The sequence below is a fragment of the Pseudochaenichthys georgianus genome, chromosome 19 (genome assembly GCF_902827115.2).
Source record: "Pseudochaenichthys georgianus chromosome 19, fPseGeo1.2, whole genome shotgun sequence".
In the NCBI taxonomy this organism is placed as follows: Eukaryota; Metazoa; Chordata; class Actinopteri; order Perciformes; family Channichthyidae; genus Pseudochaenichthys; species Pseudochaenichthys georgianus.
The window spans coordinates 13,282,533-13,344,832 of NC_047521.1; the positions used below are offsets into that span (position 1 = coordinate 13,282,533).

The following is a 62,300-nucleotide window of genomic DNA, read 5'->3' on the forward strand; positions in this document are numbered from 1 at the left end:
TTGCGACCGCTTTCTCAAGAATTTTTGAGAGGAACGGAAGATTAGAAATAGGTCTATAGTTGGCTAAAACCTCTGGATCGAGGTTGTACTTTTTAAGAAGCGGTTTTATCACTGCTACTTTGAATGATTGTGCAACATAGTCTGATAATAAAGACATATTCATAATATTTAATAAAGAAGTGCTAATTAATGGAAAAACTTCCTTCAACAGCTTAGTTGGAATTGGGTTTAACATGCACGTTGATGGTTTAGAAGAGAGAATCATTGAATTTAATTGTTCAAGGTTTATGGCTGAAAAGCATTCTAGTTTACTATCTAGTGTAATATTAGAACTTACGTTTCCGGGAGCTGTTGATAACACTATACTGGTCAAAGGCAAGAGGTCATTAATTTTGTTTCTAAGAGTAACAATTTTATCGTTAAAAAAGCACATAAAATCATTGCTACTGAGTGCTATGGGAATAGAAGGCTCAATCGAGCCTCATCTATTAATGAAGAGTAGTAGGCTGCTCTCGCTTTACGCAGTGCTTTCTTATATTCATTGAGAGTAACATGCCAAATTAAACGAGATTCTTCTAGTTTAGTGGAACGCCATATCCTTTCAAGTTGTCTAGACTTTTGCTTTATTTTGCGGGTTTCGGCATTATGCCATGGAGCTAATCTATGTTGTTTTATTTTCTTCTTTTTCAAAGGAGCAACAGAGTCTAATTTTATTCGCAGCGCATCTGTAGCACTATCAACAACATGATCAATTTGGGGTGGTGTACATTTTGTATAAGTTTCCTCCCTTACATGCAGACATGCTATCGAGTTAAGTATTGGTGGAATCTCTTCCTTAAATGTGGCTATAGCACTAACAGATAGGTTTCTGCTGCAGGAGATTTTGACTAATGCTTTGTAGTCTAGTAACAGTACTTCAAAAGTTACTAAGAAATGGTCGGATAAAGCAGGATTATGCGGTTCGACTAATAGTTGCTCAATTTCAATACCATAAGTCAGAACAAGGTCGAGAGTGTGATTATAGCAGTGGGTTGGTTTATTTACACTCTGACAGAAACCAACAGAATCTAATATAGAGTTAAATGCAACAGTAAGGCTATTTTTATCATCGTCAACATGAATATTAAAGTCACCTACGATAATTACTTTATCTGTTTTAAGTACCAAAGTTGATAAAAAATCTGATAAGAATTCTGAATAAGGACCTGGTGCACGATGATGTCCTTTTGTTGTTCTATTTATGTTTTTATGTTTCATGTGGAACTACTTGAGCAGGTCTCCCTTGAAAAAGAGATCAATGATCTCAATGGGTTTTCTCTGTATAAATAAAGGTTTGAAATGAAATGAAATGAAGCCCTTTATTTATTGGATCCGAGTGGCGGGTAGCAGTCAGGCGACTCCTTCCCCTCCATTCACGGATCACCATGTGGTTCCCCCGCCCTGTCTCCCTCTCCTCCGGCGGGGGAGATGGGACGGGGGCCCGGGGTCAGCCCAGTAGCCGAGCCTAGGTTCGGCTGCCAGGCTGACGAGGGGTCCCTCTATCCGCCATCACGGCTCTGCCGTCGATAGGCGGTATTCTCCAGGAACTCCCAGAGATCATCGGAAAGGCAGCCGCCTAATGAGATCTCCCCGTTCCCCCGGTTCAGGAGAGCTCTCCTCCGGATGACATAAAAAAAGCTGCATAAGCGGCTGCCTCACAGCCTGTCCAACCCTGTCTCCTAAAAATGATGTTCCCACAGAACTAAACTGCATTCTCAATTACGTTTAGCAAGAAATGTATTTTCTCCTATTCGTTATGAACGTATCTCAAATACGTTTATTTTCTACATATCTTCTAGAAGCATATTTTCTCCCACGTTACGTTCATTATAATAATAATAATAAAACACGGAGTGTTTTGGTAACACTTTAAAGACTTTGTTATGGAAGCAAAGCAGGGGAGGGGGTGTGTACAGCCTCCTGAGGGTCCGATTGTGGATGTCATGCGAGCAAAATATGGTGAAGAAAGTCTGTCTAAATTAAATCATATTTTAGACTGCACTGTAACTTTTATCCATGTATTTTTCCTTAATGTTTATTTTATTAGCACTGTAACTTTTATCCATGTACTTTTTCTTGTAATGTTTAATTGAACTATTCATATTTTAGACTGCACTGTAACTTTTATCCATGTATTTTTCCTTAATGTTTATTTTATTAGCTTTTCTTTTTTAATGCTTAATGTCTTTCATTTCTTTTTTGTAAAGCACTTTGAATTACCCTGCGTCGAAAAGTGCTATATAAATAAACTTGCCTTGCCTTGCCTTGCCTAATATATAATATTTTTATAGCGCCTTTCAGGAAACCCAAGGTCGCTTTACAAGTCGGGTAGGGGGGGGAGTAGGGGGAAAAAAGGGCAGACATGTTAAGGGGGTGGGGAGGGAAGTAGCGGAAAAATAAACCTATTAAACTAACTATACAGTGGGGAAACGTATCTTAAATACGTTTATTTTCTACATATCTTCAAACTGAATTTCATCGCGAGCCACATCAGCATTATGGTTGCACTCAAAGGGCCGGTTGTAACTTTAAGACTATATAAAAATATATATATAAATATTAATATAAAATAATGTATTATATGACATTATTGCCTCTGCTTTGGATTATTATCGGATAAGCTAAAAGCTTCATAATTAACTACGTCTGAAAGCAGAAGTCTAGGGCAAATAATTCCAAGTCTCTTCAGTGAGAATGTCACAAAATGATTTTAAAAGAAAAGCCAAATTCTGGAGAAAAAAAAATTAAGTGAGATTTTAAAAATAAGTAACATTTTTTTAAATAAGTAACATTTTGTAATTCTGAGAAAAAGACAAATTCTAAGAAAAAAGGCATATTACATTTTTTTTTTTTTAAATTCAGAGAAAAATTTCAGATGCATTGTGGGACATGTAGTTTATGGGCAACATGCTCCTGTAAAGCAGCATGTAACCTTATAATAAACTGATTCTTTGCAAGCTCTTGTGGGCCACATCAAATGAAGTGGCGGGCCGGACTTGGCCCCCGGGCCTTGAGTTTGACACCCCTGTTCTAGAAGCATATTTTCTCCCACATTACGTTTGTTATGAACGTATCTTAAATACGTTTATTTTCTACATATCTTCTAGAAGCATATTTTCTCCCACATTACGTTTGTTATGAACGTATCTTAAATACGTTTATTTTCTACATATCTTCTAGAAGAATATTTTCTCCCACGTTACGTTTGTTATGAACGTATCTTAAATACGTTTATTTTCTACATATCTTTGCCATTTATTGTCTTGCTTATAATAATGATAATAGTCATTTATAAATATCATTTTAGAGCACACATTTGAAATCAGTAGGCGAGGCTGTAATTTCTCCAGCTGTTACTCTCATGAGCGAGGCAGAAAATAATAGTTTTAACATGCCGAAAAGCTGCTGTGTTTTTTATTGCACCTCAAACATTAAAACAAATCCAGAGTTACGTGTTTCTGTACTTCCTCTAAGAAGAAAGGACAGTAACAGAAGATCTCTGTGGCTTCAGGCTTGATCGCCGTTCAAATGACAGCGTTGGTTTCCCCAAAAGTGGGCGGGGCTGTAAAGTGACGTAGATTTTACTCTCATCTATTATTCAAAACCATTCTATTTATTCTAACGTAAATTACATGCCAGTGTTTTTTTGTCAGTGAAAAGAAATGGGGCTTAGAGCCTCAAAATACTGAAATCTGTATTTTTGAAAATCTTTTTTTCCTTATTTACTCAACAATAACACACAATTATCCTTGTTTTTATTTATTCGTTTAATTCTATAATCTTGGGCTTTTTAGCCGTAAATAAAGTCACCGGAAACAGACCTACAAATGTAGGCATATAAGGGACATTTTGAGGATACACACAAACCCACTGAACAGATTACCCAAGATCCTCAGCTTGATGCTCGTTGATTGGATGTTTACCCGCAATGCATGTTGGGATATGATGTTAATGCGATATGATATTCGAAAATAAATAAATAATAATACTTTATTCCGAGTGTTCTTGCTTTTCTCTTTGGAAGTCATCACATAACGGCATTGTAATACACAGTTCGGCTGCATTACATAGTACACATCTGCTGTAGTTCTTTATTTAAAGAGCCATGATGAGAAGACTTCTGGACAAACAGGAGAACTGCCGCCAAAACTGAATATGTGACGTGAATCATAAATATATCAACAATTAAACAACACCTTGCATTTCTTTTCACAAAATACGTCTCCTTGCAGTATCAACACTAATTCGGCTGTCTTTTATATTTGATCCAATTGGTAGATAGGTTACATTTACACCATAACGGTGCACAACTGAGAGAAAAGGACTGATTTTCTTTGAATATAAGAATGTAAATACTGAGTTGAGAGAATAGTCAGAGAATTTGGGTGATGGGAGATACATCTATGGAATCACAATTTCAATAGCTTACCATTAAATGACGGATATGCCTTTCTGTCTGTGATGTTTTACAAATCAGATATTAATGTGTAGAAGTAAAGCATGAGAAATAGTATAGCAATATCCTGTAAAATTGAATGAATAAAACTACACATCTTCAGATGTTATACATACATAAGTGTCCTAATACAAAGTTATTATTAGTATGCTGTGTGTACCTTGTGTGCACCGTCTAGTGGTTAAAGCACGTTATTGAATTATTTTTGTTGAATAATGTTATTTTTGTTGAATAATGTTATTTGATGAAAAAAATATTAAGAGTACATACTTTCATAGGGGGAAAGTAGAAGGTCTGTGATAGAAATATAGAATATAAAAAATCAAGAAGATACTGTAAGTGATCTCTACAATAAAACAGTTTAGTGCACGATGTACAAAGATATTAATAGGAGGATGTGCAAAACAGACAAACTAATTAACCTCTATTTAAACATTAAATAATACTTTAGGTTAAGGTCTTCTTTCAAATAAGAAAAAAGCTTTGGGGGTATCTATCTACAGATAAATATTAAGCCTGAGAAAGTAATTAACGTCTAATGTATTGCTTTCCTGCAATGTTAACTATGTTGAAGCACTTATTTTAACTGATATTATACACATTAATTATACTCTTATGTATGTAGATAGTATAATAAATGTGCAGAATTTGACAGTTTAATGGTGGAGGTACACACACATTGATAGATGTCTTATAATTAACTATTAGTAGAGAATAACGAGTAATTAATATACTTTATAGAGATCTGCAGATAAATGTTTAGTCTTCTCAAGCACCAACTATCAAATATCTCGCCTGATTGTTGGCACTTGACAATCACCTTTCCCTGAATTGTACTCAGGTGTAACTAAAGTCTGATTTAAAGGTTGTTTATATTTCACATCATTAATCAGAATCTGCAAAGTTACTAAAGTAAATGTAGTGGAGTAAAAATACCAGGTTAACCTCTGAATTGTAGTGGAGTAGAATATATATTAATGCTGCCCATTATGGATACAAGCGATTTTCACCCATGTAGTAATTACATGTTTTAAATGTGTACACACCAATGTGTTTCCTATCGCCTAAACCTCCAGGGCTGTACACAGTTTAATACTGTCAACTTCTAATTTTTGGAAAAACGAAAACGTCTTTTAAAACTACAATTCCCAGTAGAGACGTCACGTGCCATAGAGAACATGTTGCGAAACACAATAACCAGCATGTGTAGTTCTCGGGGGGCGTTCGAGTCCAGTTTTGAATAGTCTGCCGTGGTTTCGTTCTATTTCAAAGAGCTTGACGTTCGGCGTAACCTTGGCGCACTGCCACTCCAACATCCAATCACAGAGCTTGAAGATTAATCACGGGGTTTGTCAACGGGACTGTAGTCCAAAACGATAGCTGGGGATTATGTGTAGTGTAGTGTCTTCGGCCATCCTAAACTGAAATGTTTTTCGGATATCATATCGCATTAACAACACCACATCTGGCGTCACAGAGATCTTCTGTTACTGTCCTTTCTTCTTAGAGGAAGTACAGAAACACGTAACTGGATTTGTTTTAATGTTTGAGGTGCAATAAACGACAGAGCAGCTTTTTGGCATGTTACAACTATTATTTTCTGCCTCGCTCATGAGAGTAACAGCTGGCAAAATTACAACCTCGCCTACTGATTTCAAATGTGTGCTCTAAAATGATATTTATAAATGACTATTATCATTATTATAAGCAAGACAATAAATAGCAAAGATATGTAGAAAATAAACGTATTTAAGATACGTTCATAACGAACGTAACGTGGGAGAAAATACGTTTCTTGCTAAACGTAATTGAGAATGCAGTTTAGTTCTGTGGGAACGTAATTTTTAGGAGACAGGGTTGGCCTGTCGGTTGTTAGGCAGCAAAGCTTACGGCTCAAACCAGCTGTCTTTAAAACCTGTCGGTTAATTAGACAGCCCGGGTTTGTTTCCTATGTCACAGATGTGCCTCCTACACACACCTCCACTCATTCCTCAAGCAGGTTTGAGCGTGAACCTCAATGTCCGTTTTACGAGTTTTTTCCTAAATGGTGACATGAGGAGAGCCGCTGTGTAATACAGCGTGTGGAGGTGCATAAGCCAACTGTTTGTTACCTGTTGGTTAGCGCGGCAGCGGGGCTCGCGGGACAAGCCAGCTGTTATTAACCAGTCGATTATTAAACAGCAGGGCTTGACGGTTAAACCTGATGCTCCTAACCTGTCGGTCAAAGTGGGTGGAGACGGTTGGAGGAGCAGCTACTCAGAATGGGGATGAGGGTTATTTTGCCTGGACGACCGGCTGTGGCTGGCTCGCTCCAGGGAGGAAGCGGTTTTTTTCAGACGATACAGCTCGTATCTCACCTGTCAAGCCTGGGTTTCATTATCAACTGGAAGAAGAGCTGTCCTCTTCCCTCCCAGACATTTAACTGGGAGTGGAATTGAACTCAGCCCGCATGAGAGCGCGACTCTCACAGCAGAGAATGGAGAAAGTGACAGCTCTCATCCGGTGCAGCTGTTAACCTGTCGGTTAGCAGGCAGCACGGTTTTTCCTCTGTCCCAGATGTGCCTACTACACACGGTCGTAATGAGTCCAGGGCTGTTATTACGCACTGTGTGAATAGCACTTGTTGGAGCAAACAGAGTAGTGGTGGCTTAAAGCCCAGCTCTGCTCCGCACCGTCCGTTTAGATGAGCCTGGTCAGATTAATAAGAAAAGGAGTTCAAAACACCGGCATAAAAGTTCTAACAATAATCTGATTTTAATGGTAAAAAACACCAATACAAGTTTACAGAGTACTCTGGACTCCCAGTTCTACTGCTGTGCGATACAGGTATCGGGACTAGCCAGTCAGAAACAGGGGGCATTTGGAATGAATAAACAACAGTATATATGGACATATTTGGGGCGGAGAGTCACTTCTTATCTTCCACCGGACTCCACTCCTTTAATTTCCCAAGGAAGGTTTCACACAAACTATTCTTTCCCAAACAATCAAACATTGTACACAGATATATTGGTATCAAACATTGTACACAGATATATTGGTGCTTGAGATTATATTGGCCCCAGAAAGAACCTTGAAAAGAACCTGTGTGTGTGTTGGTGAGAGGAAGTGTATGTGTGTGTGTGTGTGTGTGTGTGTGTGTGTGTGTGTGTGTGTGTGTGTGTGTGTGTGTGTGTGTGTGTGTGTGTGTGTGTGTGTGTGTGTGTGTGTGTGTGTGTGTGTGTGTGTGTGTGTGTGTGTGTGTGTGTGTGTGTGTGTGTGTGTGTGTGTGTGTGTGTGTGTGTGTGTGTGTTGATATCTGGGTCATGGAGTGTATGTGTGTGTGTCAGGGTGTCTGGGTCATGGAGTGTAAGTAAGAAGGTTTATATATATAGGATTACTTTAAAACAGTCCCAAATAATACATGTTTACTTCAATACAGTTCAAGATAATACCTGTTTACTTTAATACAGTTTAGAACAATATCTGTTTGCTTTACACTGCACACACCTCCGCTCATTCCTCAGCAGGTTTGAGCGTGAACGCGCCTCAATGTCCAGTGTACGAGCCTTCTCCTAAACAGAGACAGGATGAGAGCCGGTGTGAGATGCAGTGTGTGGAGGCCCCCTCTCAGCCTTTTCGGACCGGGCCCCTCTTGGGTTGCTTCACGGGCAACGGCGGCGAGGGCTCTGACGTGGCTCGTCACCATGACAACCACAGCACATCCAGAGCAGGTCGTGCGCTCTCAGAGTATTACTCAGAGTGGCGACGCGCGTGTTCGATGGACAGATGGATAATAATAAGCAGCAAGGCTCACCGGTTAAGCCGGCTGCCCCTAACCTGTCGGTTATAGGCATCATGGCTCGCTGCATAAACCGGCTGTCTTTAAAAACCTTTTGGTTTTTAAACAGCTCGGACAGCTCTCCTCCGGCACGTCACACCCCGCGGGGCGGTTACAGCCCTCTCCGTGATGCAGCTGTTAGGCATGATATCAGCTGGTCACGTGGTGATTCCCCTGGGTCTGCTTCACAGTGAGGAGACTCCAGAGGTGGTTTATTTGCCTGCCGACCCCGTGCGTCAGAGGAGACGCATGGTGTACATTCCTCCTTCCGTGGGTTTGGATTGAACCCACTGGAAAAATCTCCACGTCAGTGGGGGTGCCCCTGAGCAGAGTGACGTCACACACCGCAGTGGTCACAGACGCATCTCTCGCAGGCTGAGGAACGTGCATGTCGCAGGCAGTGGGGGGCCAGTGGCTGGGTCACATGTCTCTCCATATAAACATGCTGGATTTACTATATGGAAAGTAATCCAGCACTTCGTCCCGTTGCTGTACAATCAACATGTGTTGATTCGAACAGACAACAAAGCAGTGTAAATACATACATAAATCGCCAGGGAGGTGTTCCATCAGCGCAGCTGCTGAACACACATCCTACACAGCCAAATGGACAATGTTCCGTTTGGTGTGTAGTGAAAATCCTGGACCCCGTTGGGCCCCCTGTCGGGAATGTGATGCTCCATTTACGCATGGCGAAATGGACATGGGTTATTAACTGAGTAGGTGTGTTTTATGCTTCTGGTAACGGACGGAACCAGTGGGGCGTAGACTACATCCTGCTTTTCCCTTAACCCAATAGCGATAGCCTTAGAGGGCGAAGCCTTATACGATACAGTACTGGGGTTACGTACTGTAACCCAGTTTCTATGAGAATAGGCGCAGCCCTCTAAGGTTCGGGCCCCACTGGCTCTGCGAATAGCTGAAGAAAAGCTGTTGGAGTGGATTGTAGGGCCTACTTCCTATTTATACGGAAGTGAGCCCGGAGGTGGGGCCCACGTCATAGGTGGGCGTGGAATAAGTCTGTCAGTGCTGCACACGTGCAGTGGGATTACCCAATAGCGATAGCCTTAGAGGGCTGCGCCTATACTCATAGAAACTGGGTTACAGTACGTAACCCCAGGTGTTGTTATTGGTCCCTTGTTGGTTATGCTACACCATCTAGATAGGAAAAAGTTCCTTTTGCATTCGACATACTATACCATTATGTTTCTTTTGGAATTGTTTAAATATTACACTGAACTTTTTTTCGACATTTGAAATTATGCGTTTTTTTAATCAACATTTATACTACGATGTTTTTCAATTTATTTCTGATATCTTCGACATGCCATGTTGATTTTCTGATATCTTTTTGCATATGCTATGATGTTTTTTTCTCATATTCTTCTAATTACTATACTATGATTTTATTACTTTTTTGACATATTTTATTTTATTACTTTTTCTATATTTTCAACATACTTTTTTATGCCTTTTTTCTAGTTTTCGACATACTACAATTAAGTCTGTGGTTGTCCACCATGTGATGCTGTTGTAACTTGGGTTTATCTTTGTAATCAGCAGTAATGAGACCCACCTGTGGCACGTAGTTCCAGCATTTAAGAGGGCTGCAGAACAGGCTCTCGCTCTCTCTGTCCTGCTCGGTGCATCAGGACACCGCTCCTCTGTTTGTTGTAACCACTGTGTTGGGTTAAATAAATACTTGTTTTGGGCAACTCCAGTGTGGAACTGTTGTCCTTATGTTACAAGCAGAGCCAGCTTGTAACAAGTCATACTGCATTGTGCCTTTTTTTGTACAAGCAACCAAACAAAACTAAAAACCTAATCCAGTAGGTTCCGTTTAAGCAAAACATTATTACACCCTTTAACTATTCTAACTCACCTCAATTTATTTTCTATTAATAAAAACAGACCCAAATATTTTTTGCAGTGCATAGCCATTTATTATCGCGGACAACGTTGGAGAGCATTGACAACGCTGTACAAGAAGCACAGCAGCAGAGGAAGCCTTTTTGCAAGAAGACTCCAGAAAATTGCATTTCAAATCACCAGTTAGCCTCAAAGAACGGTAAATAATCTGCCAGATTCCCCTTTATTTTAAAAGATTACAAACTGGACAAACCTATACAATGACACCTATAGCTCTATTTATTGACTTATCAATGGGTTGTTGGACAGAAACATAACGGCAACCTATGTTGATCGATTCATCCCTAACGTCATTTTTCATGCAAAAATGTTGCTTTTATTTTTATATCGAAAACATTAAAGAAATCTTGATAACCAAATAATAAATCAAGCAAATACTCTGCAGATTAAATAATTTAGAGAATAATTGTAAATTGCTGACAACACTGTGTCTAAATGACCTCAAACATATATTTTGAATTGTTGTACTGCTGTAAATTAGCCGTTATTCACTCATAACACATTCCTAACCATCCAAATCTGATTTTACTTAGGTGCACTAAATAATGAATCCCACTCGATCATGATATAGGCGTGCTGCCAATTTCATATTCTTAGCATAGGTAACGCCCACTATAAGGGCTGTTGTTGTGACGTGTGCAAATACTCTGGCACACGCCCAACAGTTAGAGATCCTACCAAAGCAAGGCGGTACAAGGTACTGTTAAATGAACATTGTACTTGAAGAAAGTTGACAGTATTATAAACTAAACGCAAATATCATAATCCAAAGGGTTTCTGAAGTCTGGGTTGAATCAATGATATTATAATTAATTTAAAAAAACAAAACATAATAATCAATTTTTTCTTATCTTGTTTTAGATTCCTCTTTAATTGTCGAATTTCGGAAATCATTGGGTACTAACTAAATAAAAACTAATCATGGATACAAAATAAAAACAGGATGTTTGTGTTTTTGTTTGTGCATGAGGCACATTGTGAAAGCTGTGTGGTCGGGTTGAACTGATTTTAGCCTTTAAAAACAGAGGAGGCCACAGACAGCTTCCACTGCACATGCTCAGACGGCCACGTGTAACACCAGCTCATGCACTACTCTGACTGGCAGCTATCATGTGACCCGGCACTCCAGTGCAGCACAGACAGGATTGCCTGACATTCGCTGTACGTTTTTTTTTTTATAAAAACAGGCTGTAGTACAAAGAGGGTACAAGAATGACAACAATTCCATAGGAATTTAAGATGATTTCATCACGTGTCCATCCCCCTTTTGTCTATCTGAACCTCCCAACACACCAAACAGGGTGAGTGGATGCAGGGTTGCCCATCTTAATGATATTGAGCATGTACAAAACAATCCCAGGATTCACAGATGGGAGAGGAAACCCTGCAGCTCTGTGAGTTGATGGTGGCAGAGGAGAGTTTAGTTCTTAGATGCTTGTGTTGATTCAAGAAACTCCTTTGCTGCAGAGGACAGATTCTGCACCAGCTGCCGGACCACGCCCTCCTGCTCTTTGGCCCAGGATAGGCCGTCGTCCACAGCGACGTTGACCGGCACGCACATGGCTTCCTTCTTCAGGTCGGTCAGGCGGCAGGCGGCTGCGACTCCAGCCAATCCCGTCAGCAGCAGGAGGAGGAGCTTGAACACCAGGCCAATCAGAGAACGTCTGGGTTTGGGAGCTGTTTTCTCAGCAGCTTTTTTATCTGTTGAGATGAGGCAGTGAGTAAGAACAAATCCTTTAAAAAAACGACTTTGAAAGATTTAAACCTGGCTTTTGCATTATCATCAACCAAAAACACAAACCATCACAATTGATATTTGAGAGTCAGCTGTTAAACACCAACATTATCAATGCAACATTTCCCAAAATGATATCTTTGCTGATCACAAAATCCATCTTTGCCTACAGTGTGGGGACGTGAATCATGCTCGAGTGCTTCAATGCTGATTCTATTTAAACTGTCTTTAGTATCATTAATCCACAGACGTGTATGGAATCAAAAGAAATACATTTTATTTTAGCACACGCTTGTACTTTTCATATTCGAAAGTTCTTCATATCCTAAAAAACAGTTAGATGCTTTTATTATGTTGCATGAAGTTGGTTATTTTCTCTATGCTATGATATTTTTAAAGTACATTTTTATAACATACTTTGAGATTCTTTTACTGCACACTTTTATGAGATGAGTTTTTTTGCTTACTTTACGACCAGCGATTGTCTATATATATTTACTTAATTGTGTGCTTGTGTGGCTCTCACTCAGGTTTGGTGGTAGAACGTTAAACTAGCACAATAAAAGCATTATCTCACCTGCTGCTAGTCCGTTCTTTTTCTTCTTCTCCTCATTCTTATTCTTCTGTTGTTCTTGTGCAGCCATGGCCGCCTTCTGTACGTTGTACTCTTTCCTCCTCTTCTCTTTCTCCTCCGCCTTCTCCCGTTTACGAGCCTCCTTTTCTTTGGCCTCCCGATCCTTCTGCTTCACCTCCCTCTTCCTCTCCAGCCCTGATTGAAGGAAGTGTTATAAAGAATGGAGGCAACTATTAACAATCTTTGGGGTGGAACAAGTGGTTTTACTTTTGATGATTTTAGTAGAATTTGCACAAGTAGGATTTTTATTTGTTCTGCAATATTCCCACGTTTATGGATGTGAATGAGACTGTGTCGAACACTTTGATCAAAACGGCATGTCATAAATGATACGAGTTTTAGCTGTTTTCCTTTACTACAAATCTGAGTGAACGTTTAATGCCAGTTGATGAAAATGTAAGTGATCTGTTGAAAACATTTTGAGGCTGAAATAAAGAGATTTCCTGACAGCCACCTTTTTCCTTCAAAAGGCGTTTCTCTCGTGCACGATCGACCTCATCCTGAAGTTCTCTCATGTGCTGCAGGACCTGGAAGAAAATGTCTTTGGTTTAAGATACTAGAGAGAGACTGCCTAATTCAACTTTTCAAAAGCGTTAATATCTCCGTCTCTCACCTTGGAGGCACACTGTTTGCACTGCTTCTCGTCCAGACAGTCTCCTGCTGCCTTGGCCAATTCAGCCTCCAGCGGGTTATCCTTCAGATCGCACCACTTCAAACTCTAATGAACAAAAACGGACCAAACACAACCACACACACACACAAAACGCAATACTGTCAGAGATCAAATCAAAAACAAGAGACACTACCTAAAATATTGTGGACTTAAGAATGTGAAGTTGAACTACATTTGAGTCTACATGGACATCAATTTCTTACAACCAACAAGGTAATAACATAGAGAGGCCCTAAACACATAGACAAAACTAAATATCTTGTGATCTTGTAGTTTATTGTGCTGGCCGAAATGTTATTTAAATGAAGTCTGAGTTTGAAATATAACCTAAATAATTCCTGTACTGTCATTTCAACACATAAACATAATGGTCTCCCTCGGGTGCTCCACCTCCCCGTGTGCACTGGTAATTTGTGAGCACGGCAACGTTTTTCTTTTGTCCATGTCCACTTAGGGGCTCCGTAATAAAATGATGACTAATGAATATGTATTTTAAGTCATTTGAAGCTTCTATTCATGTTTTTGAATGTCCATCATCATAATTTTTGATATATTCACACAAGGGAAAAACACTGCTCACTAGGTATCAGATATAGGTGGAATCCAGGAGTTTAAGACGAGCAAACTTAATAAAAAAGAGCATTTGCACACTCAAACTTCACAAGAACATTTGAAATAAGCAAGCTTTAAAGAGCCTGTGACACGGTTTTCCCCCCATCATCCAAACCCATCAATTTGAGTGCATATTGTCCCCTTGAAAACCGTTACTGAACTGATTTTGGATATTTGTACTTTGATAACCATTAATCTGCCTTCAATGTTGACAATTTTCTGGATCTTCTCGCGGATTCTTCAAGTCCCGCCAAATGATGTGTGACGTCATTGCGGGCACAGCGCTTCAGCTGCACCGTTCAGGATCCCAGCATCTGCATGTAAACGCACGATGGCGCACACAGCAGCAAGCTCAGACAGCGATGACAGTTTAATTTTGAACGTATCTGAGAGCTCATATGAGGCTGAAGGATCGGTTTATGTTGTATGATACCTGTTAGAAGTTTAGGAATGAGGTGCGTCAATATGGGTGATCATACGGTCATGTAGCCAGTGGTGGAATGGGACTAAAAATCATCCCGGGACTCTCGACCGGCCCACTTCGGTACCGCTAGTAAATTGTCAACGGGGGGAGTGGGGGATGTCAGGGGCGGCGGGTGCTGTAGATAGTAAATGTAAATATGTAAATATTTGTGTCACTGCATCCTGGTAAAATACAAATATAATGTATAATGTCTGTGTCTTTGACCTCAGCGCTGCTAGCCACCTGTGCCCTGTGCTACGAAGCCAGTTCAACAGACCCTGGATATGTTTGAGTAACAAACTAACAACAACAAACTAACAAACGAGATCTCGCTAAGCGGTCCTACGACGCTGGTTATCAACTCGGTAAATCAAGCCAGGGTTTCTCTCTCCAGCTGAGAGCGCGTTCACGTCTAAGACACGAGTGGATCTGACTTTAATTACATTTGTCTCGAGTGTTTCGTCAACATAATGTGTTAAATAATACTTCTGCATCCAGTCTGTGACACTGTGAGTGTTGCACGGCCAGATGAGGCTGGAGAAGCTGACTCAGATAAGGAAATATATGATATATTATGATATTATATGATCGATGATCTGATATCAGTGTGATATGAATGATAAGTGCGACACGTCGGCGTCTTCTCTGCATACGGCAGTTTAAACTGTATTTTCTTTATCCTGTAATATGACTTGAGAGATTTAAACTCCGCACACTGAGTTGATCTCTTTTCTATAGACGCCGGAGGCGGGCAGCGTCAGGTAAAATAAGTTATTTAGCCTTCTCAAACCTGAGCCTCACGCGCCGCCGATGGGGGATGTGCTAGTGACTTATCCGACCGGCCCACTTCGGTACCGGCCCATCGGGATTCGTCCTGATGACCAGTCCGCCACTGCACCCAGCCCACGTAAACTGTCAACGGGGGGAGCCTCGCTGCGGGGAAACGGTGGACCTAGTGTCCCGATCGGAGTGGGAATAATAATAATAATAATAATCCGTGCATTTTATCCATTAATTTCCCCAACATTGTGGTAAAAAAAACACACGTTTAATCCATGTTGGTGTACTACAACTACAAAAAGCATCGGTTTGTTTTCTCATCAGGAAATGCAGACCGGCACAAACAAACGATTTTTAATCATTATCCTCACGATCATTTAATGTATCATATGTTCGCCGCATTGACATGAAAGCACTAATAAATGGAAGTTTTTCCTTGTACGATGTGAGGGTCTAAGGACAGAGGGTGTCGTATTGTCATACTGATATTCTGTACACACTGTGAAGACCACTGAGACAAATGTAACATTTGTGATATTGGGCTATATAAATAAACATTGATTGATTGATTGATTGATAATAAATATAGTTTCATCCACTTGAGTTTACAACTACAAAAATAATCGATTTGTTTTTATATCACATCCTACGGGAGGAAATTCAGTAGCTCTCACTACCGATTTTTAATCCTAATGTAATCATCATCTTCACCACGATCATTTATGTTTATGTCGCCGAATTGACATGAAAGCACTGACACATATGAATATACTGTAGTCAACTTCATTAAAACGTTATTAACGTGCCTGAACTCAGTAATTCACCATTTCTACGCATGACAACACACTTTGTTCGTGTTTGGCTTTCTCGCCGCACAGTGAAGCGTTCCCGCATTGACGTCACTTCCGGCTTCCCCCAAAACTTCAAAATGAGTCGAAGGAATTTCCCCGCGATGTTCGAAATTATTGATATTTAACGGAACGGTATCGCTTTTTCTTTTTTAAACTGACGGTTCGAGATTACTAGTAGCCCAATAGTTCATTGCACAACAGTTGTTGGGATGGTGTCACAGGCTCTTTAAGTCTGAGACCTTCTTCCAGGCTTGACCTTATCACTTAGGATACAAGAACAGTGCTAGTGTGTGGCACCCACCCTGAGCTGAGAGAAGCTGACAGGCAGGACAGTCAGCTTGTTGTTGTACAGGTCCAGATGCTGAAGGCTGGTCAGGTTCCCCAGGTCTTCTGGCAGACATGTCAGCTGATTTTTACTCAGATCCACCTTCACCAGGTGGGTGAGGTTGCAGAACTCTGGCTACAGGAAGGAAAAGCAGACAAAGCAATAAGAACTAAAACCTTAATATTCATACTTTGTTATTGACAACGCTGGGCAATCTGCAGGTTATCTTTAAGTTTAGAAAAAGTGTAATTGTTCATTATCTTAGTCTATAATCATATTTGCTAAAACAAAAATACAGTGACGTCAGTTTTAATGTTATATGTATGCATCCCAATTCCACAATTCGCAAACTTGGAGCCTCGGAGGGATTTAGAACAAACTCCAGAAAAATAACCCTTTAACATACGATAAATCATTTAACAAGGATGTACATAATAACATGGATTCAATTCATCCTCAATTCATTTAGAATTGTTGTGTTTAAAATGTAGGGATAGAACACATTTAACAATAATTAAATATTATGCAAATGGTGATTTAAGGAGAGGTGTATTTAGGTGAATAATTAATGTTCGTACTTACAGGAAGGGATGTAATGTTGTTGCAAGACAAGTCCACTACAGTTGCTTTGGTGAATAAAGCCTGTTGGGGATAACAGACCAATACAATGTTTCGAGAAAATTCAGATTTAATTACGAATTGAAACAAAAATCATGCAACCAACCACAGCATGGCAGCATTATGTTTCAAGATACAGCACATGTATAGGCCTACGAGACATTATGTTTAATGTTATAATATTTTCACACAATTACTGAGACACGAATTGTAACTCACCAGCTCTCTGACTGGCACCTCGGTGAGGTTACACAGGCTCAGGTCCACCTCATTCCCATTGATTTTATCCTTCAGGTTCAACACTTTGCTGTTTTACTCATTCTGGAGGCTGTAGAGTAAATGTGAAAAATAAACACTGATAAGAGGGCATTTTTGAACACATTTAAGGAGACTGCTGTTCCTTCTGACTAGCAGAGAGCTAACATTGACGTCTCACACGATTTGCTCACCTGTTATAAAAGCGGTGACACAACTGTGACACACGAAGGAAATGAAATGAGTGGTCCCAACTCCTAAAGGTGGAGAAAGTTAGTGGAAAAGCTCTGAGACGTAAGTAAGACAGTGATTTCAAGTGTTTTCTGACTGCCTCTATGAAGGTCCACGTCACTGACTGAAAGACAGTGAAGGGACGATGGAGCGATCAGCGCCCCCCGCAGCACTGGAGGACACACAGCAGCGACGTTAGGGAACAGACTCTGTGCAGAGGTGGGGGGGAAGTACTCAGATAATGTACTTGATTAAAAGTAGAAGTACCAGAGTCTAGGAATACCAGTGGCGTACTGGTATTTACTAAGTACATTTACTCAAGTATCGTACTTAACTACAATTTTGAGATACTTTGTACTTCTACTCCACTACAATTCAGAGGTAAATCGTATCTCCACTATCTTTATTTAATACCTTTAGTTACTTTGCAGATTTTGATTAATGATGTGAAATATAAACAACACTTAAAGAAGACTTTTAATAGTTAAGTAATTGCCTCATAGTGATGAATCCACTTTTTAAAAATTAAATGTTGCCTACTGTACAGCTCCCTTCGCGCTGAGGAGCACTTAAGTGTCTTTCAGCTTATTGTTTTAGTTTTTAGTTTTGGTTCTTTCTCAGTCATTGCCCATACACAGACATTAAAAAAAACATAGAGAAATAGGTTTAATTTTGTAATGTTTATTTGTTTGTATGACAGCGAGTCTGGTATCTCTTTAGAGCCAGCAGAAAGTAGATATCAGGATATCATGAGTACAGAAAGCAGACAGAGTGATGCACATTATGTGAAAACCACAGAAAGACTGAAAACTATTATTTATAATTTTTTTGGAGATATTCAGAATATAATAGATGAGTAAACAATTATTAAAGTGGCACCTGACAAGTTTTCAAGTTTTACATGTCAAAGGTAATTTATTTTTTGTGCAAAAAAACTTTACTGCAATGGCAAAGCATGCAGGTCGAAACCGGTGTAGAGCACAATATGACGGGTTTAGGAGTTGACACTCAAAGGACAGGACTTGAGAATTGTAGGTCTCGTCTAACTTGTGGCCCGTACTCGTAACAATGAGTTGAGAAATTAATTTTCCTTTCGTGTTAGAGCATTGGCTAAAGGGGAGGCAGCATTATGAATCGAGCTTTGATAAGACTCTTCCAGGACTAAGCAGTGAGAACGTAATAATGTATTATATGGATTTGCTGGAACTAAATTGAATGCTTTTTTTGTCTTAAATATTTTAAATCTGTCATTATTACATATTTAAAAATGTTGAATGGATTATACCCAATATATTAAAGTACACAGTAAAGATATATTTCTGTTGGACAACTGTCAATGTTGCACCTGCAAGCTTAATATTTAAAAATAGTTGTATTTGTGGACTTTGTTTGTAGCAAAGGCATGCATGTACTACTTGTGACATTTTCTTGTACTTGACTATTATTATACAATGTGTGTTTGATGTGAACCATTGTTTGAATTAAAATGCAAATGTAATTTGTGTGTAGTTGTAAAACCACTGAAGGATTAAATACTACCTGAACGGCCACATCAAGTCAAGTTTGGAGAGGGTAGTAGGACACAACTTACTGGCACCAACATTGTGAGGGCAAACACTTTGTAATCTCATCTTTGCCTCTGCACAAATTGACCTGCAGCACTACTTGCTGTCAGTATTAGGAGTTATTTAGAATATTTCTAATATTTCATTTTTCTACTCTTCTCCAAAGAAATACAGACATAGGAAAAACACAGTGGCAGCTATTAAATAGAAAATAAAGAAAACGTTGTTGATGGTTTTCGACACTCTGGTCCAGTAGCCAGCGACTGAAAAGAGTTTGAAGAAAACATGGTTAGTGAAAAGTATGTATTGAGATGATTTAAATATAGATTAACGTCTAAACTTGTTGAGGGGAATCTCACCTCTAGAACTGTTTTGGAAGCTGTCTTTTTCCAGTTTGTCCCCAAAGTCATTACTCAGGATTTGGTCTTTATCTGCCTCATTGTCCTTTTCGACCAGGTGCATGATCAAAATGGTCTCCATGAGACTGAGCATCATTAAACCAAAGATTCCAATGCAGTAGACCACTGAAGAAGGAATGGCAACATCATTATTGTTGACCAATAACCACCCAGTACAGCAGCACAGAAACAAACCCTGTGCTGCTTTACCTATAAGTGGGATCCTGTTTGCAGAGGCAGGTAGAATGTCGTTGAGAATAAGCTGCATCACAGTGACAGCGAGCAGCACAGTGACCTTGAAGCTGAGCTTCTCGCCCCCTTTGTGTGAGATCAGGAAGGAGGCCAAGTCCAGACAGAAGAAGAACAGGATGGGCACTAAGAAGTTGGCGATGTAGAGGGCAGAACGCCTCCTCATCGTGATCTGTGATCCAAGATGGAAAAACAGTGAATCTGTTCACTAATGCTGCAATGATCAAAAACATTATTGATTATGGGTTTAAGTTATTTTGCATGCAATATGAAAGATATTGCTCAACTGAAATATGAAGTTAAGTGTTTATATAATTTAGCTATATTTTATATTTTGTCACAGTGGTTAAGGATGACTAAGTGACCACCATAAAAAATGTGCGATTACAATGTATCCAATGAACAACAATGTCAATGGGTTTGCTCTTTTTTATTCTGCTGTTTAGAATGCAAGCTAAATAAAACCAACAAGTGGAGCTGCAGACATTTTCATGCAAATGTTTGCAGAAATAAATAAAAGTAAAATGTACAACACACTTACAGTATAAATTACAACGTTTTGGTTTTGATAAAAATGTGGGACAGATTTGTTCTTGACTGTCATGCCGATGAAAAGCCACTCAAACTGGTTCTTCATCATTTGGCATGTCCATTCAGTTACCACTGTACTGTTTTCTAAGGCTTGAAACTTCAACTCCTCCTCTAAGGTGAAAGTGAAGAAACAAGTTTGAGATGTCTTATCAGGTCAACACAGACTGGTTTGTGCTCATGTGACAATTAGCCTTTAAAGAGATAATTACCACAAACGTACAATCAAACACACAACATACATATTTGAGATAAATGTCTAGAAACTTCTGAAAGCTCACCTGGGTAACCGATAGACTTGAGAGACAAGTTGCAGGTCTGAATATCAAAAGAAAATTTGTAAACTTGCATCTTGCACGTGCTGACCACCATAAGGTCCCTCACATATTCAACGAAACCGTTTGAGTTAATGGTGATAAAGGCATTTGGAACAGCCTTGTCCTTCTCTATCCTGTATGACAACAAACATACATTTTGTTACGACAGGGGCACACACAAAAATGATCGGACCCAAATGCACGACTCCAGACAAAAGATTATTCAAAAAAAGGATTTACTTGTGGTGAAAAGCAAGGTAATACAAAACTCTCAAATGACTTCACAAAAAACTAACTTAGATTCACTGTTGCTCAGAAAACAACTGGCTGACAAGTAACCAGTGGCACCAGCAGGGGGGGGCCAGGGGGGGCCATGGCCACCCTGATATATTTGTTGGCCCCACCACCTCGCCAGTCACATATGCGTAGTAGTTTATCTGATATTTAACAACAAATACACAGCCAGCGAGTCGCTTGATTTGAGCTTCCAACACTCACACTGCAGCCCCTCCCTCTCCCTCTGCTACTATGGTAACACTCTGATACTCGGCACACCACTCTGATACTCGCGCGCACCACTCTGATACTCGCGCGCACCACTCTGAGATTCGCACAGACAGCAGCAGGTTGCAGAAAAACGTTTCTTTCTACTGACTGGACTGGAGTTGACAAAAATCCACCAGACTTCTAGAAGGTAAGTCCTATTCGTCCGTTGCCTGTTAAGCCCCACAACACTTTAGGCTTTAGTGTGTTAGCTTTAGGTAGCAAAAACGGAGATATGCTTACCTTTAGCTGTTATTCTGATCAAAATGTGTGTTCAATGGCATTCAAACGAGAAAAACGCTGGAAGACCTGGAAAACAGGCTCAGGGCTCAGTAAAGGCTGGCTTGGCTTCAGGTATAATTCGTCTGTAAACACACTTTGGCGGCTATCCTAGTTAGCGTTAGTTTAGCTTGCTAAGCTAACGTTAGCTGATCGGTATGCTGGGCTGGTGTAATGCGTAGGCTACTATTAATCACTGCCGTGTGACTAAGAAGAAGATGAGTAAAGGAGAGACAGAGCTGGCAGGGGAGCAGCAGCATGGGGCTAGTGAGGAGATGGCCATACATGCTAGAAAGTACATGTGGAACTCTGTTTTGTAAAAGTGAAACTAAAATCTAAGTACTAATGTGATTGTGACCTTTTTAATCATTTAAGTCTTCTACACACTTTAGGTCTGCAGCTCCTTCAAAATGAAACGAGAATCTATGCAGTTTTTTTTTTAGCTGACCATTAGCAGGGCTTGACAGTAACGGTTGCCATTGGCAACCATTCAGAAAAAATGTCAACCACTTCTTGGAGATGGCAACCTGTTTTTAACATAAAGAAATAAGGACAGCAAACAGCTAAATGTGCACCCCAAAATAAATAAATGCTAATTATTTGTTGTGACCAGTCGGAACCTGATACTTAAGTTGCACGTGCATTGGTGTGATAACGGAGCCAGAAAGCGATGCACGTTTACTCGCGTGAGCAGTCCGCCATGTGTTTGCTTTACAAAAAATGGTGAAGCAAATTAAGTTGTTTGACTGTGGGGTCAAAAGTTCGGCCAACCCGTCAACATCTCAAACGAATGTTCAAAGTGATTCAACTGATAAAGCGTAAGGTAAACCCGAACGAAAAGCAAAGAGGAAATGTGTAAAGTCTAGGGAGGCAAAATATATGTACATTCTGCTCCGTTGTGCATTCACTTCCGGTAAAAGTTCCTTCAAAATAAGAGTCCAGATCTAATTACTACCAAAATAAAGTGCAAAACGAAACTTTACCATAATGGCATACAAATATAATCACTTCTATAAAAAGGTAACACATGTTAAATTAGTTAGACATATTAAAGGTAATTTACAGCATTAATAATTCATATCTAATTCTTAACTATGAATGGTTTTCATTTATTTAACATTAGAAATGTAGTCTGGCCAATGACAGAACCACAATCAAGAATTCAATGCTGAAGGGCCAAAGGATCTATGGTGGGGATCAGCACAAAGGTCAAGACAACCCACATTTGAAAGGGAGACAACGGATGACCAAGAAACTAGTGATCTGTGAAGAACATGACAACAGCTGCATTACTGCTGTTTTGTATACCAGCAATTGAGGGTGGACAAGTTTCCTACAACTTAAGTTTCAAATAATTGTGTTAATTACTTATTGTAAAGCATTTGAACATTCTTTAAGTATCACATTTTCATTATTAAGTTGATGTATAACTGCATAGTATCTTCATTATTTAAAATATAAGGTGACTACAAATGGCAACCATATTTTCAGTTTTGGCAACCAAAAGCTGATGCCTGGTTGCCAGCCTGGCAACCACTTTTAAAAGTTAGCGTTGAGCCCTGATTAGTCAAGTTTGTTTTCATAATGTTCTGTATGCTAATTTAAAAAAAGGGTAACCAGTTTGTTTATAAAGTATAAATATACATTTTCAAAACAAATGGAATACAAGCTATATGTATTACTCTCACCACAGTGGCCTAATCTAAAGAAAATAGAATTTGTCTCGTCCATAGACTGTATATATAAATGGACGTAGTGTCCGTGACGTCACCCATAGGATTCTGCAGAGTTGCCGAGAAGCCCTTAGTAGGCGGAGTCGGCCACTAACGGCTCGACTGTGACGTCATAGTCTAATCCCGCCTGCTCCAAATAAGGGCAAAGAGGCGGAGCCGAGGCGGGACCTGCTGCCTCTGGAAGTAAACAGAGCTAGCTCAGGCTAAGAAGCTAAGCTAACATGAAATACATGCATACCAAGTTACTGCTAACAGTGTAGTTCCCCTATATAAACGTTACATTCATAATCAAATGAGACAATCTGCAAGAGAATTAGCTATATTTTGTTATTCTTAATGCTTGTCATTCACACGTTGAGAAAAGACGGACTCCACCGCCCGGACCTAACGGAGCCGCAGTGGGCTAGCTCCGGGACGCCGGCTGGATAATTATTGGGATAATTGGGTCCCCTATTAACATTTGCTCCCGTTTAGCATTATGGGCGTCATAGCCATAGACTATAAAAATCTTACCCCAGGCTGAATCATAAACTAAAATGTATATATGTATAAAGGGTTACATCCTTAGCTGGCTAATAAGTAGCAAGCTAAGCTACCAAGCACACAAACACCTGAACGGGGTTAACATGTATAATATTATAATTTTAGACTTCTTGGAAGTTCTGTTAGTACATTCAAGCGCACAGCACAAACATTTTAAAGAGCATTGACAACGCTGTACAAGAAGCACAGCAGCAGAGGAAGCCTTTTTGCAAGAAGACTCCAGAAAATTGCATTTCAAATCACCAGTTAGCCTCAAAGAACGGTAAATAATCTGCCAGATTCCCCTTTATTTTAAAAGATTACAAACTGGACAAACCTATACAATGACACCTATAGCTCTATTTATTGACTTATCAATGGGTTGTTGGACAGAAACATAACGGCAACCTATGTTGATCGATTCATCCCTACGTCATTTTCATGCAAAAATGTTGCTTTTATTTTTTATATCGAAAACATTAAAGAAATCTTGATAACCAAATAATAAATCAAAGCAATACTCTGCAGATTAAATAATTTAGAGAATAATTGTAAATTGCTGACAACACTGTGTCTAAATGACCTCAAACATATATTTTGAATTGTTTGTACTGCTGTAAATTAGCCGTTATTCACTCATAACACATTCCTAACCATCCAAATCTGATTTTACTTAGGTGCACTAAATAATGAATCCCACTCGATCATGATATAGGCGTGCTGCCAATTCATATTCTTAGCATAGGTAACGCCCACTATAAGGGCTGTTGTTGTGACGTGTGCAAATACTCTGGCACACGCCCCAACAGTTAGAGATCCTACCAAAGCAAGGCGGTACAAGGTACTGTTAAATGAACATTGTACTTGAAGAAAGTTGACAGTATTATAAACTAAACGCAAATATCATAATCCAAAGGGTTTCTGAAGTCTGGGTTGAATCAATGATATTATAATTAATTTAAAAAAACAAAACATAATAATCATTTTTTCTTATCTTGTTTTAGATTCCTCTTTAATTGTCGAATTTCGGAAATCATTGGGTACTAACTAAATAAAAACTAATCATGGATACAAAATAAAAACAGGATGTTTGTGTTTTTGTTTGTGCATGAGGCACATTGTGAAAGCTGTGTGGTCGGGTTGAACTGATTTTAGCCTTAAAAAACAGAGGAGGCCACAGACAGCTTCCACTGCACATGCTCAGACGGCCACGGTGTAACACCAGCTCATGCACTACTCTGACTGGCAGCTATCATGTGACCCGGCACTCCAGTGCAGCACAGACAGGATTGCCTGACATTCGCTGTACGTTTTTTTTTTATAAAAACAGGCTGTAGTACAAAGAGGGTACAAGAATGACAACAATTCCATAGGAATTTAAGATGATTTCATCACGTGTCCATCCCCCTTTTGTCTATCTGAACCTCCCAACACACCAAACAGGGTGAGTGGATGCAGGGTTGCCCATCTTAATGATATTGAGCATGTACAAAACAATCCCAGGATTCACAGATGGGAGAGGAAACCCTGCAGCTCTGTGAGTTGATGGTGGCAGAGGAGAGTTTAGTTCTAGATGCTTGTGTTGATTCAGAAACTCCTTTGCTGGCAGAGGACAGATTCTGCACCAGCTGCCGGACCACGCCCTCCTGCTCTTTGGCCCGCAGATAGGCCGTCGTCCACAGCGACGTTGACCGGCACGCACATGGCTTCCTTCTTCAGGTCGGTCAGGCGGCAGGCGGCTGCGACTCCAGCCAATCCCGTCAGCAGCAGGAGGAGGAGCTTGAACACCAGGCCAATCAGAGAACGTCTGGGTTTGGGAGCTGTTTTCTCAGCAGCTTTTTTATCTGTTGAGATGAGGCAGTGAGTAAGAACAAATCCTTTAAAAAAACGACTTTGAAAGATTTAAACCTGGCTTTTGCATTATCATCAACCAAAAACACAAACCATCACAATTGATATTGAGAGTCAGCTGTTAAACACCAACATTATCAATGCAACATTTCCCAAAATGATATCTTTGCTGATCACAAAATCCATCTTTGCCTACAGTGTGGGGACGTGAATCATGCTCGAGTGCTTCAATGCTGATTCTATTTAAACTGTCTTTAGTATCATTAATCCACAGACGTGTATGGAATCAAAAGAAATACATTTTATTTTAGCACACGCTTGTACTTTTCATATTCGAAAGTTCTTCATATCCTAAAAAACAGTTAGATGCTTTTATTATGTTGCATGAAGTTGGGTATTTTCTCTATGCTATGATATTTTTAAAGTACATTTTTATAACATACTTTGAGATTCTTTTACTGCACACTTTTATGAGATGAGTTTTTTTGCTTACTTACGACCAGCGATTGTCTATATATATTTACTTAATTGTGTGCTTGTGTGGCCTCTCACTCAGGTTTGGTGGTAGAACGTTAAACTAGCACAATAAAAGCATTATCTCACCTGCTGCTAGTCCGTTCTTTTTCTTCTTCTCCTCATTCTTATTCTTCTGTTGTTCTTGTGCAGCCATGGCCGCCTTCTGTACGTTGTACTCTTTCCTCCTCTTCTCTTTCTCCTCCGCCTTCTCCCCGTTTACGAGCCTCCTTTTCTTTGGCCTCCCGATCCTTCTGGCTTCACCTCCCTCTTCCTCTCCAGCCCTGATTGAAGGAAGTGTTATAAAGAATGGAGGCAACTATTAACAATCTTTGGGGTGGAACAAGTGGTTTTACTTTTGATGATTTTAGTAGAATTTGCACAAGTAGGATTTTTATTTGTTCTGCAATATTCCCACGTTTATGGATGTGAATGAGACTGTGTCGAACACTTTGATCAAACGGCATGTCATAAATGATACGAGTTTTAGCTGTTTTCCTTTACTACAAATCTGAGTGAACGTTTAATGCCAGTTGATGAAAATGTAAGTGAATCTGTTGAAAACATTTTGAGGCTGAAATAAAGAGATTTCCTGACAGCCACCTTTTTCCTTCAAAAGGCGTTTCTCTCGTGCACGATCGACCTCATCCTGAAGTTCTCTCATGTGCTGCAGGACCTGGAGAAAATGTCTTTGGTTTAAGATACTAGAGAGAGACTGCCTAATTCAACTTTTCAAAAGCGTTAATATCTCCGTCTCTCACCTTGGAGGCACACTGTTTGCACTGCTTCTCGTCCAGACAGTCTCCTGCTGCCTTGGCCAATTCAGCCTCCAGCGGGTTATCCTTCAGATCGCACCACTTCAAACTCTAATGAACAAAAACGGACCAAACACAACCACACACACACACAAAACGCAATACTGTCAGAGATCAAATCAAAAACAAGAGACACTACCTAAAATATTGTGGACTTAAGAATGTGAAGTTGAACTACATTTGAGTCTACATGGACATCAATTTCTTACAACCAACAAGGTAATAACATAGAGAGGCCCTAAACACATAGACAAAACTAAATATCTTGTGATCTTGTAGTTTATTGTGCTGGCCGAAATGTTATTTAAATGAAGTCTGAGTTTGAAATATAACCTAAATAATTCCTGTACTGTCATTTCAACACATAAACATAATGGTCTCCCTCGGGTGCTCCACCTCCCCGTGTGCACTGGTAATTTGTGAGCACGGCAACGTTTTTCTTTTGTCCATGTCCACTTAGGGGCTCCGTAATAAAATGATGACTAATGAATATGTATTTTAAGTCATTTGAAGCTTCTATTCATGTTTTTGAATGTCCATCATCATAATTTTTGATATATTCACACAAGGGAAAAAACACTGCTCACAGGTATCAGATATAGGTGGAATCCAGGAGTTTAAGACGAGCAAACTTAATAAAAAAGAGCATTTGCACACTCAAACTTCACAAGAACATTTGAAATAAGCAAGCTTTAAAGAGCCTGTGACACGGTTTTCCCCCCATCATCCAAACCATCAATTTGAGTGCATATTGTCCCCTTGAAAACCGTTACTGAACTGATTTTGGATATTTGTACTTTGATAACCATTAATCTGCCTTCAATGTTGACAATTTTCTGGATCTTCTCGCGGATTCTTCAAGTCCCGCCAAATGATGTGTGACGTCATTGCGGGCACAGCGCTTCAGCTGCACCGTTCAGGATCCCAGCATCTGCATGTAAACGCACGATGGCGCACACAGCAGCAAGCTCAGACAGCGATGACAGTTTAATTTTGAACGTATCTGAGAGCTCATATGAGGCTGAAGGATCGGTTTATGTTGTATGATACCTGTTAGAAGTTTAGGAATGAGGTGCGTCAATATGGGTGATCATACGGTCATGTAGCCAGTGGTGGAATGGGACTAAAAATCATCCCGGGACTCTCGACCGGGCCCACTTCGGTACCGCTAGTAAATTGTCAACGGGGGGAGTGGGGGATGTCAGGGGCGGCGGGTGCTGTAGATAGTAAATGTAAATATGTAAATATTTGTGTCACTGCATCCTGGTAAAATACAAATATAATGTATAATGTCTGTGTCTTTGACCTCAGCGCTGCTAGCCACCTGTGCCCTGTGCTACGAAGCCAGTTCAACAGACCCTGGATATGTTTGAGTAACAAACTAACAACAACAAACTAACAAACGAGATCTCGCTAAGCGGTCCTACGACGCTGGTTATCAACTCGGTAAATCAAGCCAGGGTTTCTCTCTCCAGCTGAGAGCGCGTTCACGTCTAAGACACGAGTGGATCTGACTTTAATTACATTTGTCTCGAGTGTTTCGTCAACATAATGTGTTAAATAATACTTCTGCATCCAGTCTGTGACACTGTGAGTGTTGCACGGCCAGATGAGGCTGGAGAAGCTGACTCAGATAAGGAAATATATGATATATTATGATATTATATGATCGATGATCTGATATCAGTGTGATATGAATGATAAGTGCGACACGTCGGCGTCTTCTCTGCATACGGCAGTTTAAACTGTATTTTCTTTATCCTGTAATATGACTTGAGAGATTTAAACTCCGCACACTGAGTTGATCTCTTTTCTATAGACGCCGGAGGCGGGCAGCGTCAGGTAAAATAAGTTATTTAGCCTTCTCAAACCTGAGCCTCACGCGCCGCCGATGGGGGATGTGCTAGTGACTTATCCGACCGGCCCACTTCGGTACCGGCCCATCGGGATTCGTCCTGATGACCAGTCCGCCACTGCACCCAGCCCACGTAAACTGTCAACGGGGGGAGCCTCGCTGCGGGGAAACGGTGGACCTAGTGTCCCGATCGGAGTGGGAATAATAATAATAATAATAATCCGTGCATTTTATCCATTAATTTCCCCAACATTGTGGTAAAAAAAACACACGTTTAATCCATGTTGGTGTACTACAACTACAAAAAGCATCGGTTTGTTTTCTCATCAGGAAATGCAGACCGGCACAAACAAACGATTTTTAATCATTATCCTCACGATCATTTAATGTATCATATGTTCGCCGCATTGACATGAAAGCACTAATAAATGGAAGTTTTTCCTTGTACGATGTGAGGGTCTAAGGACAGAGGGTGTCGTATTGTCATACTGATATTCTGTACACACTGTGAAGACCACTGAGACAAATGTAACATTTGTGATATTGGGCTATATAAATAAACATTGATTGATTGATTGATTGATAATAAATATAGTTTCATCCACTTGAGTTTACAACTACAAAAATAATCGATTTGTTTTTATATCACATCCTACGGGAGGAAATTCAGTAGCTCTCACTACCGATTTTTAATCCTAATGTAATCATCATCTTCACCACGATCATTTATGTTTATGTCGCCGAATTGACATGAAAGCACTGACACATATGAATATACTGTAGTCAACTTCATTAAAACGTTATTAACGTGCCTGAACTCAGTAATTCACCATTTCTACGCATGACAACACACTTTGTTCGTGTTTGGCTTTCTCGCCGCACAGTGAAGCGTTCCCGCATTGACGTCACTTCCGGCTTCCCCCAAAACTTCAAAATGAGTCGAAGGAATTTCCCCGCGATGTTCGAAATTATTGATATTTAACGGAACGGTATCGCTTTTTCTTTTTAAACTGACGGTTCGAGATTACTAGTAGCCCAATAGTTCATTGCACAACAGTTGTTGGGATGGTGTCACAGGCTCTTTAAGTCTGAGACCTTCTTCCAGGCTTGACCTTATCACTTAGGATACAAGAACAGTGCTAGTGTGTGGCACCCACCCTGAGCTGAGAGAAGCTGACAGGCAGGACAGTCAGCTTGTTGTTGTACAGGTCCAGATGCTGAAGGCTGGTCAGGTTCCCCAGGTCTTCTGGCAGACATGTCAGCTGATTTTTACTCAGATCCACCTTCACCAGGTGGGTGAGGTTGCAGAACTCTGGCTACAGGAAGGAAAAGCAGACAAAGCAATAAGAACTAAAACCTTAATATTCATACTTTGTTATTGACAACGCTGGGCAATCTGCAGGTTATCTTTAAGTTTAGAAAAAGTGTAATTGTTCATTATCTTAGTCTATAATCATATTTGCTAAAACAAAAATACAGTGACGTCAGTTTTAATGTTATATGTATGCATCCCAATTCCACAATTCGCAAACTTGGAGCCTCGGAGGGATTTAGAACAAACTCCAGAAAAATAACCCTTTAACATACGATAAATCATTTAACAAGGATGTACATAATAACATGGATTCAATTCATCCTCAATTCATTTAGAATTGTTGTGTTTAAAATGTAGGGATAGAACACATTTAACAATAATTAAATATTATGCAAATGGTGATTTAAGGAGAGGTGTATTTAGGTGAATAATTAATGTTCGTACTTACAGGAAGGGATGTAATGTTGTTGCAAGACAAGTCCACTACAGTTGCTTTGGTGAATAAAGCCTGTTGGGGATAACAGACCAATACAATGTTTCGAGAAAATTCAGATTTAATTACGAATTGAAACAAAAATCATGCAACCAACCACAGCATGGCAGCATTATGTTTCAAGATACAGCACATGTATAGGCCTACGAGACATTTATGTTTAATGTTATAATATTTTCACACAATTACTGAGACACGAATTGTAACTCACCAGCTCTCTGACTGGCACCTCGGTGAGGTTACACAGGCTCAGGTCCACCTCATTCCCATTGATTTTATCCTTCAGGTTCAACACTTTGCTGTTTTTACTCATTCTGGAGGCTGTAGAGTAAATGTGAAAAATAAACACTGATAAGAGGGCATTTTTGAACACATTTAAGGAGACTGCTGTTCCTTCTGACTAGCAGAGAGCTAACATTGACGTCTCACACGATTTGCTCACCTGTTATAAAAGCGGTGACACAACTGTGACACACGAAGGAAATGAAATGAGTGGTCCCAACTCCTAAAGGTGGAGAAAGTTAGTGGAAAAGCTCTGAGACGTAAGTAAGACAGTGATTTCAAGTGTTTTCTGACTGCCTCTATGAAGGTCCACGTCACTGACTGAAAGACAGTGAAGGGACGATGGAGCGATCAGCGCCCCCCGCAGCACTGGAGGACACACAGCAGCGACGTTAGGGAACAGACTCTGTGCAGAGGTGGGGGAAGTACTCAGATAATGTACTTGATTAAAAGTAGAAGTACCAGAGTCTAGGAATACCAGTGGCGTACTGGTATTTACTAAGTACATTTACTCAAGTATCGTACTTAACTACAATTTTGAGATACTTTGTACTTCTACTCCACTACAATTCAGAGGTAAATCGTATCTCCACTATCTTTATTTAATACCTTTAGTTACTTTGCAGATTTTGATTAATGATGTGAAATATAAACAACACTTAAAGAAGACTTTTAAATAGTTAAGTAATTGCTCATAGTGATGAATCCACTTTTTAAAAATTAAATGTTGCCTACTGTACAGCTCCCCTTCGCGCTGAGGAGCACTTAAGTGTCTTTCAGCTTATTGTTTTAGTTTTTAGTTTTGGTTCTTTCTCAGTCATTGCCCATACACAGACATTAAAAAAAACATAGAGAAATAGGTTTAATTTTGTAATGTTTATTTGTTTGTATGACAGCGAGTCTGGTATCTCTTTAGAGCCAGCAGAAAGTAGATATCAGGATATCATGAGTACAGAAAGCAGACAGAGTGATGCACATTATGTGAAAACCACAGAAAGACTGAAAACTATTATTTATAATTTTTTTTGGAGATATTCAGAATATAATAGATGAGTAAACAATTATTAAAGTGGCACCTGACAAGTTTTCAAGTTTTACATGTCAAAGGTAATTTATTTTTTGTGCAAAAAAACTTTACTGCAATGTGCAAAGCATGCAGGTCGAAACCGGTGTAGAGCACAATATGACGGGTTTAGGAGTTGACACTCAAAGGACAGGACTTGAGAATTGTAGGTCTCGTCTAACTTGTGGCCCGTACTCGTAACAATGAGTTGAGAAATTAATTTTCCTTTCGTGTTAGAGCATTGGCTAAAGGGGAGGCAGCATTATGAATCGAGCTTTGATAAGACTCTTCCAGGACTAAGCAGTGAGAACGTAATAATGTATTATATGGATTTGCTGGAACTAAATTGAATGCTTTTTTTGTCTTAAATATTTTAAATCTGTCATTATTACATATTTAAAAATGTTGAATGGATTATACCCAATATATTAAAGTACACAGTAAAGATATATTTCTGTTGGACAACTGTCAATGTTGCACCTGCAAGCTTAATATTTAAAAATAGTTGTATTTGTGGACTTTGTTTGTAGCAAAGGCATGCATGTACTACTTGTGACATTTTCTTGTACTTGACTATTATTATACAATGTGTGTTTGATGTGAACCATTGTTTGAATTAAAATGCAAATGTAATTTGTGTGTAGTTGTAAAACCACTGAAGGATTAAATACTACCTGAACGGCCACATCAAGTCAAGTTTGGAGAGGGTAGTAGGACACAACTTACTGGCACCAACATTGTGAGGGCAAACACTTTGTAATCTCATCTTTGCCTCTGCACAAATTGACCTGCAGCACTACTTGCTGTCAGTATTAGGAGTTATTTAGAATATTTCTAATATTTCATTTTTCTACTCTTCTCCAAAGAAAATACAGACATAGGAAAAACACAGTGGCAGCTATTAAATAGAAAATAAAGAAAACGTTGTTGATGGTTTTCGACACTCTGGTCCAGTAGCCAGCGACTGAAAAGAGTTTGAAGAAAACATGGTTAGTGAAAAGTATGTATTGAGATGATTTAAATATAGATTAACGTCTAAACTTGTTGAGGGGAATCTCACCTCTAGAACTGTTTTGGAAGCTGTCTTTTTCCAGTTTGTCCCCAAAGTCATTACTCAGGATTTGGTCTTTATCTGCCTCATTGTCCTTTTCGACCAGGTGCATGATCAAAATGGTCTCCATGAGACTGAGCATCATTAAACCAAAGATTCCAATGCAGTAGACCACTGAAGAAGGAATGGCAACATCATTATTGTTGACCAATAACCACCCAGTACAGCAGCACAGAAACAAACCCTGTGCTGCTTTACCTATAAGTGGGATCCTGTTTGCAGAGGCAGGTAGAATGTCGTTGAGAATAAGCTGCATCACAGTGACAGCGAGCAGCACAGTGACCTTGAAGCTGAGCTTCTCGCCCCCTTTGTGTGAGATCAGGAAGGAGGCCAAGTCCAGACAGAAGAAGAACAGGATGGGCACTAAGAAGTTGGCGATGTAGAGGGCAGAACGCCTCCTCATCGTGATCTGTGATCCAAGATGGAAAAACAGTGAATCTGTTCACTAATGCTGCAATGATCAAAAACATTATTGATTATGGGTTTAAGTTATTTTGCATGCAATATGAAAGATATTGCTCAACTGAAATATGAAGTTAAGTGTTTATATAATTTAGCTATATTTTATATTTTGTCACAGTGGTTAAGGATGACTAAGTGACCACCATAAAAAATGTGCGATTACAATGTATCCAATGAACAACAATGTCAATGGGTTTGCTCTTTTTTATTCTGCTGTTTAGAATGCAAGCTAAATAAAACCAACAAGTGGAGCTGCAGACATTTTCATGCAAATGTTTGCAGAAATAAATAAAAGTAAAATGTACAACACACTTACAGTATAAATTACAACGTTTTGGTTTTGATAAAAATGTGGGACAGATTTGTTCTTGACTGTCATGCCGATGAAAAGCCACTCAAACTGGTTCTTCATCATTTGGCATGTCCATTCAGTTACCACTGTACTGTTTTCTAAGGCTTGAAACTTCAACTCCTCCTCTAAGGTGAAAGTGAAGAAACAAGTTTGAGATGTCTTATCAGGTCAACACAGACTGGTTTGTGCTCATGTGACAATTAGCCTTTAAAGAGATAATTACCACAAACGTACAATCAAACACACAACATACATATTTGAGATAAATGTCTAGAAACTTCTGAAAGCTCACCTGGGTAACCGATAGACTTGAGAGACAAGTTGCAGGTCTGAATATCAAAAGAAAATTTGTAAACTTGCATCTTGCACGTGCTGACCACCATAAGGTCCCTCACATATTCAACGAAACCGTTTGAGTTAATGGTGATAAAGGCATTTGGAACAGCCTTGTCCTTCTCTATCCTGTATGACAACAAACATACATTTTGTTACGACAGGGGCACACACAAAAATGATCGGACCCAAATGCACGACTCCAGACAAAAGATTATTCAAAAAAAGGATTTACTTGTGGTGAAAAGCAAGGTAATACAAAACTCTCAAATGACTTCACAAAAAACTAACTTAGATTCACTGTTGCTCAGAAAACAACTGGCTGACAAGTAACCAGTGGCACCAGCAGGGGGGGGCCAGGGGGGGCCATGGCCACCCTGATATATTTGTTGGCCCCACCACCTCGCCAGTCACATATGCGTAGTAGTTTATCTGATATTTAACAACAAATACACAGCCAGCGAGTCGCTTGATTTGAGCTTCCAACACTCACACTGCAGCCCCTCCCTCTCCCTCTGCTACTATGGTAACACTCTGATACTCGGCACACCACTCTGATACTCGCGCGCACCACTCTGATACTCGCGCGCACCACTCTGAGATTCGCACAGACAGCAGCAGGTTGCAGAAAAACGTTTCTTTCTACTGACTGGACTGGAGTTGACAAAAATCCACCAGACTTCTAGAAGGTAAGTCCTATTCGTCCGTTGCCTGTTAAGCCCCACAACACTTTAGGCTTTAGTGTGTTAGCTTTAGGTAGCAAAAAACGGAGATATGCTTACCTTTAGCTGTTATTCTGATCAAAATGTGTGTTCAATGGCATTCAAACGAGAAAAACGCTGGAAGACCTGGAAAACAGGCTCAGGGCTCAGTAAAGGCTGGCTTGGCTTCAGGTATAATTCGTCTGTAAACACACTTTGGCGGCTATCCTAGTTAGCGTTAGTTTAGCTTGCTAAGCTAACGTTAGCTGATCGGTATGCTGGGCTGGTGTAATGCGTAGGCTACTATTAATCACTGCCGTGTGACTAAGAAGAAGATGAGTAAAGGAGAGACAGAGCTGGCAGGGGAGCAGCAGCATGGGGCTAGTGAGGAGATGGCCATACATGCTAGAAAGTACATGTGGAACTCTGTTTTGTAAAAGTGAAACTAAAATCTAAGTACTAATGTGATTGTGACCTTTTTAATCATTTAAGTCTTCTACACACTTTAGGTCTGCAGCTCCTTCAAAATGAAACGAGAATCTATGCAGTTTTTTTTTTAGCTGACCATTAGCAGGGCTTGACAGTAACGGTTGCCATTGGCAACCATTCAGAAAAAATGTCAACCACTTCTTGGAGATGGCAACCTGTTTTTAACATAAAGAAATAAGGACAGCAAACAGCTAAATGTGCACCCCAAAATAAATAAATGCTAATTATTTGTTGTGACCAGTCGGAACCTGATACTTAAGTTGCACGTGCATTGGTGTGATAACGGAGCCAGAAAGCGATGCACGTTTACTCGCGTGAGCAGTCCGCCATGTGTTTGCTTTACAAAAAATGGTGAAGCAAATTAAGTTGTTTGACTGTGGGGTCAAAAGTTCGGCCAACCCGTCAACATCTCAAACGAATGTTCAAAGTGATTCAACTGATAAAGCGTAAGGTAAACCCGAACGAAAAGCAAAGAGGAAATGTGTAAAGTCTAGGGAGGCAAAATATATGTACATTCTGCTCCGTTGTGCATTCACTTCCGGTAAAAGTTCCTTCAAAATAAGAGTCCAGATCTAATTACTACCAAAATAAAAGTGCAAAACGAAACTTTACCATAATGGCATACAAATATAATCACTTCTATAAAAAGGTAACACATGTTAAATATAGTTAGACATATTAAAGGTAATTTACAGCATTAATAATTCATATCTAATTCTTAACTATGAATGGTTTTCATTTATTTAACATTAGAAATGTAGTCTGGCCAATGACAGAACCACAATCAAGAATTCAATGCTGAAGGGCCAAAGGATCTATGGTGGGGATCAGCACAAAGGTCAAGACAACCCACATTTGAAAGGGAGACAACGGATGACCAAGAAACTAGTGATCTGTGAAGAACATGACAACAGCTGCATTACTGCTGTTTTGTATACCAGCAATTGAGGGTGGACAAGTTTCCTACAACTTATAGTTTCAAATAATTGTGTTAATTACTTATTGTAAAGCATTTGAACATTCTTTAAGTATCACATTTTCATTATTAAGTTGATGTATAACTGCATAGTATCTTCATTATTTAAAATATAAGGTGACTACAAATGGCAACCATATTTTCAGTTTTGGCAACCAAAAGCTGATGCCTGGTTGCCAGCCTGGCAACCACTTTTAAAAGTTAGCGTTGAGCCCTGATTAGTCAAGTTTGTTTTCATAATGTTCTGTATGCTAATTTAAAAAAAGGGTAACCAGTTTGTTTATAAAGTATAAATATACATTTTCAAAACAAATGGAATACAAGCTATATGTATTACTCTCACCACAGTGGCCTAATCTAAAGAAAATAGAATTTGTCTCGTCCATAGACTGTATATATAAATGGACGTAGTGTCCGTGACGTCACCCATAGGATTCTGCAGAGTTGCCGAGAAGCCCTTAGTAGGCGGAGTCGGCCACTAACGGCTCGACTGTGACGTCATAGTCTAATCCCGCCTGCTCCAAATAAGGGCAAAGAGGCGGAGCCGAGGCGGGACCTGCTGCCTCTGGAAGTAAACAGAGCTAGCTCAGGCTAAGAAGCTAAGCTAACATGAAATACATGCATACCAAGTTACTGCTAACAGTGTAGTTCCCCTATATAAACGTTACATTCATAATCAAATGAGACAATCTGCAAGAGAATTAGCTATATTTTGTTATTCTTAATGCTTGTCATTCACACGTTGAGAAAAGACGGACTCCACCGCCCGGACCTAACGGAGCCGCAGTGGGCTAGCTCCGGGACGCCGGCTGGATAATTATTGGGATAATTGGGTCCCCTATTAACATTTGCTCCCGTTTAGCATTATGGGCGTCATAGCCATAGACTATAAAAATCTTACCCCAGGCTGAATCATAAACTAAAATGTATATATGTATAAAGGGTTACATCCTTAGCTGGCTAATAAGTAGCAAGCTAAGCTACCAAGCACACAAACACCTGAACGGGGTTAACATGTATAATATTATAATTTTAGACTTCTTGGAAGTTCTGTTAGTACATTCAAGCGCACAGCACAACATTTTAATTGTCTGGTATTTGTAACAATATTCCCTAAAAGGCACAATCAGACACCACAAACACGGCTAAAGGGTCAAGTACAGTAACTACAACTAACTAACGTTGTAGCCTCTATGGTTGTAGCCTAGCAGAGTGGACAAGTGAGGCATGTACATGTCCATCAAAGTGACCACGCCCTAATTTATGCAAAAACTTTAAGGCTTAATATTAATTAAACAGATGAGTTGAGAACAAATTCACCCCCCACACAGTAGTCATGAAGGGGGAATCTAACTATACAGAGAATATGGTTCTTTGAACCACGATGTAAACATGTTTATTTCTGCTGTAAAGTTGGGCATTTTAACATGGGGGTCTATGGAAATTGCTCCCTTCTGCAGCCTGCTCCTACTGGCCACTAGATGAACTGCAGTGTGTGGCACTTCCCTATTGGCGTCCCGGCTCTTCCCCAGAGTTTGCCGCTTGGTCTCGTCACCTATTTTCTGTCTAATACTAAAAGGTGGAGTTTTGTGTCATTTATAATGTTTTGAATTTGCTATAAAGGTCAATAATAGATGGTGTTTTTGTGTTCAATCACAGTATGTATTTACCATTTTATACCCCTTGTGTTTTTGGGTCCTGTTGAAATAAAATAGTCATGTTTTAAAACTTGGTTTAGTAAAGTCATGTCAATCATCTTTGATCCCAGTGTGACACAAACAGCTTTGTTGTGTCTAAAACTATTTATAACCTAGAGACATAATATAACTGAAGAACATGTTGTGTTGCTGTTGTGTATTGTATGTGTTGAGAATGCTGAACATGTTGTGCCTTACAATAAAGGAAATTATTTTAATTAAGCTGTATTTGTCTTTTTAAAAGGAAAGAACAACTAGCATATATAAAAAACAAAACAATAAATCACCCACACATGTATGCATAACACACAACAAGGTTCTTTTAAATGTTGTTTGAAGTAAAATCTATCCGTATTATATTCACTTCAGATGAATAGTATCAGAAAATGTAAAATAAGAAACCAAAGTATATCAGTAGGTGATTCTCTTTGCCATTATTTTCATCGAGTCTATACTTTTACAGCAATTACATTCTTGGTTTTGGTGGGCCACCCCAAGATTTTCAGTGGCCCCATTTGGCCACCCCTATGAACAATTTCTGGAGGCGCCACTGCAAGTAACACAAGGGTCGAAACGATCTGGCACTTGGCACAGAGAAAACACAGAATAAATACACACACAAGGGACTCTACAGGTGCAAACAATAAGGGGGCAGGTAATCAGGTCAGTTAACACACTGACAGGGTAGGAGTTGAACTACCTGAAATGAGAGAAGAGATTAACAAAGTAAAACAGGAAATGACAGACAATAAAAAAGGGTTAGCAGACGCAGACTCGACTATATTAACTAAAAAGAGAAATAATACTAACAAATCTGACGAGACACAACGCATTTGTACAAATTATAGCAAACACTTTATGCTTCAAACTGGTTTTTACATTGTGTAATACTTTAATTATTAAAGTATTACACAATGTTTCATTGTATTACAGTTTAATACAATGAAACATTTATCTAAATTATGATACTATTGTTTAATTCTGTATTTTCCTAAAATGTTCCCTCATTATTTTAAATATAGAAATACTATCCACACAGTTTAACAATATCACACATCTCTATATCTTAAATATGATTAACCCGGCTCAAGTCAGTTAAGGGGTATCTGCTTCATTGTTTATTGCATTCTAACCACAGCTGTTGTCCACACAATATATTGGTGTAAAAATATAATTGTAAAAAAACAATATTTTTAAACCTTGTTGCATCACTTTTTTTACATCCCTATGATTTATTGTGCATGTCCCTCTTAATAATAACAGGCTCCGACCCCATTTACTCTTGTGAGTGTGTGGATTTGTGAGTATGCACAAAAAATTCCAACTTACATCTCTTCAATCATTAGATCTGGCTTCCACAACATATCTGCAGGAACTCTCATCTTATCAAGGTCACCAAAGTGATGTGGTTTCCAATAAATGTGCGGATCTTCCCATTTCTACACAGGAAAACAAGGAAGAAGGGAAGGAAAAAAAGAGAAAAAGACCTTTAAGATGCAATCTACAGCAACTAATTTCAACCTACAGTATAATAAAGAGTATCGGAAAATCACAAATTGGTTCTCAAAACAAACTCACCATATAAATCCCAACGAAAGAAACGAAAGTCTGGTCAATCTCTCTCTGTAACCGAAGAAATTGTGTTAATATTTTTACCACATTAAGGTAGCTGACCTCACATAGGCAAAACTGTCATAAAACATTGCACTTTGAAGTTAACATGCTGAATACCTTCAGCAAGTTGAAAAGAAGTAAAAGCTCCTTTGTAAACCCACTTTGATTTCGCTGCATTAACGGGATCACACTAAGCAAAGCCCCAACGATGTTTCTTCAAAATTTAAGGTAGCATTGGGGGAGAAATTGATTAAAGGTATTATTTTTGGGTTGACATCATTTTTGTGGACACTTTGTCGCACTATTCTGACTTGTTTATGCTTCCTTCAATAGTGCTAGTATATAGCTGTTTCCTAGAGATACTATGTACAAGTACTGATCTGGTACAAATCGTACTATGACGCTCTTCCTGCGGTGATCCGCAACATCCCCACTCTTGACGCCTTTAAAAGGGCCCTCAAGTCCCACCTGTTTGCCAAGGCCATCGGCTCCTAATTGATTTGTTGTTTTGTCTGTCTGACTGTTTGTCTGACTTTTTTTTTGGTTTGTTTTACTCCTGTTTTTTCTGTAAAGCGACCTTTGGTCCCCTGAAAGGCGCTATATAAATGTTATTATTATTATTATTATTATTATTATAATATTATTATTATTATTATTATCAATCAGGAAGAATTGCATGCTATATTGAAATGTATGCTGAGCTGTTTTTTGAGAGTCTTTTGTTCTTATTAAACTATCTTAGTCTATATTTTGATTTGACTTTACTGATTGCTTTTTTGGCTTTCATGTGTATTACCGTGTGTTTGTACGGTTCAACTGTTATCTTTGTTTTTGTTGTTTTTGACTGCTTTCCAAAGCAAAAAAAAAAGATTATCCTCAAAATAAAATAAAAATCAAAGTTGTACTTACCACATCTAGAATTGCCAGAATTGACATTCGGACATAGACCCATGTTTCTTTTTTGTAGTCTTTGACAGGTCGGACCAACTCCTTGGTTTTGTTCAGATTTAGGCAGTTTAAAACATCTTCATATGTGAACTTCCTTTCTATTGGGTAGACATAAAAACAATATCTCTATCAGAGAGTTATTTCTTTATAGGAAAAAACGATAAGGAAATGCAGACCTCAGTTTTTTATTCATAGATCGCTCTCTTGCTCTCTCTCTCTCTCTTACTCTCTCTCTCTTTCTCTGTCTGTCTCTCTCTCTCTCTCTCTCTCTCTCTCTCTTTCTCTGTCTCTCTCTCTCTCTCTCTGTCTCTCTCTCTCTCTCTTTCTCTCTCTCTCCTCCCATGTCCTTAACCAACTGATTATGGGCGTTCACTCATTCAGTTAAACCAACAAGATGTTGCCATGATATCCATCAGCCAGTCAGTAGTTGCTGTCCGTCAATTTAGCCTATTTACCACACCCTATTTATCAACATACTGTACCTGATGCCCACTTTGAGCTCATCAGATGACCACTTCTCATCACACACAGAGCTTCAGCATCTTCCTCATCTCATCATCACCACCAGGGTTTAGACTCTGAAAGGTCATCATTAGATGGGTGTCGGCAGGACAGCAGGGATTTGTGTCATCAGTCCACTAATAACTTTTAAATGTGAGCATTTTACCAATTATTTTTTTACATTTAAATGAGGCTCTCCATTTGAGGTCCATCTGCTCCACATTGTCAAAATGCTTCAACGTCAGACCTCATGCATTCAACAAACCGAGTTTAGTTTCTTTATATAAGTGTTCTGATTACGGTTCACACCAGTAACATATCTATCAGTTGAATTACCTTGTGACAAAAACTGCGTTAAACTTATCCAGTGAAGTGTATTCATTTTTAAAGAGTTATATTAATAAAGTAGAAATAGAATAATTACTGTGTACTTACTCTTACTGTCATGATCACATGGTCCTCTCTCAATGGAGCGTTGGCCATTAAGCCCTTGTTGTTCCAAGTTATTGACAGCTTTGCAGCCTGGGCCGATGACATGAAGGTGTCCTCTTCTTGGTCATCCGACTCGGACAGGAGGAACGCCAGGGCGTCCCCCTCCTCGTCCTCCTCATAGTCCAACTCGAGGACATCCTCCACGGGTGAGACCATGGTGAGGTCTAACCGGGAGCCCCAGCTTGGTAAAACGCGGGAATCCGTTCCGCGTATCTTGTCGTCACTGGGTCCCGGCCTGTCAGGGCGCGGGATTCCAGTTCTGAGGCCATCGCTGACAATGAGCCCCAGACCGACACGGAGAGGGGTTCGCTCTCTGTGGCGGACGCCCCCGTGTCTTGACTGCCGGCCGGCGGGTCCATGGACATGGGGGGGTCCTGTTCCGACAGGCTAACTTGTCTCGCTAGCCGTCGGCGGAGGCTCTTGACAGTGAAGCGGACACAATGTCCGCATGAGCCGGGGTTGTCGATAACGCCTCGAACAGACCTGGTGTGTGTCTGTGCCCGAGATCTTCAACCCGCAGCCGCAGAGTCGAGTCCCTGACTCCTCTGGTGTGAGGGAGAGGGGCGTCCATCTTTGTCGCCTTGTGGCGTGGAGAGGGCCCGCTCTCGACAGGTGTGACGGGAAAAAAGGTATTACCACCTTGTCCTTAATCCGGAGAAAGAGGACGGTGTGGGTCTTTTAATCCCGGAGAATACTGACTGGTGTGGCAGTATGCTCCTCTTTTAATCCTTTTCCCCTCCGTGGGGAAGAGAAAAGAAAAAACTACCTCGCTACCGTGGTGTCGGTAGAGAGGGAGCGAGCAACAGGTGTGCTGCTAGCTTGGAAAAATCGGACCTACCTTACTTTCTCGTAGAGAAGGGTGAGGTCGATTTTCAAGTACTAACGGTGTTAGTACTACCGTCTTCCTGCGAAGCAGAAGGAGTAGCCGGCTAGCGCCCGTTGACCGAAATGGTATTTTGGGTTCAGTCTGTGGACAGTGAAGCTTGCCCGGCTACTTTGAGATGTGCTCTGAAGCGAGAAGAGGTGTTTGAATGACGCATGCGTTGTGGCGCAAGCTACTTACAGTATAGGGGGTGATTTCCCCTGACGCTGACGTCAAGATCACCAGCCAATCAGGATTGGCGTAATGAGATTGATGCTTCTGTTTGCTCGGCGATGAGGTGCATCCCATAGTGAGACATCGAACGGAGTGTTATGAATGAGAACCATGCTCGTACAACCTAGAAATGCAAAACGGCGTCAGTTTAGACGTTATTCTGTCCTCCTGCTTACCGCATCATTTATCATCATAACATTAACACAACATATTCGAGGTGGTTTTAAATAACATATCCGTATTTATTTATTTCTCCAAGTTATGTTTTTGTGTGCACTGAGGAGTCGCAAACAGGCGTTTGTTAAATCATTTTAAGATTGGCTTTAATCAATGTTTGAAAATGAATTCTTCATATATGATAAATGAGAGGTAACATTCTATTTAGGGTATTATTTCCACACATTTCTCTCCATTCTTCCTTCTGCTAATGGTGTCGCAGTTTCTCCCGTTGTTGTGCTTAGTGCGTACGCATGGGTTAGAGTTTGCGTGGAGGACCGCACATTTTCCCGTCAAGTTTGTATTTTATAAATCGCAAACATTGCGTAGAAACTGGCGTACGCCATTTTTTTAGCGTATATCCCTTATATAGGCCCCAGGGCATTCCATCAAGGATGTAGAATACCTTGGTTGAAGGACAAGATCTGATTGGTTGCTTTCTTTTCTAACACAAAACCACTGAATTGCGTAGTGCATGGTCCGAGAAGGACAAACAAATAAACGTAACACTGTAATATTACAGATCAACGACACAGATACAATTCTCATTTATTCATTTTATATACATTTTATTTATATAATTAAATCGATTTTTTGTTTGTTTTATCTGAGTGTTCCAGGGTATTCTATGAATACCTTGAGGGCCCTGACGGTTCGCCACTGAATTTAACACATACATTTTTTTTTATGAACATACAGAGGAATATGAAATAGTATATTAAAATAACTAGTGCCAAGCACACCAGAAATTTCATCCATACAAATATGTCCCCACAATTGACCAAAGCAAATCATTGGTCCCCACAATAGATAAAAAACAAACTGTGTGTGTTTGTTTCAGGAGACAAATGATAATTTACTAGTACTTTTTGAAGACAGATAACCTTTATTTATCAAATTGAGAGCAACTTATTTTCACAATGGTTCTCTTAAGATATATAATCAGGAATGCATTATACAAAACAAGTATGAAATTAAAATGTTATGCAAAACACTAATACATCACATGCACTAAGCATACATTAAGCATAAAAAAGAGCATGCATAATTTGTATTGTATTATATATTTGTGTGATACTATGAGCTTGATATACGTTTTCAAAGCTAATACTGTACCTTCAGATTAACGACATTTATATTACATATAAACATCAACTACGAATCTAGACAACCTGTGATACATACACATTGTGCATATTAGACACTGAAGACATGAAAAGATTAGATATAGTCATTTTAGTGTAATTATTGAAATGGAAACAGACAATTGTGTTTTTATGATGTAGCAATAATCACCTCTATCCAGTGTTCCATTTAAAAAAGATAATAATTAAGAACAGACTTACCACTGTTAAATAGAAAATAAAGAATACTTTGTTGACTTTTTTTGCCACTCTGGTCCAGTAACCAGGCTTCGCCACTTCCTTGGTGTTGCTGAGGAGCAGGGACAATGTTTTCTGCATCTCTCTCAGCTCATCTGAGAGCTTCTCCAAGGCATGATACTCCTCAATCACCTTTCTGCTGTTTCCCTGCAAAACATATTTTGTAGTCTGGTTCACACAACTATGGATTGTACCTTTATCATCAGTTCTGTTTGCGATTTGGCATTTTGTGGCAAAGTGCAACTCAAATCTAACCTCTTTGGTTACAGGCAGCAATTCAGACGGAGTTTCACACACATCATAGATACAGCCGCATTGAGTCCATTCGTTCCCCTCTGAAAGGATATTACAATTAACCGGAATGTAATCAAAACAACAACTAAAAGACATCATAACAAGAGACCATTTTGAAATAGGATTACAACATTTAAGACGCTTTATATATAGGTCCGGGGCACAAAGAGGGCTTCATAATGGCCCCTTCTCCCCGATGGTGGAACCCATCGTCAAAATGGAAAATCGATCCTGGTCTTACCTTGGTGACTATTGTGGAAGTTGGCCTTGCTCCTCTTGTTACAGTCCTTGCTCCGACCATTATCTGCCTTGTTGTCTTGGGATGCTTGGGAGTCTTTTTCGATCAGATGCATCACCAAAATTGTCTCCAGGAGGCTTAGTAGCATCAGAGCAAAAATCCCAATGCAATAAACCGCTGAGGGAGAAGGCAGCAGCATTAATAAAGAAAAATAAACACACATTGACAGTCCAATAGGAATGACTCTGAGCTGCTTTACCAATAAGAGGAATCCTGTTTGAAGAGGCAGGGAGAATTTCATTCAGAATAAGTTGTAACACAGTGACAGCGAGCAGCACAGTGACCTTGAAGCTGAGCTTCTCTCCCCCACTGTCTGAGATCAGGAAGGAGGCCAAGTCTAGACACAGGAAGAACAGGACAGGTACCAGGAAGTTGACAATATAGAGGAGAGACCGCCTCTTCATGGTGATCTGGGAAATAAATGTTGGTGTCAGATAGTTGTTTAATCTTGAAAACATTTAAATAATATGTTAAAATAACAATGATATGTGTTCTTCTAATAAAGAACTGTGTTTGTATAGCACCTTTCATACAAAATATGCAACACAATGGGCTTTTATATAAAGGTTAAACTTTCTTAAAATAAACATAACATTAGGAATAGAATGCCAATGCAGCATGCACATTTACATCAATGCAGCTGCATCAAAAAGGTTTCTTTTCACTTCTACTCTGTTCTTATTTTTCTACATCAGTGTTTTGGATTTGATTTTTAAGACCAAAAAGTATTTTTCTTCGAGTACATTCTCTATCAATAGGTTTATTTGAGGAAAAACCTGTCAAATGGACTCAAGAAAATATATTTCTGAGATACAATTTTATTTACATTTTCAGATCAGATAAAGTAGCAAAAGTGAGAAGGATATAAATGGAAAAGAGAAATATTGAGGACCAAAACGTGAAAGAAATAAGGAAAGGTTGATGGACAGAACATTATGGGGGTAATGAGGGAATAAGGGACATTTGGTCACAAACTGAAAGAAAGAAAAGGATACTGTGTACATCTGTATACGTACAGTGTAAATGATGATGTCTTGGCTGATCAGATCGCTGGCGTTGTTGGTGGTAACGGTCATGTTGAGAAACAGCCATTCGTACTGGGTCCGCATCACGTCACGGGACCACTCTGTGGCCTCTGTAGAGTTGTCACTTGGCTGGAGTCGAATGTCCTTTGCTGGAACGAAAGATAAATGGACGGAAAGGTGGTTTTAGATGAGAATGGATGTAAAGTGCTGGGAGTGGTTGAGACAGTAAGCCATTGTAAGTTTGATTCACAAGCCAGTAGAGGCAGCAGGACATGCTTTGTTATGTTGGAAATACGGAATAAACTATTTAACATTAAAACCAAATTAACTTGATCTGGTGCAAATAAAGAGGGTACATCTATAAACAATGTTAAAACTCATTTGTTGTATAGATATTAATGTTGATAACATTCACACCCAAAAAGCATGGTGAACAAAAGGGGTTTCAAGAGGTGTTTGAATGGGTTGTCAACATTGTTGCAGAGCCCTCGCAGTAAAGACAATCCACCCCAGTTCATCAAATGGAGAGAGGGTACAGCAAGAACTACAACAAGCGAGGGGTGCTGTAAACCTCAAGAGGAGTCGCAAGCCGCCTTCACCCTGGGCCTTAACAAGCTGAAACTAGAGGCGGTCTTGCTACACCTCCACAGAGGCACTTGAAAGATGTCCCGGAGGATCCACCCACAATGTGAGAGCGTCTATGACCTGCAAAGTTGAATCCCTCAAGCAAACTCTACACGTTGGCAGGTGTACAAATATCCATTATGAAAATGTGGCGGAACAGACTGTTTTTAATGTGAAGCACTGGAAAATTATGGAAAAAAGTTTAGTTTTTTGTATTAAAAGTTGTAGCATGACATGATTGAGTTCATTTGCTGACATTGCACACGCAGAAGTGTGACTTTTGCTTTGTTTAAACACTTTAGGTAGCATTGCGACTGGTTTATTCACAGGCCGAGTGCATCATTGCAAAGACAAAAGGTGGCAGTTTTTCTCTCCGAATGAGTCTATTGGACATTATATTCACAAAGCTGATTTGTATGATGCAAAAAAAATGCTGATTATTTTTAACTTATTTCCTGCAATGACTCACCAGTTTCAAGATTAATTGTTGCATTTTTTTTGCTACCTTTCTCGATCAATATAGTCCACCCTGAGGAACTTCTTTCTTCAATGGACCATCATCATTGGGCATCTGCATAACATTTGCTCGATTTCCCCATTAAAACTGTACCTCACCAGTTATTTTATGAATGAACCCCCGATATTCATCCCCTAAAGTTTACCTCATGTCACAACAAACTCTTACAGAACTCGCCATGCTCTCACCGGTGTGTATGATAGACTTGAAGGAGAGGTTGCAGTTCTGTATGTCAAAGGGGAACTTGTAAATGTGCATCCTGCAAGTGCTGACCAGCACCTGGTCGTTCTGGACTTCAACATCACCTTTATCATTGATGGTGAGATAAGGACTCGGAGGGGCTTTGTCCTTCTCTGTCCTGTAAGAGAACACACAGAGACATGTGAACACAAAAACACAAATGATGGCAATTGATTCAGGACTTTTTCAAAATAAAAGAAGGAGAAGATATAATTGACAAGGATTATTTTACCAAATTAAAAGTCCATATGCATCCCTACTTGTACAGTGCCTTGCTGAGATAATACTATAAAATAATTATTTAAATAACGGTCCAGATCACAAATATGACTTGGTCACAAGTCACAAGTGTGTGTGTGTGTGTGTGTGTGTGTGTGTGTGTGGTGTGTGTGTGTGTGTGTGTTGGTGTGTGTGTGTGGTTACACTTACATTTCCTCATAGTGATATCTGGTATCCACAACACTTCAGCAGGAAGAGAAACATTATCAATTCCACAAAACTGATTTGGATCCCAGGATATATATTCATTGTGCCACCTCTACAGAGGAAAACAGAAACAGGATTCACGGTAAACATAATATATCATTTAAATGGTAAAACATTTCCAAACAAAAGTTCCTTCAGTATTCATCACAGCACTCACCATGACAGTCCAAACAATAAGGGATGAATTTCTGATCTTGTCTCAACCTGTAAACAAATAAATAACGAGTATATGTTAGGTCTGATTAGGGCTAAAGTGAGTTTAAAAGAGGTCACCGGTGAAAGTTGAAGATAATAAATTATATTATTTGTAATACATGAAAACCTGCAGAGGTCTTCCCCTGGTATGGCATAGTAATACAAATCTGGGCTCAATCACACTTGTTTACATTACACATGGTGACTTAGGCTCAATTAAAGGTAAATATTACAAAAGCTAATAAGATTATTGTATTCCTTATGTTCCAACTAAATGTTAATCAATTGCCATATTTGTAATGTTATTTAGTTTATTATAGACACACGTGAATACAAGGTAGTATCTCCATTCAAATTTGGAGAACAGAACAACGAACCAATTTGCTTGTACTGCATTTCCTCCTTAAAAACCCTGAAGATTGTTCAATGAGCTTTTTCGTCAGAATATCTTTTCACAGTTCGGGAAAACATGAAAGCTTTCACTTACCACATCCAGAATGGCATAGAGCAGCACTTCCAGAGAAACCCGTGTGGGGCGCTTGTAGTTTTTAACGGGGCGGGTCATTGAGTACAGCTCATTGGTTTTGGTCAGCTGCAGGTGGTTTAAAACATCCTGATAACTGCAGTTATTCTCAGGTAACACCCCATCTACAGCAAAAACATCAAGACATTCAGAAAATGACTCATTACATAATAAGGTAATGTGGAAACATGGTCTTTTAAACTTTCCTTCTAAATTAGAACTACTGGTGTTGGTCTGGACATTCAGAGAAAAATGACATTATTCTCTGTGGGTAGGTTTTCATTGCTTCGGAGTGAGCAATGCTTCATCAAACCAGAAATAAACACCATCTCACACATATCTGCAGCAATATCCTGTGGTTGTGGTCACTGAAAGGCCATTATGAGATGGGCGTTGGCAGAACTGCAGGGGTTTTATCCAACCGGTCTACTAATGACTTTCGAAAGTGATCATTATTACAGTAATTCAAGTTTAAATGGGACTCTCCTTCAGAGAGATATCTGCTATTAACGCCAAATTGCATGTTGTTGAAATCATGCACCCTTTTCCGGCTCATATCCCGGTATATAAACCTAATTATGTAAGCAAAGTTCTCTAAGTACACTGTTTTTTTCTTTTAATGTTCCTATAATAAGCAATTTTTTAAATTTCATTAAAAAAGAAAACAAATTATATATTTACAATTTTGATACTTCCTTTCTCTCTTTCTTTCTTTTTTTTATTACATTTTGGTATTACTCTCGAAACCAAAAAAAATTCTTTAAATGAGCAGAACCAGAGGACTGTCATTAAATAAATAAACAGGCTTACCTGTGAGGAAGAGCAGAAAGATTAAACCAGTAAGCATCATGGCAGCAACAACTGTGAGAATCCAAACAGAGTGAGATGTCTGCACAGGTAATGTCGTCCTCTCAGTACTGTCTGGAAATGTCCCCAAGTCTCCCACATACCGGAAGATGCTGATGTGTCACATTATTATGACAGCCAGACGTGGTCACTCCCACAGTGGTTATCCCAGGATTCCTCTGTGTTCTCATAGAGGAAAAAGAGGCTGGAGACTAAAGTGGACTGTAATGATGTTTAAGTAAGTAAGTGACTAATAAACACTTTGCATACTCCAGACAATGTAATACATATACAAATAAATACATATACATACAAGTCCGTAGCACCTAATTTATTATAAAGTTAGTACTATTGATAACATTATATACACTTGATGATAATGTTCTAAAATATGTGTTACCATTTGTCCGGATTTGAATACACTTCATTCAAGATAACACATTTCATAAAAATACATGTTGGTTTTTATTTTGTGATCTTCAAATAAGAGTAAAGTTCTGGAGCTACCTTCAAAGTGAAATCACTGCTTGATTATCAGATTTGTAATCATCACATTTGAAGAAACAGAACCTTTAAAGGTCCTCTATTATACTGTTTTTCATAAATATATTATAGGTGTCAGATATATACAAAACATGTCTCTGAAGTGTTTGACTCCAAATACCAAACAGATCGTGCATTGCAGCATCCCATAATCCCCTCTGTTTCAGCCCTGTTTCCAAAGTGCTGATTCTCTGTCTGTTACTTTAGATGAAAATAAGGAGCCCCTCCCCACGCCCCTCTGAGAGATATTTAGTTAAAAAGAACACAATGGTGCTCTAGGAGGAGATTCAGGTGATAAGGGTGGGGGGGGGGGGGGTTACCTTGGTTGGTTATTGGCTAATGGTTACACAAGCCAAAAAAACGTTATTACATCATAAAGTGGCCAAAATCTGATCAGCTCATTTTCAGACAGGTTTTTATATAAATGGATCAGGACAAAAAGTGAGAGAATCTTTTTTCCTGAAACTTTCAGAATCTCTTTCCACATGTTGATGTATAAAAAACATGAAAAAGTGGATTTTGCATAATAGGTAACCTTTAAGGCAATATTGAGAATCCAAAGCATAAAAAAAGGATGAGCTCGCCCTCTTGTGGCGGCACACATACTCCAGCCAGAGGACGCTGTTGGGGGGAAATCTGGTGAAAGAAGTCAGGGACACATTAGAACTATTAAATGACTTGATGGATACAGAATTTTTTTTTATTTCCTGTTAGTGTAATCATTCAAGAAAGGATCAGGAAGCATGATCAGATTTATGATGTCACATAAAGGAATGTTTTTTAGGAAGTGTCTGATTAATGATTAGGGCATAATTAGAGATGAAATGATTCGATACGAAGTTCTCATTCAATTCTTCTGTTATATATTGTGGACCTTTTATGCTTATCATACTCTTTTTCTATTAATCATGTAAACCTAAGAACCTTAATGGTGAATAATAATAATAGTCGACAGCCACACTGGGAGTTCTGTGAGATCCTAAAATGAATTAAAAACAATAATTGGTTTGCACATTCCCTCTAGATTATGTTATTATGATGTGACCACACTATGGTTTGTAAGGGAAACTTCTGTGTAGCAGCAATGCAGTGGGAGTCACCGACTCAGGAAAGAGACACGGGCAGAGCAGGAGCTTTGATGTGATGGAGATATGAGTGGACACCTAGTCCGCTTTTTCAAATCTCTGTGCGTCCCTAAACAAGCTGATATATTACAGGAAGGAATCCAGAGCATACAATTAACCGATAACAATAATCTACTTAATGGTAATAAGACAATGCAATACAATCAAATACAGTACAAAATAAATACAGATCTGTGGGATCCCACATTTACCTGATACTCACGTGAGCCAGCCAGCCAGAGGGAAGAGAGCGGGCACACAGCGTGCTTCCTGTCTAAATACCTCGCTTACAAGAGGAGGAGTTATCTGCGCCTCCCTTCCAGACCTCCGTGATTGGCTGCCCAAATTATCATCAACACCTCACATCTTAAGTTCCCCAATCCCAGTAGCTCAGCTTCATTATCTCCTAGATCTGAATTGACTGCATGTTAACTCCTCACCTTCCCCCCTTCTTCCTTTCTCCTCAAAAAACCACATGTTCACAGGCCCAAAACCAGCTCAGTTTTCTACACAAATCATTTTCCCCCTTTTAAGCTTCTTCATAGTTTACTAACATGAATACATACAAATATTTCCTTACAATTCCCCCTTTTGCACTCTTAAAAAAGAGTGCAACTTACACAAGGCACTTGAAACATAACTATTGTCGCTCCTCTCCACTGTGTTCATCTATCAACATTATATTTAGAGCCCTTTAAACATTTGGAAACAGCCCTTCATAGCAATTTCTTATGGCAGAATGAGAGGGAGACCAAAAAATGTCAAAAAACTGCATCCTTGTCTGCTGAGTCTCCATACTTGTCCTCTCCGGATACAACTCGAATGGTTTCATCAGACCATCTCTGAGGGCAGGATGGGCTGGTTACACGCAGCACATTTAGGCGCCAGGACCCTGTGGTAGTCTTTCAGACAGTAGATTTTATTCTCAGTGTCCACAGTGAAGGCCACTCCGTCCAGGCTCTCGTTGCAGATGACGCAGCGGAAGCAACCGGGGCGGTACGACTTCCCCAGGGCCTGCAGGATCATGTCCATGATCAGATGTCCACATGCGTTGCACTTGTCTGCAGACTGCTGGAATCCAGAGTACAGAAAGTCCTCTTCACAGAAAACCCTTCCTGCGTCATAGTAGAACGCCTTCCCTCTCAGCCTTCGACTACAGGCGCTGCAGGTGAAGCAGCTGTCATGGTAGAGGCTGCCCATAGCTTGGCAGGCCTGGCTGGCTCCATACACCGTCTTGTTGCACTTAACACACATTTCTGTTTCCGCGGAGAGTGGAGTCCCCTGTGTCGTCCTGGCTTGCCGTGTCTTTGTCCCCTCTGATCCGCTGACGGCGGCTTCTGGGCAGCCTGCTAGAGAGATGTCTTCCTTCTCCTCCGGCTTGCTGATGGCAGCTTCCGAGTCGCTGCTGAATAGATGTCCTCCCGATCTTCCTTCTCCGGTCCGATGATGATGCCTCCTGGGACGACTGCTGGATGGATGTCCTCGAGGTCCTTCTCCTCCAGTCCGCTGATGACAGCATCCGAGTCGACCTCCATGACGAGAGCCAGATCCGTCCTGATGTCGTCTAGGGTCCTCGCAGGTGTTTTCCCCCGCCGCACACTGGCTCCCGTGGTACGAGCTGTCCCCCTTTCCTTGTAGGCGGACGGCATGGGATGTCCTCTGGGTCACTCGGTCGGGGCCGGAGAGCCTGGGGTTGACAGTCAGCCTCCTGCGTCTCGGGTCCCCCTTTTGGCGTCAACAACCTGTGTGGAGAAATCTGATACAAATCCCTCAAGCCTATGCTCCGGGCTCTGGGGCCCTCGGCGGTTTGACCCACCAGTGCGTGGCCACTTGGAGCCTGTGGGGTGTCTTAAAACAACAGACGTCTGTGCACAGGTTTTCTAAATTAATTGTGCAGCTTCAGAATCTTAATACTTGGACTGTGCCAACTAAATAAGAACCACAACATCTTTAGGTAAACTAAATAACATATTTCAATAGCTCCGAATTTCTGACAAGCATCTGTGTTTATTTTAAAATAAAATCCTTGAGATCTCATTAAAAATCTAAATATGATTTGAACTGCTAATGTTTCTGGTAAAGAAACACACTAATGTTATGGATTCAAAAACAACCAAAATCACAATACTAACAAAGTGAATGGCTTCCTGGTGATACTGCTTCTACCCGTCAGTGCTTAGATATTATCCCACTGGAAAAATGAATACAGAATTCCAACAAACTGTCATCAAATGTCTTTCTATTATGAATTTAGATGAAATGTATATCCCCATAATGACCTAAACAATAAAGTCTATGGCTTTTACTTCTTTACCAGGCTAGTTACATGATGTTGTCTGTTGAAACATTACTCACAGGTCAGCTTCTTCAGTATTCCATTCTGGACTTACATCTCTCCCAGCAGCCCCTTGGCCACTGATTCTTTATCTATGTTACCTGCTATAACTCAATCAATATTATAGACATGTCAACCTTCATCAAACAGTGTGTTATCCCCAGATATGGAGCAGGTCAATTCTAAAACTGTCAATCAATGGTCAGATTGAACAATGGAGTTGGGCCAGCCGGTTCCTTTCAGTCCCTAAATGAAAAATGTACATTGTAAAGTTTACACTCCCCCTTTTTTACACATTATCTCATGTGTAAACAAAATCCTGTATGGGAAGAAAACCTTCAGGTCATAATGGATTATAAGATAATACCAAACCTTTTTCCCAAATGTACATCCATCATTTCCCCAGTAAACACTCCAGTAAGTGTTTCTCTCCATCTTTCAGTCCTAAAAGAAACAGAATCTTCATATTTTAGTTTGAGCTTCACATTCTGCAAACCGCCACCTCCTGTGGGAGTGAAATATCATCAAGCAGATTAGATACGGTTTCCCCTTTTGTGCAATGTTAAGAAACCTCTCATTTCACACATTATTATCACACAAAAATAATGTGTTAGTCCAAAACATGCTTGATTAGTCATCGTTTTAAATCATGCAGTTGCACTGATCAGGTGCAAACATACACTCACTCACACTGTCAGGTTGTAAAGTCAGGTTTGGTCAGGTTTGGTCAGGTACACCTCAGAGTCAGTCATTGAGAGTGCCTTCCCAAGTTACCCTGTCGGTCAGGGTCAAAGGTCAGTTGGTCTCAGTCTTTTTGGCCATGTGTCGTGCTCTGCAGAGACGTTCCAGCACAGGCCAGCATCCTCCGTCTATAAAAATCTGTATATATGGAGCACCATCATTTATTAATTCACAATTACAACTATAATGTTCAAGATATCTCCAACCCCTCCTTGTTGTTTCCCACATTCCCTGAAAAGTGTCTAGCCAAAAAAAATGTCACTTCCTTATTGTACTATTACTGCAATTCATTTACACCTAATTAGTATTAAAATGACTAATAGATCTATTTCAGAAACATGTGTACATCACTATCTTGTGTCAAAACATTACTAGGATCTGTAAAGATCTGCTATGTATTCCATAACTCATTCTATCAATGTATCTTCAATTCTGGTGCACTTAAAGAACAATGTTACCTTCTTTAACAGTGCGTGGAACTCTGGGTGTTCGAACATGCAACAATTACTCCCTACTGTAACAAATTAAAACACTACCAAATTCACACACGAATAAAAAGTCCAGTGCATACTTCCTTCATGCCCCCCCCCCCTTCCTATCAGTGTGTTTTAGATTTTCCACTTCACTTTAATAGTTCTCCTCTTTTCCGCTATTTTTTATTTACCAATTGACTAATTTATGGTCAATACATCTTCTTATCTTCACTTATTGATCAAGTCAATTCAAGTTCTTTACAATACATTAGTAGATACCTTGTGGAGTATTCACAATAACTAATCCCCTCTAGGATATGAAATCCATTCATCTTTACGCAGATACTATTTCCTGATCTATATTTTGTTCATGATAACAATGGTATAACAACCACACGTTTTACCCATAGCTAGTTTCTATAACAAGACTATTATGTGTGACATAATAATCAGATGTCTTGTTTGCTAACCAAGAATATTAAACTTTAACCTTTTCAGCATTCCAGACCATCCTATAAACAAGCAGCCTCCTATCTAAACACTAAGCATTACGGTTACTACACCACCAACCGGGAAACTCTTGCACAATTATGCTGTAAAATCATTGCATCATTCCTCCAGAACAATCTTAGACAAGCATGTCTCAAGATCTTGTCATAATGAGCACAGTCAGTGATGCGTTGTCCTCTGCAGCTGTCGTCAGTGGCAGGGTCCCCAAAAAAGCTAGGACCGGCCCTGGTCAGTGGGCTCCAAGGAAACTCTCCCTGGCTTTGAGATGAGGGAAGGCAGACACACATTGTCCTCTGTACTGCAGAAATCCCCCAAAATCGCAGTACCTCTTCACACCACTGTTGCCTTGACAACGAGGCACAAGCATAAGGTCAATATCTCCTCAGAGATGCATTCTTTGCACACTTCTTCTGTTCGCAGTGAGCAACTCTTCACCAACACACTGATTCAGAGAACCCAAAAGGTGGTGCAGAACTATCCAATGCTGCTGCAATCACAGCCATTCTACTGAGAAAAACTCAATTTAAATCTCTCTCCCAACGGGTTACAAAATAAAACGGCTGAGTGTCTATATGGTCAGGAATGCTGAAACATGTGAATGTTAAAACAAATCAATGGCAGTAGTCTACCAAGATTCTTTACTCCATTAAAAGTAGTAAAACCACATTGTAAAATCTCTTTTTATCTTTAGAAACCATGAGGAATGACAGTTCTCATAAAACACTATTCTTCCTTACTTCAGTTCTAAATCAAATGAGCCAGACAGGAAACCCCCTTAACCACTTGCTTATTCTATTATCTAAGTTGTGTTACAAGCAGGTTAGATCTGTAATGAATTAAAATCAATATTTAAAGTTAAATATATTGTTAAGCAAATTACTGTTTTATTGTGAAGGCATCTCTGGCGAACAGCGGCCTTTGGCTTTTATTTTGAAAGGCCGTTCCGGAACAGTGAGTTCGATTTCTAGAAACACGGCAAGTTAACAATCGTTCTAATGCATTAACTATAGTCGTGAAAGAGACAAGGAGGGGGAAGGCGTGTGGAAGCAAGCAATGAACTGAAAATGCCACCAATCCTCTGTTTTAACGTGATGGCGGACATTGAAAACCGAAGCGGGCATAGGCACCCCTGTCATATACTGAGAAGCGTCCAAAAACCCTTCTGCTTATCACTTAGGCTACTACTTTTTGTTTTATTCATAACCTAAAAATACAATTGTGATGAATAGCTTGCTCTTGTACCATTACATTTACCAACATAAAACAAGGTCTTTACTAATCAACAATGACAACCTACAGACAGCTTATTTATTTAAATATTCAAGCCTTTTCTTTAGCTCCCTGTTTGATTCCACTTAAAATCAATCTATTGACTTCGCTTTTATTTATCTGACTTAATTATGTGTTCACTTGTCTATTGTCGTCGTTAACGTGCTTCCCCCCCTTTCAGCCACTAGATGGCAGCAGCAGAGCACAAATGAGCTTCACTCTTCTGAGTGCATTGTCTGTGCTCACACAAGTATTTTAGGTAAAAATCACACAGATTTATTCCCCGTACAGTTTGTCCAGCTTGATAATGTGATGTATACGTCAGCCTTTCAAATTAATTTTTACAGACAAGGGAAACGAGAGCCGGTCCCGTCACAATTACGGTGACGTTTGCGTTCTCTCCCCTGAATTGAACAAATAGCAGACCGCTGGCACTTTAGCTTATGGCCTCAGTCTGCTATTGAACCTCAGTTTTAAACGGCGACTCGATCTAAAATATCGAGCTTCCAGGCTTCGTCGTGTAGGAATTTCACCTCCCAACCCACGAACTGCACCGTTTCCACGCCACTCAGGAATAAACTACCTGAGATCCACGCTAAACCGCCTCATATCCCGTCACGCAGGACTCTCTGTCTACCTTGCGATCAACGTTCACGTGTTTTATATAACTTTCCTAACATAGTAAAATATGCATTGTCTATTCCATTTTTAAACTTCAAAACACTGTGAAACGCCTACAGACAATCCTACAGTTTTTGTTTACCTTATTTGTAGTTGCAGGGGCCCTGCGATTGTCTGAGGTGTCTCTAAAGTGTTTGTTCCCGACCCATTCCAGTCGTCTGAACCCCTCCACAGCTCTGTTTATTCAGACACGTCGGGGCACCATTTGATGGAGATATGAGTGGACAACTAGTCCGCTTTTTTCAAATCTCCGCACGTCCCTAAACAAGCTGTGATATATTACAGGAAGGAATCCAGAGCATACAATTAACGATAACAATAATCTACTTTAATGGTAATAAGACAATGCAATACAATCAAATGCAGTACAAAATAAATACAGATCTGTGGGATCCCACATTTACCTGATACTCACGTGAGCCAGCCAGCCAGAGGGAAGAGAGCGGGACACAGTGTGCTTCCTGTCTAAATACCTCGCTTACAAGAGGAGGAGTTATCTGCGCCTCCCTTCCAGACCTCCGTGATTGGCTGCCCAAATTATCATCAACACCTCACATCTTAAGTTCCCCAATCCCAGTAGCTCAGCTTCATTATCTCCTAGATCTGAATTGACTGCATGTTAACTCCTCACTTTCCCCCCTTCTTCCTTTGTCCTCAAAAAACCACATGTTCACAGGCCCAAAACCAGCTCAGTTTTCTACACAAATAATTTTCCCCTTTTAAGCTTCTTCATAGTTTACTAACATGAATACATACAAATATTTCCTTACAATTGTCAAACACTGATGGTTTATTTGGAGTTTCGGCCGGAGAATTCACATCACAAGTCACAGCAGCCACGATCTGACTGCACGGTAGAGTTGCCACGTCAATTCTGGAGCGCCTCTCTCTCGTTAGCCCATTTCACTGGTTTCACAGAGAGTAATCAACATATTTTGATAAGATAGCTTAAACAGTTGGGCACACTGAGTTACTTGCGTCCGTCACTTATGGCCTCGAAGATGTCATACCTTGGAGTCCACAAACAACAAAGAAGGAAGTGTCCCAGTGCACCCACAACAATAGCCCTGAGGTTACGTACTGTAACCCAGCTTCTATGAGTATAGGCGCAGCCCTCTAAGGCTATCGCTATTGGGTAATCCCACTGCACGTGTGCAGTACTGACAGACTTAATCCACGCCCACCTATGACGTGGGCCCCACCTCCGGCCTCACTTCCGTATAAATAGGAAGATGGCCCGTCCAACTGCTCCCACACAAACAGCTTTTCTTCAGCTATTCGCGGAGCCAGTGGGGCCCGAACCTTAGAGGGCTGCGCCTATACTCATAGAAGCTGGGTTACAGTACGTAACCTCAGTTATATTTCGTATGAGCAGGATGTAGTCCACGCCCCACTGGTCCGTCCGTAACCAGAAGCACAAAAACCCATCTACTCAATTAATAACCCATGCAAAAAAGAAGGAGCATCACAGTCCCTGGAAATATAGCATTATTCCAAATGAATATTCTCTTTAAGGGAATGAAGGTGAATACCCGTCGTTTAAAAAAAGTAGAGATAAACAAATCCCACTTGTTAAACCTATAAAAGAGGGGCAAAAGGGGCAGCTCTCTGAATGCCGATAGGCAGGAGAGAGGGCACGCCGTTTAGTCCCTGACATTCCTCAATCTGACAGAACAGCAGTACTGAATGTGTAAGAGAGGAATGGGAGACATCCCTCAAATAAAAATGAATAAAAGAACAGGGGGAAGACCAAGATGCAGCAGTGCAAATGTCTCCCACTGTCATTCCTCCATGCAACGCCATAGAGGTTGAAATTCCTCTGGTGCTGTGCGCTTTGATGTTTTCTGGGGGATCCAACCCAGAGTAGACATACGCCTGTGACACAGCCTCACACAACCAGTGTGGCAGCCGCTGTGCAGACAGAGGCTGCCCTATTGAGTGCTCTCTGTAATGCCCAAAACAGGCGCTGCGAGACTTGCGCAACGTGGCTGTGCGTGCAATAAACATGACAGCACACGTACGGGACAGAGGAGATGAGATGTGGCTTCTTCCTCTGATGTGTGAGGAGGAGGGAAGAACCCATCCAAAGTGATCCCTCAATTTAAAAGAGCTTGTGATCACCTTTGGCATAAAAGCCGGTTTAAGGCGCAAAACAGCTGAACTGCCATCTCCTTGGATCTGGAGACATGACGGAGCCACAGAGAGAGCAGACATATCACTCACCCTTTAGCTGATGTGAGAGCCAAGAGCAGAGCTACTTTGGCTGACAAGAACTTCAGGGGAACCTGATCTAAAGGTTCAAATGGAGCTTTACTCAGTGCGCGTAACACTAAAGCCAAAACCCATTGAGGCGCTAAAGCGCGTGACACAGGTCTGAGTCTCTGTGCTCCCCGTAGAAAACGTTTTGCCAGAGGGTGACTAAACACCGTGCTGACCACAAACCTACGTGGCAAGATGAAATGGCAGCAGCATATGTTTTTACCGTGCTATAAGCCAATTCCTGTCCAGCAACAGCTGGATGGAACGACAGCACGAGGCAGGGGGGCCAACGGGGTACAGGCTTCTTCCCTACACACCACACGGAACGCTGTCCATTTGGCTGTGTGTAGGATGTGTGTTCAGCAAGCTGCGCTGATCGAACACTCCCCTGGTGATTTATGTAGGCCGCCGCTGCTTAGTTGTCTGTTCGAATCAACACATGTTGATTGTACAGCAACGGGACGAAGTGCTGGAGCACTTTCCATACGGAGAGTAATTCCAGCACGTTATATGGAGAGACATGTGACCCGGCCACCGTCCCCCCACTGCCTGCGACATGCACGTTCCTCAGCCTGCGAGAGATGCGTCTGTGAACACTGCGGTGTGTGACGTACTCTGCTCAGGGGCCACCCCCACTGACGTGGAGATTTTTCCAGTGGGTTCAATCCAAACCCACGGAAGGAGGAATGTACACCATGCGTCTCCTCTGACGCACGGGGTCGATTGCACAGGTCGAAATAAACCACCTGGAGTCTCCTCACTGTGAAGCAGACCCAGGGGGATCACCACGTGACCATCTGATATCATGTCTAACAGCTGCATCACGGAGAGGGCTGTCACCGCCCCACGGGGTGTTTGTGACGCACCGGAGGAGAGCTGTCACTTTCTCCCCTCTCCGCTGTGAGAGTCGCGCTCTCATGCGGGGGGCTGAGTTCAATTCCACTCCCAGTTAAAAGATAACCTGGGAGGGATGAGGACAGCTCTTCTTCCAGTTGATAATGAAACCCAGGTTTGACAGATGAGATACGAGCTGTATCGTCTGTAAGCCGCTTCCTCCCTCCCTGGAGCGAGCCAGCCACAGCCGGTCCGTTCCAGGTAAATAACACTCATCCCCATTCTGAGTAGCTGCTCCCACCGGCTCCACCCACTTTGAAAAAGTGCGTGGAGCCAGGAATGAGAAACACAGGAAATTCTGTGTTTCGGGATGATGGTTACGAGGAGGACTTCATCCTTCAGGACTATGGATGTGCACCTCCCTGGTGAAACACTCCAGCACCTGTTTGATCGTCAGCATGGGAAAAGGCCATTCCCTTGTTGGACACTGACAGATCGAGGATGGGTCTCATTCCCCCCGCCCCGTCTCCTTCGGGACCAGAAAATACCGGGAGTAAGAAACCCTGATTTTCTTTCCCCATGAGGAACCCTGGAAAAAAGCTTCCTTTTCAACCAGAGTTCCTGCCGCTCTGCACGGAGCGCGAGACACTGTTCCCGGGATGACAGGACTTACTGTATCCCGTAGAACTGCGGGGGGGAGAGGCGAACTGCAGAGACTACTCTCTGCCCATCCGCCTGCTCATCCATCTGTCCATCAGCCACACGCGCCGCCACCCTGAGTACCATCCAGTACTCTGATAGCGCCAGGTGTACATTCTCTGGATGTGCTGTGGTTGGTAGCAAACCACGCCAGAGCCCTCCACACGCTGCATTTCACACAGGCTCTCATTATGTCGCCGTTTAGGAGAAGACTCGTAAACTGCGCGTTCACGCTCAACATCACTAAGGGATGAGCGGAGATGTGTGCAGTGCTGTCCACCCGAGGTGTAAAAATGGCCCTCCGTGGGCTTATTACGACCGTGGGTAGGAGGTACGTCTGAGACAGAGGAAAATCCGTGCTGCCTAAACCCAAAAAGTTTAAAGGTAGACGGATTGAATAGTAAGCCCTGCTGTTTTATTAACCGATAAGTTAAAAAACCCAACCGGCTTAGGCAGCGAGCCATGCTGCCAAGTAACAATAGGCTATTGGCAGCCGGCTTATTAACCGTGGGGAGCCTTTGCTGCATATTATATTCCATCTGTGCATTGAACACACGCGCCGCCCACTCAGGCGCGCCAACCTGCTCTGGATGTGCTGTGTTGTCATGGTGACGAGCCACGCCACAGAGCCTCCAGACGCTGCACCTCCACACAGGCTCTCATCATGTCCACTTGTAACACCATTTCCTGTCAAACAACAGTAAAGCGCCGGCAGTCTCTCACAGAGCGCTGCACTCACTGCCATACCACAGTACTCATACTGTGAAATGATCTTACAGCCTTTCTCATTAACAGTAAAATACCGGCAGCAGAGACGCCAGCAATACACTGAAATTATACAGTATTCATACTGTTGAAACAATTTCAGCTTATTACTGTACACAATTTAATAATCACAGAAACATTCTGGTTATAGGGGGCTGCCAGTAGATTAGTGCCGAAATTCAGCTGAAAAATAACAGTAATTGCTTACAGTGTTTAAACCGGACACCGAGGTGCGTCACGCTCAACACCCCTAAGGGATGAGCGGAGCTGTGTGCAGTGCTGTCCTCACTGTAATAATGGCACTCGTGGGCTCATTACCGTGTGTAGGAGGTAGGTTTGGGACAGAGGAGAAAAACTGAGCTGCCTAAAAACCAATAGGTTTTAAAGACAGCCTATTTATGCAGCGAGCCATGCTGCCCATAACCGACAGGTTAGGGGCAGCCGGCTTACCCGGTGGGCCTTGCTGCTTATTATTATTCATCTGTCCATTGAACACACACGTCGCCATTCTGAGTAATATTCTGAGAGCGCGCGACATGCTCTGGATGTGCTGTGGTTGTCATGGTGACGAGCCACGTCAGAGCCCTCGCCGCCGTTGCCCGTGAAGCAACCCAAGAGGGGGCCGGACTGAAAAGCTGCGAGGGGCCCTCCACACACTGCATCTCACACCAGCTCTCATCCTGTCTCTGTTTAGGAGAAGGCTCGTAAACTGGACATTGAGGCGCGTTCACGCTCAAACCCGCTGAGGGAATGAGCGGAGGTGTGTGCAGTGCTATTCACACAGTGCGTAATAACAGCCCTGGGCTCATTACGGTGTTGTAGTAGGCACATCTGGGACAGAGGGAAA

General features: G+C 40.6%; 4 protein-coding genes and 1 pseudogene across 4 annotated transcripts; all 5 read right to left on the reverse strand.

The window, feature by feature from the left end:
* Window positions 1-10,241: 10,241 nt before the first annotated feature.
* On the reverse strand, window positions 10,242-17,247 carry lrrc59 (leucine rich repeat containing 59; the record flags this gene model as incomplete). The annotated part of the gene is made up of 7 exons (XM_034108109.1): window positions 10,242-11,945; window positions 12,557-12,748; window positions 13,068-13,140; window positions 13,227-13,331; window positions 16,294-16,452; window positions 16,900-16,959; window positions 17,155-17,247. Coding segments are annotated over 7 exons (963 nt in total), but the record flags the coding sequence as incomplete, so codon positions are not given.
* Window positions 17,248-19,136: 1,889 nt separating this feature from the next.
* LOC117465180 (5-hydroxytryptamine receptor 3C-like) lies at window positions 19,137-22,062 on the reverse strand. The gene is made up of 7 exons (XM_071206727.1): window positions 22,047-22,062; window positions 21,037-21,139; window positions 20,503-20,672; window positions 20,175-20,335; window positions 19,595-19,805; window positions 19,346-19,510; window positions 19,137-19,249 (listed from the first exon to the last, which is right to left on the reverse strand). The coding sequence occupies exons 1-7, from the start codon at window positions 22,060-22,062 to the stop codon at window positions 19,137-19,139; spliced, it is 939 nt and encodes a 312-aa protein (XP_071062828.1).
* Window positions 22,063-25,084: 3,022 nt separating this feature from the next.
* Window positions 25,085-31,120, reverse strand: LOC117465181 (leucine-rich repeat-containing protein 59-like). The gene is given in 11 exon segments (XM_034108112.2): window positions 25,085-25,276; window positions 25,278-25,459; window positions 26,070-26,193; window positions 26,195-26,236; window positions 26,238-26,263; window positions 26,583-26,655; window positions 26,741-26,845; window positions 29,807-29,965; window positions 30,413-30,472; window positions 30,669-30,778; window positions 30,900-31,120. Coding segments are annotated over 10 exon segments (1,065 nt in total). The 5' UTR covers window positions 30,771-30,778; window positions 30,900-31,120.
* On the reverse strand, window positions 30,883-41,747 carry LOC117465182 (5-hydroxytryptamine receptor 3C-like). Its single transcript, XM_071206729.1, has 9 exons — window positions 41,648-41,747; window positions 34,554-34,656; window positions 34,020-34,189; window positions 33,692-33,852; window positions 33,112-33,322; window positions 32,863-33,027; window positions 32,680-32,766; window positions 31,034-31,108; window positions 30,883-30,899 (listed from the first exon to the last, which is right to left on the reverse strand). Exons 1-9 carry the CDS (start codon window positions 41,745-41,747, stop codon window positions 30,883-30,885), a joined length of 1,089 nt encoding a protein of 362 aa, XP_071062830.1.
* A 2,341-nt stretch (window positions 41,748-44,088) lies between these two features.
* Window positions 44,089-60,736, reverse strand: LOC117465183 (5-hydroxytryptamine receptor 3A-like; annotated as a pseudogene).
* Window positions 60,737-62,300: the final 1,564 nt, after the last annotated feature.

Bases quoted from the DNA above. Each gene is read 5' to 3' on its own strand.
- LOC117465180 (XM_071206727.1), bottom strand. The intron at 20,673-21,036 runs GTGAGTGTTGGA...GTTGTCATACAG, and splicing joins GGAGAGGGAGGGGCTGCAGT to GATAGAGAAGGACAAGGCTG. The intron at 20,336-20,502 runs GTGAGCTTTCAG...CTTTCACCTTAG, and splicing joins CAAGTCTATCGGTTACCCAG to AGGAGGAGTTGAAGTTTCAA.
- LOC117465182 (XM_071206729.1), bottom strand. From the start codon at position 41,747: ATGGCCTCAGAACTGGAATCCCGCGCCCTGACAGGCCGGGACCCAGTG. The intron at 33,853-34,019 runs GTGAGCTTTCAG...CTTTCACCTTAG, and splicing joins CAAGTCTATCGGTTACCCAG to AGGAGGAGTTGAAGTTTCAA. The intron at 32,767-32,862 runs GTGAGATTCCCC...AACTCTTTTCAG, and splicing joins CTTCCAAAACAGTTCTAGAG to TCGCTGGCTACTGGACCAGA.